Here is a 64837-nt window from a genome sequence, read left to right on the forward strand (position 1 = left end):
GGCATATCGAATATGTCATGGGTAGCTTGCCAGGCTCTGCTGTGCGGGCGAGATCCTCTCGGTAGCTTGCCGGGCTCTCCGAGAGGGGCGGACGAATCGAACTCGGGTGGACCATGTTGGCTGCGTGCAAGGCAAACGCCCTACCTGTTGTGCTATCGCTCCAGCCCTACCTATATAATACATATCTCTATATAACATAATATATAGAGGGACTGGAGTGATAGAACAGCAGGTAGGGCATTTGCCTTGCACACGGCCGACCCAGGTTCGATCCCCGGCACCCCAGATGGTCCCCCAAGCACTGCCAGGAGCAATTCCTGAGCATTGCTGGGTGTGACCCAAAAAAGCAAAAAGAAAAAAAACATAATATAAACATGTATTATATCTATATATAGATATGTATGTCTGGAGAACCACATATATGTTTTTCCAGAATGCTCTCTGCCGTGGAAGGGTCTCATTTGAGGCACCCCTGTTGTTGCTGATACAGTGTGCTGTGTCATTTGTCTGGCGTATAATTATGTTCATGAAGGCTGATCATTGGAAGGCATATTGGGGTCATTTTACCCCCAGAAGTGAGACATGGTAGTTTATCAAAGATTTGCTGTTCCAAGTCTGACAAGAAGATTAAAAGGAGTAGGGTTGGAGCAATAGCACAGCGGGGAGGGCGTTTGCCTTGCACACGGCTGACCCAGGTTCGATTCCCAGCATCCCCTAGGGTCCCCCGAGCACCGCCCGGAGTGATTCCTGAGTGCAGAGCCAGGAGGAACCCTTGAGCATCGCCAGGTGTGACCCAGAAAGCAAATAAAAAGATTAAAAGAGTTTCTGGGACCTGAGCAATAGTCCAGTGGGGAGCACATTCTCCTGTTTGCCTTGCATGCGGCCGACCCAGGTTCGATCCCCGGCATCCCAAATGGTCCCCCGAGCACTGCCCGGAGTGATTCCTGAGTGAGATGCCAGGATGTAACTCCTGAGTATTGATGGGTGCCACCCAAAAAAGCAAAAAAAAAAAAAAAAGTTTCTTAGGAGTTAAAACTTCATCCGTGCTCCCAAGTGTTAATGATAATCTATTTTATTCATATCTTTTACTTTTGTTTTACACCTTTGGTCTTGATAAGGTTATCAAAATCAGGTTCAACTTAAAAAAAAACAGATAAAACATGGACAGAGATAGGGCAGCAGATACGGAGTTTGCATACAGCTGACTGGGATTTCATCTCCAGTATCCCATAGGGTCTCTGGGTCTTGGCCATTGATGAGATTATAAGACCCAGAGACTATGAAACCCAGCTCCAGGAAGCGCGTGGCCACATTTGCGGCTGCGTGACATCTTACTATCTCATTCTTTCTTTGGACAACCCGGCGGGCTACCGAATGTAACCTGCTCACATGCCAGAGCCTGGCAAACTCCCCGTGGTGGCGTCCCCAATATGCCAAATACCAGTAACAATGATGGGTCTCATTCTCCTAACCCTGAAAGAGCCTTGAATATGGCACTTTAAAATCTCAGGGCTAGGATGAAGGAGACGTTACTGGGGCCGGCTCGAGGCAATCAACGAACAACAGGATGGTCCTGATTGTGGTTGTAATCCCACAGGGTCCCCTGCCCACCACCAGGAGTAATTCCTGAGTGCAGATCTAGGAGAAAGCCCAAGCATCCCCAGGTGTGACCCCAAAACAACTGAAAGCCAGATCAGAGGAGACTTTTTATTCTTTTGGGTTATGCCTGGCGATGCTCAGGGCTTACTCCTGGCTCTGCACTCAGGAATTACTCCTGGTGGTGCTCAGCGGACCCTATGGGATGCCAGGGATCGAACCTGGGTCATCGCCGGGTGTGACCCAAAAAGAAAAAAAAAAACAGGATGGAATCTAGCACTCTGCACTTGCTCCCTGGAACTTCCAACTTGCCGGGTTGGCTTTAGTTTCCGCAGACGTTGTTGGGCCTCGAACCCGGGGCCTCTCCTCTGCGCCACGCCCGCAGCCCTGAACTTGAAACCCAGGCAGATGAATGTTCTCTGCCTGCCACACAGAGATGACTTGTTTCTTCCGTCACGAGAAAGGAATGCGGTGTCTGACGAAGATTTGTGGATTCTTCCTTTGGAATTCCACAAACGTGTCTCCACACAGGACAAACGGGCTGACCACAGCGCCTTAAGCCAGTGGCGATGATTTTACTGGGGTTGGCACTGCCTCGAGTGTACCTCGGATCCCCAAAGGGCGTCCACCTGCAGGGATGTCTCCTGCGAGCCAAGGATAAGAGGTCAGGGACAAGGGCAGTCTCCAATGCCCAGAGACAGTAGAGCAAAGGGGTAAGGCACTTGCTTGCAGCTGGGCACCTTCGTCAGGCTGAGAACTGACCTTCAGAGCCGCTGGGAGGGAGCGCCCCTAAGCGCAGAGCCAGGGGTAAGCCTGAGCACTGCTGGGGGTGGAGGGGAGGAGTGGGAGGGAGGAGAGGAGGGAGGGATGGGGGAAGGAGGGAGGGAAGGAAAGGAAAAGGGAGGAAGGGATGAAGGGAGGAAGGAAGAGGGACGAAGGAAGGAAGAGGAAGTAAGGGAGGGAGGAAGGGAAGGAGGGAGGGAGGAAGGAAGGAAGGAAGGAAGGAAGGAAGGAAGGGAGGGAAGGAGGGAAGGAGGGAGAGAAGGAAGGAAGGGGGAGGGAGGGAGGGAGGAAGGAAGGAAGGAAGGAAGGAAGGAAGGAAGGAAAGGAGGGAGGGAGTTAGGGAGGGGAGGAAGAGAGGAAGGAAGGAAGGAAGGAAGGAAGGGAGGGAAGGAGGGAGAGAAGGAAGGAAGGAAGGGAGGGAGGGAGGGAGGGAGGAAGGGAGGAAGGAAGGAAGGAAGGAAGGAAGGAAGGGAGGAAAGGAGGGAGAGAAGGAAGGAAGGGAGGGAGGGAGGGAGGGAGGAAGGGAGGAAGGAAGGAAGGAAGGAAGGAAAGGAGGGAGGGAGTTAGGGAGGGGAGGAAGAGAGGAAGGAAGGAAGGAAGGAAGGAAGGGAGGGAGGGAGGAAGGAAGGGAGGGAAGAAGGAAGGGAGGGAGGGAGGAAAGAATGGAGGGAGGGAGGAAGGAAGGAAGGAAGGAAGGAAGGGAGGAAGAGAAGGAAGGAAGGAAGGAGAGAAGGAAGGAAGGAAGGAAGGAAGGAAGGAAGGAAGGAAGGAGGGAGGGAGGGAGGGAGGGAAGAGAGGAAGGAAGGAAGGAAGGAAGGTAGGAAGGAAGGAAGAGAGGAAGAGAAAGAAGGAATGAAGGAAGGGAGGGAGGGAGGGAGGGAGGGAGGGAGGAGGGAAGGAAGGGAGGGGAGGAGGGAGGGGAAGCCCCCTGAACCCTTGACCCTCCTCCTTCCCTGCCCATCCCCCCCCCATCCCGAGGACAGCCCTGAGTGCTCGGGCGGGCGCGCGGGCGCGGCGGGTCCTGCGTTCCCATGGCGACGGGCAGGCGTCCGTGGGATGCGCGGCCCCAAGATGCCCGGCGGGGAAGACGGTTTCCCGGTAGGAGGCCGGGCGCGTCGCCCCGGGGCTGGACCCCGCCGGTGCCCGCGTGCCGGGAGGGTGACGGGGACCCCGGGGCGCCCACGGGGGACCCTCAGGCCGGTCCGGGGACCCAGTGGACTCCCCCAGTGGACTCCAAGACGGGCCTGCAGGATGCGCGGCCGCCCCTGTCCTGGGCATGCCTGCGCGCTTTCTTCCCTCCTTTTTTTTTTGTGGGGGTGGGAAGACAGGGGGACACCTGGCCCTGCACTCAGGGGTCACTTGCTGGTAACTCCTGGTCACTCCTGGCGGTGCTGGTCGGCCGCATGCAAGGCAAATGCCCCTCCCCGCTGTGCTATCTGTCCAGTCCCATGACTCATTATTATTATTATTATTGTTAATATTATTTTGGCCTTTTGGGTCCCACCCGGTGATGCTCAGGGCTGACTCCTGGCGCTGCACTCAGGAATCCCTCCTGGCGGTGCTCGGGGGGACCCTAGGGGATGCCGGGGATCGAACCCGGGTCGGCCGCGTGCCAGGCCAACGCCCTCCCCGCTGTGTTATCGCTTCGGCCCCAGCAGGTTGGATTCCTAAGAAATCCTTTCCCCGGGCTGGAGCGATAGCACAGCAGGGACCGCGTTTGCCTTGCACGGGGCTGACCCGGGTTCGATTCCCAGCATTCCCTAGGGTCCCCACCCCAGCACCGCCAGGAGTGATTTCTGAGTGCAGAGCCAGAAGTCAGCCCTGAGCATCGCCGGGTGGGACCAAAAATGCAAAAAAAAAAAAAAAAAAATCTTTTCCAGGCCAGGAGGAATGTCACAGCCTTAGAAGCCCGCTGCGTGTCTAGCAGCTCTGACCACCCATCCCAACACCCCACGCCCCTTCCGCCCTGTCCACTATCCTTGCTAAAAGCACCACAACTAAAGGAGAAAGAAGAAAAAAATTTGTTTTAATTTTCTGAATTTATTCAATGCTGCCACTTATCACTTTATTTTTCATCTATGCTTTTTTTTTTTTTTTGCTTTTTGGATCACACCTGGCGATGCACAGGGGTTTCTCCTGGCTCTGCACTCAGGAATTACCCCTGGCGGTGCTCAGGGGACCATATGGGATGCTGGGAATCGAACCCGGGTTGACCTGGGTCGGCAGCATGCAAGGCAAATGCCCTACCCGCTTTGCTATCACTCCAGCCCCATATACTTTTTTTTTTGACCTGGCGATGCACAGGGGTTACTCCTAGCTCTGTACTACCCCTGGAATTACCCCTGCCGGTGCTCAGGGGACCCTATGGGATGTTGGAATCGAACCCAAGTCGGCCGTGTGCAAGGCAAACGCCCTCCTTGCTGTGCTATGGCTCTGGCCCTGAAAGAAACATTTTTATTTAGTCCCTGGGGGGAAAATTATTTTTGCAGTACTAGGGGTCGGCTGGAGCGATAGCACAGCGGGTAGGGCGTTCGCCTTACAAGCGGCCAACATGGCCGACCCGAGTTCGATTCCTCCGCCCCTCTCGGAGAGCCCGGCAAGCTACCGAGAGTATTGGATATGCCAGACACAGTAACAACAAAGTCTCCAATGGAGACGTTACTGGGCCCGCTAGAGCAAATCGACGATCAACGGGAGGGCCTTTACCTTTAGGGGTCGAACCCAGGGCATTACAGCATTACACATGCTCGTATATGCTGTCACCAGACCACCTCCCTGGCCCCTCAAGTAGTTTCCATGTTTTTTTTTCTTTTTGGGTCACACCTGGCGATGCACAGGGGTTCCTTCTGGCTCTGCACTCAGGAGTTACTCCTGGCAGTGCTCAGGGGACCATATGGGATGCTGGGAATTGAACCCGGGTTGGCCACATGCAAGGCAAATGCCCTACCCACTGTGCTATTGCTCCAGCCCCGAGTTTCTATGGTTTTTTTTTCTTTTTTGGTCACACCCGGCGATAATCAGGGGTTCCTCCTGGCTCTGCACTCAGGAATCACTCCTGGCGGTGCTCGGGAGACCTTATGGGATGCTGGGGATCGAACCCGGGTCGGCCACGTGCAAGGCAAACACCCTCCCCTCTTTGCTATCGCTCCGGCCTCTCTGGGGTTTTTTTTTGGGGGGGGAGATTGCAGTGCTCAGGGCTGACTCCTGGCTCTGCGTTCAGGGGCATGCGCCCTCCCCGCCGTGCTCTCTCTCCACCCCCCTTCTTTCTCTCCCCCCCCGCCCCCCCTGCAGGACGGTGGTGCTGGGCCCAGGAACCCCGCTCGGTGGCTGGTGCGCTGCTGGCTTAGCTCTGCTGAGCCGTGAGCCCTCGTTTCTGCAGCCACGACCATGTCTCGCATCAGATCCGCCTTCCCCCTGCCCAGCGATGCCCCCCTCCAGCTTGGACAGCAGAACGCTGAAAACGTCCTCCTCGGCGTCCAAGGAGGAGCTGGGTAAGGACCCCAGGGGTCCCGTCAGCCTGGCCGTTTCTGGGCTTCTGAACCTGCGATTTCTTTTTTCTTTTCTTTTCTTTTTCTTTTCTTCTCTTTTCTTTCTTTCTTTCTTCCTCCCTCCCTCCCTCCTTTCTTTCTCTTTCTTTTCTTTTCTTCTCTTCTCCTTTCTTTCTTTCTTTCTTTCTTTCTTCCTCCTTTCTTTCTTTCTTTCTTTCTTCTCTTCTCTTCTTCTCTTCTCTTTCTTCCTTCCTTCCTCCCTCCTTTCTTTCTCTTTCTTTCTTTTCTTTTTCTTTTCTTTTCTCTTTCTTCCTTCCTCCCTCCCTCCTTTCTCTCTTTCTTTCTTCCTTCTCTTCTCTTTCTTTCTTTCTTCCTTCCTTCCTCCCTCCCTCTTTTCTTTCTCTTTCTTTCTTTTTTCTTTTCTTTTTTCTTCTCTTCTCTTCTCTTTTCTTTCTTTCTTCCTTCCTTCCTCCCTCCCTCCTTTCTTTCTCCTTTTTTTCTTTCTTTCTTTCTTTCTTTCTTTCTTTCTTTCTTTCTTTCTTCCTATCTTTTTTTTCTTTTTGGTCACTCCTGGTGGTGCCTAGGAGTTAGTCCTGCTTTGCACTCAAGAATTACTCCTGGTGCTAGGGGAACCATACAGGATGCTGGGGATCGAACCTGGGTCGGCCACGTGTAAAGTAAATGCTCTCCCCGCTGTGCTATCCTCCAGCCCCTCTTTCTTTTTTACTCTTTCTTTCTTTCTTTCTTTCTTTCTTTCTTTCTTTCTTTCGAAGTGCTGCTATTTATTTATTTATTTATTTTGCTTTGGGGGTCTCACCCAGCGATGCTCAGGGGTCCCTACTGGCTCTGCACTCAGGAATCACTTCTGGCAGTGCTCGGGGGACCCTATGGGATGCTGGGAATCGAACCCGGGTTGGCCGCGTGCAAGGCCAAGGCCCTCCCCGCTGTGCTATCGCTCTGACCTGGAATTCTAAAATTTTAGACAATTAGTGTCTGGAGAAATCTCCGCAGCGAGCTCTTCAGTTTGGAGATTCTTTTGTGTGTCTCTGGATCTTGCCCACTAAGGAGCTCAAGTCGCAGCTGGGGGCAGTTTGTGGGCGTGGCATCCAGAGCCCCTTGGGGACAGGAGATGAGAAGGATGAGCCCAGAACCTGAGTCTTCAGGCTCCCTTCATTAGTTTCCAAGAGTCGAAAGCTGTTTCCTTTTCTACTAGTGGACAGAAAAGGGAGCCAGGCAGTTTATGGTGAAATTATCAGTGTACATCAGGTTGAACTAATTACTCTATAAGAATTAAAACATTTTTGTTTTAGTTTTTTTAAACTTTAATATTAAAATTAAATCATTGTTTTCATTTAAATTTTTTTTTTTTTTTTTGCTTTTTGGATCACACCTGGCGATGCACAGGGGTTACTCCTGTCTCTGCGCTCAGGAATTATCCCTGGCGGTGCTCAGGGGACCATATGGGATGCTGGGAATCGAACCCAGGTCGGCCGCATGCAAGGCAAACGCCCTACCCGCTGTGCTATCGCTCCAGCCCCTCATATTAAATTTTAATGTTTAATTTGATTGGGCTGGAGTGAGAACAGAGCGGGTAGGGTGTTTGCTTTGCACAAGGCTTGGCTGACCCAGGTTCGATTCCTCCGCCCCTCTCAGGAGAGCCTGGCAAGCTAACTGAGCGTATCTCGCCCTCACAGCAAAGCCTGGCAAGCTCCCCATGACGTATTCGATATGCCAAACACAGTAACAAGTGTCACAATGGAGACGTTACTGTGCCCTTTTGAGCAAATCAATGAACAACGGGAGGACAGTGACAGTTTAATTTAATTAATTAATTTTTGGCTGATAGCACAGCGGTAGGGGCGTTTGCCTTACACGCGGCCAACATGGCCGACCCGAGTTCGATTCCTCCGCCCCTCTCGGAGAGCCCGGCAAGCTACCGAGAGTATCTTGCCCGCACAGCAGAGCCTGGCAAGCTCCCCGTGACGTATTCGATATGCCAGACACAGTAACAACAAAGTCTCCAATGGAGACGTTACTGGGCCCGCTCGAGCAAATCGACGATCAACGGGAGGGCCTTTACCTTTACCTTTGGTTCACACCTGGCGATGCTCAGAGATTCCTCCTGGCTCTACACTCAGGGATCACTCCTGGAGGTGCTTGAGGGACCCTATGGGATGCTGGGAATCGAACCCGGGTCAGCTGCACGCAAGGCAAACGCCCACCCTGCTGTGCTATCACTCTGGCACTCTGTTTAATTTAATATTTTTAGTTTAATAATTTTTGTATTTTTTAACATTTTAAAATTAAACGTATGGGGAGGGGGCACACCCGACGATGCCCAGGGCTTACCCCTGGCTCTGCACTCAGGAATCATTCCTGGATCAGGGCACCTTATGGGATGCTGGGGATCGAACCCGGGTCGACTGCATGCAAGGCCAACGTCCTCCCCGCTGCCCTGTCCTCCGGCCCCTCTCCCTCCTGTTTCTCAGTGCTCCCGGAACTGAAGGAGAAGAGCGTGGAGGTGGCCCGCTCCAGACCCTTCCCTCCCCCACTTCAGAATGACTGCATCCCGGGGGAGATTCTCCAGTCTCTCACCGCCGCCACCAACGCGGGGCCCTGTCCCGAGTACCTGCTGCCGTCCAAGAAGCTGAAACCACCCCAGGTGCGTCTGTCCATGAACTGTGTTAGTGTCCAGTCCACACAGAATGGAGACACTTGCATAGGGGGCTAGGGTGCATGGGTGGAGGCCTGGTTTAACCTTCAGTACCTCATACCCACCCCTCGAATCTCCAGCACTGCTTGACATCATGGTCGGTGTAAACCCCCTCCCCACCCCACGGTTCGAGCGGACCCAGCACCGTCTCCATTTTTTGAGACTTGTTGTTACTGTGTTTGGCATATCGAATATGTCACGGGGAGCTTGCCAGGCTCTGCCGTGCGGGCGAGATACTCTCGGTAGCTTGCTGGGCTCTCCGAGAGGGGCAGAGGAATCGAACCTGGCTCGGCCAGGCTGGCTGCGTGCAAGGCAAACGCCCTACCGCTGTGCTATGCTCCAGCCCATGGCTTAAAAATTGCCAAAAAGGGGAAAAGAAGCAATTTCCCAGTTTGAAACCTAAAAGCTTGTGCATGAATGGAAAATCCCAAGGCAAAAATGCTGGACTTGGGGCCAGAATGGTAGGACATCAGGGAGGGCATTTGCCTTGCACGCGTCAATGTGGGTTCGATTCCCAGCATCCCATTGGATCCCCCGAGAACCGCCAGGAGTGATTCCTGTGTGCAGAGCCAGGAGTCAGCCCTGAGCATCGCAGGGTGTGGCCCAAAAAGCCAACAAAACAAAACAAAACAAACTGGGCTTATGTCCTTTCATGCGGCCTTATGTTATTTACCCAAATGAGGGGTGTTAAGCACCTCTTTCTCCCTGGTTTTGCAAATTCCGCTGAATTTGCAAATGCCGCAGACTCCCAGATGATGCAAACCCCACTGAAAGTCACTGTGCCAATCCCAGATGCTGCAAACCCCACTGAAGGTCCTTGCTGCAGGCCCAGAAAGATGCTGAATTCGTTGTGCTAGCGCGCCCCCTGCTGGCCACTCCCGGTTTTCGCTTTCCCCGCAGGGTATCCTGGCCCGGAAGGCAGATGCGGTCTGGCAACATCCCCTGAGAAGGACTAAACTCAAGTACTTGCTTGACCAACCCATTTCTCTCAGTGGTGCTGGAAGGTAAAAGAGGAAAACGAGGCGTGGGGGCGGGGAGGCTGTGTATGTGTTTTTTTTTTTAATTTGTGTGATTTCTGAGGAAGGGACAGGATTGGAAAAATCCATCAACAGAGTTTGTTTGTTTTGTTTTTAAATTTGTTTTAAATTTGTATATTTTTGCTTTTTGGGTCATACCCGGCGATGCACAGGGGTTACATCTGGCTCTGCACTCAGGAATCACTCCTGGCGGTGCTCGGGGGACCATATGGGATGCCAGGGATTGAACCCGGGTCGGCCAGACGCTCTCCCCGCTGTACTAAAGCTCCAGCCCCTTGGTTTGTTTTTTGTGAGTGGCTACTCCCAGCCATATTTGGGGTACCACGGAATGACTGGGAACAGTGATGCCAACAGCCTCTGGGTCAAGGATTCTTAGTTTGTCAGTGCAGGCTGACTCCTGGCTTTGTGCTCAGGGTCACTCCTGCGGGTATGGTCCAGGGGACCCCCATACAGTGCCAGGGACCGAACCCAGGTTGGCTGCATGCAAGACGGGTGTACCTGCCAACCCTGGATATTTTTGTTTGGGGGTCACACCTCGTGGTGCTCAGGGGTCATTACTTTTACCTCTGCATCCAGGAATTACTCCTGGTAGTGCTCAGTGAACTAAACGGGTTGCCGGGGATCGAACCCAGGTCAGCCATGTGCAATGCAAATGCCGTCCCGCTGTGCAGACCTATATTGTGTTACAACAGGATCTCACCCCCCACCAGCATCCTTATTTTCTCAGAGTAATTCTTGGTATCAGGGATCCGTTTTAGAGCAAAAGGGATTTTTCAGGGCAAGGAGATGACTTAAAGGGCTGAGCACTGCACTGCATGCAGAAGTCTGGAGTTCAATCCCCAGCGCCCCAGGAGCACCAGACAGAGAAGAAAATGTCTCCCATAGGGGCTGGAGCAATAGCACAGCAGGTAGGGCATTTGCCTTGCACACAACCGGCCCAGGTTCGATTCCCAGCATTTCATAGGGTCCTCCAAGCACCTCCAGGAGTAATTCCTGAATGCAGAGCCAGGAGCAACCCCTGAGCATCGCCTGAGCACTGTTAGGATAATTTCTGAGTGCATGAGCCAGGAGGAACCCCGGAGCATCGCCGGATGTGACCCAAAAAGCCATGAAAAAGAAAGAAAGAAAGAAAGAAAGAAAGAAAGAAAGAAAGAAAGAAAGAAAATAGAGGCAGGCAGGGGATGAGGGTGGAAGAAGGAAACGGGACATTGGTGGTAGAAAATGTGCACTGGTGAAGGGACGGATGTTGGAACATTATATGACTGCAACCCAATCATGGACAACTTTGTAGCTGTTTATGTCATAGTGATTCAGTTAAAAAAATTGATTAACACACATTTTGACTTTGCCCTGGAGTGATTCCAAAACAACACAAAAAGAGGAGAGACATCCAAATGTCATTAATATTAAGGGTATTGGGGGACATAGCAAGGAGGGTGCTTACCCTGCATGTGGCTGACTCAGCTTCGGTCCCCAGCATCTCATGGGGTCCCCTGAGCCCCGCCAGGAGTGACCCCTGAGCGCAGAGCCAGGACTAAGCCTGGAACACTGCTGGGTGTGCCCCCCTCAAAAAATAAAACACCTTGGGGCTGGAGCAATAGCACAGCGGGTAGGGCGTTTGCCTTGCACCTAGCAAACCCGGGTTCAATTCCCTGCATCCCTTAGGGTCCCCTGAATACCGCCAGGAGTAATTCCTGAGTGTATGAGCCAGGAGTAACCCCTGTGCATCGCCGGGTGGGACCCCAAAAGCAATAAAATAAAACACCTCCAAATTTTTAAAAGATGTAGGGTGTGGAGAAGAGAGATTTGCAAGGATGGGCCCAGCCAAATCAGCAGTGTGTGGTGTGGAGTTTTTGTTTTGTTTTGTTTTGCATTTTGGGTCACACCTGGCGATGCACAGGGGTTACTCCTGGCTCTGCACTCAGGAGTTACTCCTGGCGGTGCTCAGGGGACCATATGGGATGCTGGGAATCGAACCCGGGTCGGTCGCGTGCAAGGAAAACGCCCTACCTGCTGTGCTATCTCTCCAGCCCCCAGGTTTGTTTGTTTGTTTTTTTTTTTTGCTTTTTGGGTCACACTGGATGATGCTCAGGACTCACTCCTGGCTCTGCACTCAAGAACTACTTCTGGCAGTGCTTGGGGGACCATACGGGACGTTGGGGATCGAACCCAGGCCAGCCATGTGCAAGGCAAACGCCCTACACACTGTGCTATCGCTCCAGCCCCCGGTGTGGAGTTTTTCGAGAACACAGTTTGGGTGAGAAAGCTCCGCGCACACAGCTGAGTCAAAAGCGTCTCTCTCCTCCTCCCTAGGGATATTTCTTTTCTGTACGATGTGAAGTACGTGAAGGGGGAAGCCAGGGAGAAAACCCTGTGCCCGCCTCAGTCCCAGCACTCGCTGCAGCTGTCCGGGGGCGCCATGGTGCCCCACAAGGTACGGAAAGGGCTTGTCTCTCCTCCTCTCTGGGGCCATAGCACAGCGGGGAGGGCGCTGGCCTGGCACGCGGCCGACCCGGGTTCGATCCCCGGCATCCCATAGGGTCCCCCGAGCACTGCCAGGAGTGATTCCTGAGTGCAGAGCTAGGAGTCAGCCCTGAGCATCGCTGGGTGGTATCCAAAAATGCCCCCCCCAAAAAAAAGGCGTGCAGAGAAAAAGTCGGGGCAGGAGATAACACAGGGGAAATGTGCTTGCTTCTCGCGTGGCCCACCCAAGTTACAGCCCCTATATTCCAGACCGCCCCCTAAGCGCATGCCAGGGGTGACCCCTGAGCGCACACACAGGGGAAGTCCTGGGAATTAGCAGGTGTGGGGGAGAAAGGCAAGAAAGAAAGAAAGAAAGAAAGAAAGAAAGAAAGAAAGAAAGGAAGGAAGGAAGGAAGGAAGAAAGGGGGAGAGAGGAAAGAAAGAAAGAAAATGAAAGACAGAAAGAAAGAAAGAAAGAAAGTAGAAAGAAAGAGAAAGAGAAGGAAGAAGAAAGGACAAAGAAGAGGGAGGAGGAAGAACGAAGGAAGAGAAGAAAGAGAAGGAAGAAGGGAAGAGAAAAGAGGAATGAAAGAAAAGGAAGGGAGAAAGAGAAGAAAGAAAGGAAGAAAGAAAAAGGAAGGGAGAAAGAAGGAAGTAAGAGAAGAAAGAAGGGAGGAAGGGAGGGAAGAATAAAAGAAGGGAGGGAGAAAGAAAGGAAGGAAGAGAAGGAAGGAGAAAGGAAGGAAGGAAAGAGGGAAGGAGGGAGGGAAGGAAGGAAGGAGGGAAGGAAAGAAGAGAAGGAAGGAAGGATGGAAGGAAGGAGAAAAGGGAGGGTGGGAGGGAGGGAAGGAAGGAAGAGAAGGAAGGAGGGAGGGAAGAAAGGAAGGTGGAAGGAAGGAAGGAGAAGAAAGAAAAAGAAAGGAGGAGAGAGAGGAGAAAGTGGGCGGAGGTCCCTTCCGAGAGGCTCCCATCGGGGCAGCCCGTTTTCCTCGGCTCCCGTTCTCATCCTTGCTTCCTTCTCCCCTTGCAGCCCAGGAGGCTGACGGACACTCTGGTCCCTGAAGAATTCCACATCGTGTCCAGCACCGGCGTCTCGGGGCTGGAGTGTTACGATGAGTGAGTCCCGCAGGCCCCGTCTGAGCCGGAGCGAAGTCGTCTCCTGCCGCCTCCCTGAAAATGGGGTGGGGTGGGGGGGCTCTTGGCCGCCTGTCTTGGTAGTACAACTGGGAAAGGGCTCCCGGTGAATGAAAGAGTCTCACCTAAAGGAATAATTGTCATTTATAATTTAATCTTTTTTATTCGTTAGTCCGCCTGCATGGCAGATCCCGCAAGCTCCCTGTGGTGTATTTGATGTGCCAAAAACAGTCACAATAACGGGCCTCATTCCCCTGACCCTGAAAGAGCCCCCAGTATGGCACCGTTGGGAAGGACGAGTAAGGAGAGGCTGCGAAAATCTCAGGGCTGGGACGAATGATGACGTTACTGGCGCCCGCTAGAGTAAATCGATAAACAACGGGATGACAGTGATACAGTGACTCTTTAATTAAAAAAAAATTATTTTTGTTTCTTTTTGGGTCCCACCTGGCGATGCTCAGGGCTGACTCCTGGCTCTGCACTCAGGAATCACTCCTGGCGGCGCTCGGGGAACCCTATGGGATGTTGGGAATCGAACCCAGGTTGGCCTCTTGCCAGGCAAATGCCCTCCCTGCTGTACCCTTTTTTTTTTTTTTTGGCTTTTTGGGTCGTACCCAGCGATGCTCCAGGCTGACTCCTGACTCTGCGCTCAGGAATCACTCCTGGTGATGCTTGGGGGGACCCTATGGGATGCCAGGATCGAACCCGGGTCAAACGCCCTCCCCGCTGGACTATCGCTCTGGCATGAGTGGGCCTTTTAGGTCGCCCCCAGGCCTCTCCGTTCCCCTGTTTCTTGGGCCTGGGCATGCGATGAAACAGACTTTGCTCCTGGTAACCTGCATTCTCTTTCCTTCCAGCAAATACACCACGCTGCTCACTGACAGTGAAAACCGGCTCCTGCTTTTTCCATCCATGTAAGTGCAGACGTTGTAAATTTTTTTTTGGGGGGGGGAACCATATGGGGTGTCAGGGATCGAACCCAGGTCAGCCACATGCAAGGCCAGCGCTCCACCCACTATCGCTCCAGCAGCCCCTCAAAAAAAAAAAACTTTTGTTGTTGTTTTTTATTTTTGGCAGTGATTAGGGCTGACTCCTGGCACTGTGCTCGGGGATCACTCCTGGCGGGGCTCAGGGGCTTGCTGGGGATCGAACCCGGGTCAGCCTCTGTGCTGTCTCTCCACTTCCCCCCCCCCCCCCGAGCAATTTCTCCGTGTATCTGACTCTCTTCGCTGCTTGAGGAGGTGCTAGGGGGCCCCTATGGGATGCTGGGGATCGAACCCGGGTCGGCCCCGGGTGAGGGGGGTCCTAAGCCTCCGTCCCCCTGCAGGAAGCCCAATAAAAGGATCGAGGTGGCTCAGCTGAAGAGCGTGATGGAGACGTTACTGGAGCGGGCGGGCATCGAGGAACAGGAGTACAAGGCGCCCACCAAGGTGAGGGCAGCTCGGCCGGGCCTGGGGAGAGGGCAGCCTCAGTTTCCGCGTCTGTAGACTGGGGATGAGGGGAGGCGTGGTGTTGTGAGAAGTCTCGCTCAGTCGGAGATGCAGAGACAAGTCAGGCGAGAGGAATATAGAAGCACACGGAGGACCGCGGCTCTCTCTGGCGTGTGGCGACGTAGAGCTCCTCGTGGCCTCTCATTTTTGTAGTTGTTGGCTTTTTGGGTCCCACCCGGCGATGCTCAGGGCTGCCTCCTGGCTCTGCACTCAGGAATCACCCCTGACGGTGCTCGGGGGACCCTAGGGGATGCCGGGGATCGAACCCGGGTTGGCCGCGTGCCAGGCCAACGCTCTCCCCACTGGGCTATTGCTCCAGCCTGAACATCTTAACTTGCGTGCTATTTCTCCAACCTAAAACCAACCTTCCTTCCTTCCTTCCTTCCTTCCTTCCTTCCTTCCTTCCTTCTTTCTCCTTCCTTCCTTCCTTCCTTCTTTCTCCTTCCTTCCTTCCTTCCCTCCTTCCTTCCTTCCTTCCTTCCTTCCTTCCTTCTCCTTCCTTCCTTCCTTCCTTCCTTCCCTCCCTCCTTCCTTCCTTCCTTCCTTCCTTCCTTCCTTCCTTCCTTCCTTCTTTCTCCTTCCTTCCTTCCTTCCTTCTTTCTCCTTCCTTCCTTCCTTCCTTCCTTCCTTCCTTCCTTCCTTCCCTCCCTCCCTCCCTCCCTCCCTCCCTCCCTCCCTCCTTCCTTCCTTCCTTCCTTCCTTCCTTCCTTTCTTCCTTCTCCTTCCCCTTCCTTCCTTCTCCTTCCCCTTCCTTCCTTCCTTCCTTCTTTCTCCTTCCTTCCTTCCTTCCTTCCTTCCTTCCTTCCTTCCTTCCTTTCTTCCTTCCTTCCTTTCTTCCTTCCTTCTCCTTCCCCTTCCTTCCTTCCTTCCTTCCTTCCTTCCTTCCTTCTCCTTCTCCTTCCTTCCTTCCTTCCTTCCTTCCTTCCTTCCTTCCTTCTCCTTCCTTCCTTCCTTCCTTCCTTCCTTCCTTCCTTCCTTCCTTCCTTCCTTTCCTCCCTCCCTCCCTCCCTCCCTTCCTTCCTTCCTTCCTCCCTCCCTCCCTCCCTTCCTTCCTTCTCCTTCCTTCCTTCCTTCCTTCCTTCCTTCCTTCCTTCCTTCCTTCCTCCCTCCCTCCCTCCCTCCCTCCCTCCCTCCCTTCCTTCCTTCCTTCCTTCCTTCCTGTTTTTGAGTCCCACCCGGCGATGCTCAGGGCTGACTCCTGGCTCTGCATTCAGGAATCTCTCCTGGCAGTGCTCGGGGGAACCAAGGATATACCGGGGATCGAAAACGGATCGGAAACGTGCAAGGCAAACGCCCTCCCCGCTGTGCCATCCCTCCACTCCCTTTCTTAGCACTTCAGAGGGTCCCAAATTTATCTGGTTCACTGCCCTCATTTCAGGGGGGAAAAATCAAAATCCTCGCACCCCACTAAAATCCACCTTCTTTCAGCGACCTTGCAGACAGCGCCCCCAGTGGCACCTGCGGGTACTACATCCCCCATCCGCACCACGCCCCCAGACCTGGCAGGGACCCTCTGTAAAAGCCGAAGGGTCCTTTGCTTCCCCCCCGCGCCTTGAGGTTTGATTGTGAGTGGGTGGGCACGGTTTCCTGGCACCTCGCCCCTTGCCTTGCCTTTCCTGGCCTGTTGGCGCACTGGGCGCTGACCTCTGGGCGCTGACCCTTGGTTACTGACCCCTGGGTGCTGATCTCTGGGCGCTGACCCTTGGGTGCTGACCCTTGGGCGCTGATCCCTGAGCGCTGACCTCCCTGGCGCTGACTCTTGGGCGCTGACCCTTGGGCGCTGACCCCTGGGCCCTGATCCTTGGGCGCTGGCCCTTGGGCGCTGATCCTTAAGCGCTGACCCTTGGGCACTGACCCTTGGGCGCCGACGCCCCTGGCACTGACCCTTGGGCGCTGACCCTTGGGCGCCAACCTCCCTGCACTGACCCTTGGGCACTGGCCCTTGGGAGCTGACCCCTGGGCGCTGACCCTTGGTTACTGACTCCTGGGTGCTGATCCCTGAGCGCTGACCCTTGGGTGCTGTCCCTTGGACGCTGATCCTTAAGCGCTGACCCTTGGGCGCTGACCTTCCTGATACTGACCCTTTGGCGTTGACCCTTGGGAGCTGACCCCTGGGCCCTGACCCTTGGGCGCTGACCTTTGGGCGCTGACCCTTGGGCACCGACCCTTGGGCGCTGACCCCTGGGCACTGACCATTGGGCACTGACCATTGGGCACTGACCTGGGCGCTGAACCCCTGGCGCTGGCTCCCCAGCGCTGATCCCTGAGCTCTGACCCTTGAGCGCTGACCCCTGGGCACTGACCCTTGAGCGCTGACCCCTGGGCACTGACCCTTGGGCGCTGACCTAGGCGCTGACCCCATGGCGCTGGCCTCCCAGCGCTGGCCCCTGAGCACTGATCCTTGGGCGCTGACTCCTGGGCGCTGATCTTTGAGAGCTGACCCCTGAGCACTGACCCTTGAGTGCTGACCCCTGGGCACTGACCCTTGGGCGCTGACCCCCTGGTGCTGGCCCCCCAGCGCTGACCTCTGAGCGCTGCCCCTTGGGTGCTGACTCCTGGGCGCTGATCCTTGAGTGCTGACCTCTGAGCACTGATCCTTGAGCGCTGACCCCTGAGCACTGAGCCTTGGGCGCTGACCCCCCCCAGTGCTGACCCTTGGGTGCTGACCGGTCCCCCCTCCCAGCACTGACCCTCTCTCCCACTCCACAGATGCACAGCCTACTCCATCTGCTTCGGAAGGAGCAAACGGTTTACAACACCGTGTTCCACGAGCTCATCCGGCAGGTCAGCGTGGACTGTGCTGACCGCGGAGAGCTGCTGGCCAAGATCAGGTGAGGCGGCTCTCAGCATCAGGGCGCCGGGAGGTGGCCACGAGCCAGAGCCCCGGGTTCGAACCTGGCCCCCCCCCAACCCATACCCCCCCATACACACTCTGGCGTTGGTCCCTGAACCAGGTGTAGCCCCTAACCATTGCCCAATTGTATCCCCACCCCGCAAAAAAGAAAAAAAAAAGGGGCTGGAGCCATAGGGAGGGCATTTGCCTTGCACGCAGCAGACCCGGGTTCGATTCCCAGCATCCCATAGGGTCCCCCGAGCACCGCCAGGAGTAATTCCTGAGTGCATGAGCCAGGAGGAACCCCTGAGCATCGCTGGGTGTGACCCAAAAAGCAAAAAAAAAAAAAAAAAAAAAAAAAGAAGAAAAGAAAAAAGATTAAAAAAAAAACAGTCACCAAAGGGCCAGATTGCTGGAAGGCATACAGTCTTGCATGTGGCCCGCCCAGGTTCCTTCTTTTTTTAATTTTATTTTATTTATTTATTTTTTTTGCTTTTTGGGCCACACCTGGCGATGCTCAGGGCTGACTTCCAGCTCTGCACTCAGGAATTACTCCTGGCGGTGCTCAGGGGACCCTGTGGGATGCTGGGGATCGAACCCAGGTCAGCTACGTGCAAGGCAAACGCCCTCCCCGCTGTGCTATCACTCTATCCCCCCGCCCCCCGAGTTCATTCTATGCCACCCCAGAGGGTCCCCCAAGCCTTGCCAGGAGTAAGCCCTGAGCACTGCCGGGTGTAGCTCCGTCCCAACCTCAAACAAAACACAGCCACTAAAAGAATGAAGTTCCTCTCTGTCTTGCGTGTGGCAACACCACAAAAGCACGCTTGTGTAGTCTATGGGCAGTGAAGAGTGTCTAGATGGGGCTGGAGTGATAGCACAGCGGGTAGGGCGTTTGCTTGCACGCGGCCGACCTGGGTTCGATTCTCAGTATCCCATAGGGTCCCCTGAGCACCGCCAGGAGTAATTCCTGAGTGCAGAGCCAGGAGGAACCCCTGGGCATCGCCAGGTGTGACCCAAAAAGCGAAAGCAAAAAAAAAAGTGTCTAGGGTATCTCTGGTATTTTCTGTAGGAAAATATAACACAGAGAACAGTGATAAGACACTGGAGATATATGATCCCCTGAGCACTGCCAGGAGTAATTCCTGAGTGCAGAGCCAGGAGTAATCCCTGTGCATTGCTGGGTGTGACACCCCCCCCAAAAAGTAAAAAAAAAAAGACAGTTAAGAGAGCACATGCCTTGCAGGTGGCCGACCTGGTTCAGTCCCCGACACCACATTTGGACCTCTGAGCCCCTGGGGCTCACCAGGAGTGATCTCTGAGCATGGAACTAGGAGTAAGCCCTGACCACTACCGGGTGTGCCCCTCCAAATAATAAAATGAAAATGTGAAAAAAAATATAATGCAATAGCTAGAAATTCCTTAAGAGGATTTCTGTGGGGGATGTCTGCACCATTTTCTGCTTTTTTTGGCTTTGGGAAGCATTGCCACCTTCGTGACAATTGTCTTCCAGTCTGTGAAAATGGGATTTCTTTCCGTTTATTTAGGTCTTCTGTTTTTCAGTGATGTTTTTGCGGGTTTCACCGTCCAACTCTTGCTTTATCTTATTTCATTTTAAATTAGTCATTCTTTTTGATGCCCTTGTAAATAAAATGTTTTCTTTGGTTCCTTTTTTGTTTTTAAATTTTGGGCCACAGCCACTGGTGCTCAGGGCTGACTCCTGGCTCTGTGCTCAGGGCTAACTTCTGGCTCTGTGCTCAGGGCTGACTTCTGGCTCTGTGCTCAGGGCTGACTCCTGGCTCTGTACTCAGGGCTGACTCCTGGCTCTGTGCTCAGGGCTGACTCCTGGCTCTGTGCTCAGGGCTGACTCCTGGCTCTGTGCTCAGGGCTCACTCCTGATTCTGTGCTTACGGATGTCTCCTGACTCTGCTCAGGGCTGACTCCTGGCTCTGTGCTCAGGGCTCACTCCTGATTCTGTGCTTACGGATGTCTCCTGACTCTGCTCAGGGCTCACTCCTGATTCTGTGCTTACGGATGTCTCCTGACTCTGCTCAGGGCTGACTCCTGGCTCTGTGCTCAGGGCTCACTCCTGATTCTGTGCTTACGGATGTCTCCTGACTCTGCTCAGGGCTGACTCCTGGCTCTGTGCTCAGGGCTGACTCCTGGCTCTGTGCTCAGGGCTCACTCCTGATTCTGTGCTTACGGATGTCTCCTGGCTCTGTGCTCAGGGCTGACTCCTGGCTCTGTGCTCAGGGTTCACTCCTGATTCTGTGCTTACGGATGTCTCCTGACTCTGCTCAGGGCTGACTCCTGACTCTGTGCTCAGGGCTGACTCCTGGCTCTGTGCTCAGGACTGACTCCTGGCTCTGTGCTCAGGACTCATTCCCGGTTCTGTGGTCAGGGCTGACTCCTGGCTCTGTGCTCAGGGATCACTCCTGGCTCTGTGCTCAGGGATCCTTCCAAGCAGAGCTCAGGGGACCCTATGGGGTGCTGGGGATCGACAGTGTATAAGTCAAGCACCCTCCCAATGGCCCAATCTCTCCAGCCCCTGTTTTCTTCATTTCTTTCTGGATGCCTCCATTCGGGACTCCGTGTGAAATGCCCAGGGCTGGCCCTTGTCTAAGGGCAGCGGGAGGCTCCGGTCACTGTCCCTCCCCTCTGCACTCTCACCCTTTGTGTCTGTCTCTTTTTGGGATCCTGCTTGCCTCACCACCCCCTGCCTTGGTTTCTCTCCCCGCGTGCCTGAGGCAGAGAGCGCTACGTCCAGATGCTGGACCAGGTGGCCCGGCAGATGGTGGACTTCTACAAGGACCTGGTCAGCCAGCGCATGATGGACCAGCGCATCTTAGAGGAACTGCACAACTTCAAGAACGTCATTGAGGAGCTGACCAGGTCAGAGCGGGAGGCCCCGGCTGCCCCCTCGGATGTCGGGAATGGTGTGAGGGGAGGGTCCCAGGGCGGAAGAGACAGGACATCAGGGACAGCGCTTGTCTCGCCACGGGGCTGATCCTGGCTCTATTCCCAGCATCACGTCCCGTCCCCGGAGCACCACCAGGGAGCACTCCTGAGCATAGAGCCAAACCCACCCTTCCACACCCGAAAAGCAAAATACACTCGGCGAAGAGTCTTTTCTTGTTGTTGTTTTGGGGGGCCCCACCTGACAGTGCTCAGGGGTTCCTCCTGGCTCTGCGCTCAGGAATCATTCCTGGCAGCATTCAGGGGACCGTAAGGGATGCCGGGGATCGAACCCGGGTTGGGCTGTGCACAAGGCAAGCGCCTTACCCACTGTACTTTGGCTCCGGATCTGATTTATTTATTTATTTATTGTTGTTTGGGGGATCACATCTGGCGGTGCCCAGGGCATTCGCCTCACTCATGATTTGATTTATTTATTTCTTTAATTTTTTTGCTTTTTGGGTCACACCCAATGATGCTCAGGGGTTCTTCCTGGCTCTGCACTCAGGAATCACTCCTGGTGGTGCTCAGGGGACCATATGGGATGCTGGGAATCGAACCTGGGTTGGCCACATGCAAGGCAAACACCCTACCCACTGTGCTATCGCTCCAGCCCCAGGTTTTATTTATTTATCTATTTAGTTATGCTTTTTGGGTCACACCCAGGACAATGCTCAGGGCTAACTCCTGGCTCTGCACTCAGGAATCACTCCTGGCGGTGCTCAGGGGACCCTAGGGGATGCTGGGGATCGAACCCGGTTCTGCCACGTGCAAGGGAAACACCCTCCCCCGCCACCCCCTACCCCTGCCCAAACTTTGGTTTATAAAGTTAGACAATCTCGGATGAGAGTCACTATAAAAAAGGTTGTGGACAGATTTGATTTCTGGGGAAGGAACTTTCTGGAAACTTTGCCCACTGAGTGCTTGTGCTCCTTTGCTGGCTGTCCCTCAGGGAGCTGTGTCTGGTTCAGGAACAGGACATAAAGTTGACCCTGGAAGCCCACCGGGCCCACAAGGACTTGGCCACGGCCCTTCTGGAAGCCGAGAAGAACGCCAGGTGAGTCACCGTGAGTCCGCTCCCTGGCTCTCTTCATGCCCCACAGACTAAGATATTTATTTATTTATCTATTTATAATTTATTTTATTATTTCTGTTGCTTTTTGGGTCACACCCGGCACTGCACAGGGGTTCCTCCTGCCTCTGCACTCAGGGATCACTCCTGGCAGTGCTCAGGGGACCCTATGAGATGCCGGGGATTGAACCCGAGTCAGCTGCATGCCAGGAAAACGCCCTCCCCGCTGTGCTATTGCTTCAGCCCTTCTTTTTTTCTTTCTGTCTTTAATATTTATTATTATTTTTGTGTGTCTGTGAGGCTGGGGGTCCTGGATGGCTTTTAAATTCTTTTCCTGGGGGTACTGAGTTTCAGTACTCCTGAATGCCTCCCGGTCCCTCCTCCCCCTGAAGCCCCCTTCACCTCCAGCCTCCTCAGATGGGCTCACCGTGGGCGTGGCCGGACGCTTGCAGACTTTGCACAAAACTCTCGGAAGGGGCAGAGGAGGAGGACGAGGAGGAGGATGAGGGTGATGGTCTTGGTTTTTGTTTTCGCTTTTTGGACCACACCTAGCTGTGCTCAGTGGGCACACCCCATGGTGTTTGGGGGGATGGGCGGGCTGGGAATGAACCCCAAGATTCCCCACTCAGGACTGGAGTGATAGTACAGCAGGTAGGGCATTTAATTTGCACGCGGCCGACCTGGGTTCGATTCCCAGGATTCCATAGGGCCCCCCCAAGCACTGCCAGGAGTAATTCCTGAGTGTAAAGCCAGGAATAACCCCTGTGCATCACCAGGGGTGAACCCAAAAAGAAAAAAAATTCCCCACGCCCCCCACAACCTAAGCCCGGATTTCCGCCCCCCACCCCCCAGCACCGTTGTTGCTCCAGCCCGATGTCACAAGTCAAGTGTGTCGTTGCTATTCGGGGACCCAAACTGAGTGACATTCCTGGGGACCAGGACTGTTCCCTGCAGGACTGGGGGGGTGCGGTGCCGGGTTGGGGGAACCCCACATCTTTCATGTGTTCAGGCCTTGCTGCACCCTGGGGACCGTGCCCTGAGCCCAGCAGGCTGTTGGGGTCCCCCAACGTGTCTGTTTCTGAGTCGCTGTAGAATCGTCGAAGACTACCACGAACTGTACTCAATGCAGAGACAGAGGCTGGAGAACTGCATCAAAGACCTGATGTCGGAGAGGGACACGTGGAGCATGGCCGCCTACGACTTGGCCCTCAAGGTCAGCGCTGGGGAGCTCCTCCCCCGAGGCTGCTCAGACAGTCCAAGCCGAGAGCCGTCATTCTGCTGGTTTTGTTTCCGTTTGGTCTCTGAGCCCCACCTGGTGATGCTCGGGGCTTGCTCCTGACTCAGTGCTCGGGAATCTCACCTGTCAGGGCTCAGTGGGGTTCGGGGCATGCCGGGCCTGAAGCCTGGTCAACTGTGTGCAAGGCCAGTGCCCTTCCAGCTTCCCAGATGTGCAGTCCCAAATCTTCAGTTGTCCGGAAATGTGTAAAAATACTCCATGTTATTTTTCTTTCGTTTTTTCTTTTCTTTCTTTATTATTATTTATTTTTTTTGGCTTTTTGGATCCCACCTGGCGATGCTCAGGGCTGACTCCTGGCTCTGCACTCAGGGATCACTCCTAGCAGTGCTCGGGGGACCCTATGGGATGCTGGGGATCGAACCCGGGTCCGCCGCGTACCAGGCAAACGCCCTCCCTGCTGTGCTCTTCTCTTGCCCCAGGATTGAAGTTTTGTCCCTGGCTTAAAGATGAAGTTGAGGTTGAGCGAAAAATTCAATGAAAGGTGCAGGAGCAATAATCCAACGGGGAGGGCCTGGCAGGCAGCCGACCTGGGTTTGATCCCCGTCATCCCTTAGGGTCCCCTGAGCACCGCCAGGAGTGATTCCTGAGTGCAGAGCCAGGAGCCAGCCTTGAGCATCGCTGGGTGTGGCCCAAAAAGACCAAAAGAAAAAAAGAAAAAAGAAAAAGAAAACAGTTCGATGAAAATGTGCCGTTGGTTTAGGTATAGTCCAGTCCTTTTTTTTTTTCTTTTAACTAGTTAATTTCAAGAAATCACATCGTATTGGCTAAGACGCTCTACCTGCATGAGAAAAGCTGGCACCAGCATGCGAAACACTTCATCATCCTCTTGTGCAGCCAGGTACGACTCCCCAGAGGGGCTCTGAGGGGCTCTGAGGGGCTCTGAGGCCCTTCCAGGTCTGTTTAGTTTAGTTTTTTTTTTCTTTTTGGGTCCCACCCGGCGATGCTCAGGGCTGACTCCCGGCTCTGCACTCAGGGATCACTCCTGGCAGTGCTCAGGGGAACCATATGGGATGCTGGGAATTGAACCCAGGTCGGCCGCATGCAAGGCAAATGCCCTACCTGCTATCCTATTGCTGGGGCCACAAACCCACTATTTTTTTTTTTTTTTTGCTTTTTGGGTCACACCCAGCAATGCTCAGGGCTGACTCCTGGCTTTGCACTCAGGAATCACTCCTGGAAGTACTCGGGACCATATAGGATGCCGGGGATCAAACCCGGGTCAGCCGTGTGCCAGGCCAATGCCCTATCTGCTGTGCTATTGCCCAGGTCCCTGGTTCATCACTCTTGATTGATTGATTGATTGATTGATTGATTGACTTTTGGGTCCCACCCGGCGATGCTCAGGGCTGACTCCCAGCTCTGCACTCAGGGATCACTCCTGGCGGTGCTCGGGGGACCCTAAGGGATGCCGGGGATGGAACCCGGGTCGGCCTTGTGCCAGGCAAGCGTCCTCCCCGCTGCCCTCTTGCTCTGGCCCCGACTCCGGGGATGTCAGTGAGCGATTCGCAACCCCAAGACGTGCAGCTGGGACTCAGTTTCCTGCTGTCCCCAGGACACCTCGGACCTCGCGCTGCTGCAGAAGCTGACCGGGAGCTGGCGGACCTCGGCCCGGAAGTTCAAGCAGGAGATAGAGCAGGAGGAGGAAGGCACCAAGCACAGGATGGAGGACATGCGGGCCAGCCTGGAGCGCTGGCGGGACACGCTCCAGTCCATGTGCGCGCGGTGGAGGCCGGCCGGGTCACTGCACGCTCAGCGGCCCTTGGGGTGTCGAGGGCCGGGGATGCTCCGGGCCCGCAGTGCGGGGGAGGCTCAGGGCATCCCGTGTGGAGCCGGGCACAGACCAGGGTCCACTGCGGGCAAGTGGCCTCTCGCTGGACTCTCGCTCCAGCTTCCTCCCCCTCCCCCTTCCTCCCGCCTCCTCCCTTCTTCCTTCCTGCTCTCCCTCCTTCCTTCTTTCCTTCCCTTTTTTCCTTCCTTTCCTGCGTCCTTCCTTCCTACTCTTTCTTTCTTCTTTCCTTCTTTTCTTCCTTCTTTCCTTCTCTTCCTTTTCTCCTTCCTTTCTTTTCTTCCTTCCTTCTCTCCCTTCCTTCCTTTCTTTTCTTTTTTCCTTCTTTTCTTCCTTCTTTCCTTCCTTCCTTCCTTCCTTTCTTTTCTTCCTTCCTTTCTTTTCTTTCTTTCTCCCTCCCTCCCTCCCTCCCTCCCTCCCTCCCTCCCTTCCTTCCTTCCTTCCTTCCTTCCTTCCTTCCTTCCTTCCTTCTCCTTTCTTCCTTCCTTCCTTCCTTCTCCTTCCTTCCTTCCTTCCTTCCTTCCTTCCTTCCTTCCTTCCTTCCTTCTCCTTTCTTCCTTCCTTCCTTCCCTCCCTCCTTGCTCTTTGGGTCACACCCAGTGATGCACAGCCAGGCTCTCAGGCTCTCTCTCCTTCCTTCTTTCCTTCCTTCCTTCCTTCTCCTTTCTTCCTTCCTTCCTTCTCCTTCCTTCCTTCCTTCCTTCCTTCCTTCCTTCCTTCCTTCCTTCCTTCCCTCCCTCCTTGCTCTTTGGGTCACACCCAGTGAGGCACAGCCAGGCTCTCAGGCTCTCTCTCCTTCCTTCTTTCCTTCCTTCCTTCCTTCCTTCCTTCCTTCCTTCCTTCTCCTTCCTTCCTTCCTTCCTTCTTTCTTTCTTCCTCCCTCCCTCCCTCCCTTCCTTCCTTTTCCTTCCTTCCTTCCCTCCTTCCTCCCTCCCTTCCCTCTTTTCTTCCTTCCTCCTTCCTTCCTTCCTTCTCTCCCTTCCTTCCTTTCTTTTCTTTTTTCCCTTTTCTTCCTTCTTTCCTTCCTTCCTTCCTTCCTTTCTTTTCTTCCTTCCTTTCTTTTCTTTCTTTCTCCCTCCCTCCGTCCCTCCCTCCCTCCCTCCGTCCCTCCCTTCCTTCCTTCCTTCCTTCCTTCCTTCCTTCCTTCCTTCCTTCCTTCTCCTTTCTTCCTTCCTTCCTTCTCCTTCCTTCCTTCCTTCCTTCCTTCTCCTTTCTTCCTTCCTTCCTTCTCCTTCCTTCCTTCCTTCCTTCCTTCTCCTTCCTTCCTTCCTTCCTTCCTTCCTTCCTTCCCTCCTTCCTCCCTCCCTTCCCTCTTTTCTTCCTTCCTCCTTCCTTCTCTCCCTTCCTTCCTTTCTTTTCTTTTTTTCCTTCTTTTCTTCCTTCTTTCCTTCCTTCCTTCCTTCCTTCCTTTCTTTTCTTCCTTCCTTTCTTTTCTTTCTTTCTCCCTCCCTCCGTCCCTCCCTCCCTCCCTCCGTCCCTCCCTCCCTTCCTTCCTTCCTTCCTTCCTTCCTTCCTTCCTTCCTTCCTTCTCCTTTCTTCCTTCCTTCCTTCTCCTTCCTTCCTTCCTTCTCCTTTCTTCCTTCCTTCCTTCTCCTTCCTTCCTTCCTTCCCTCCCTCCTTGCTCTTTGGGTCACACCCAGTGATGCACAGCCAGGCTCTCAGGCTCTCTCTCCTTCCTTCCTTCCTTCCTTCCTTCCTTCCTTCCTTCCTTCCTTCCTTCCTTCCCTCCTTCCTTCCTTCCTTCCTTCTCCTTCCCTCCTTCCTTCCCAACCATCTTCCTTCCTTCCTTCCTTCCTTCCTTCCTTCCTTCCTTCCTTCCTTCCTTCCTCCCTCCCTCCCTCCCTCCCTCCTCTCTTATTCTCTCTCCCTCCCACTCACACTCTGGTCAGTGCTCAGGGGCTTCTCCTGGCATTGCTTTGGGGGTCCATGTACGTTGCGGGGTGGGTAGTGCCAGGCTGGGCTCACCCAGGCCCCCCTATGGGGCAGGACACGTGCGCTCCCATTAAGCCACAGCCCTGGCCCGCGAGACCACCCATCTTTATGGGGGGGTAGGATGTCCTCTTGGCAGTGCTGGGGGGCCCAGGACCACTCTGATACTGACACAGCCGGCTGGTGGTGCTGCCAGGGTTCGAGTATGTGGTGCTGCTCTGGTTTCCCCAGACTCTGACCGTACCGGGGGCACTGGGGGGTGCTGGGGGTCTCCAGGGGTGATGTCCAGGGGGTCTCACAGGATGTACACTCCAGTATGTGCCCGTGGCCCCGTGTTACTTCCTGCCCAGCATATAACCCGTGATCCTGCCCCCACCCAAGGGTACGCATCTGAGTTGGGGGCTTGTCCACTAAAGAGGGGGCCGGCCCCGCTGAGGAGAAGCTGCCAACAGGTGCTGGCCGCATTCCGAGACCTTCCTCTCGCTCTTCTTCCTGCAGTCTAAACGAAGGTTTGGTCCCCGACAAGCAAGACTTCCTCCTGTCAATCACGGAGGACTTCAAGACATGGCAGAAGGTGAGCCCAGGGAAAGAAGGACCCCTCCCCCGGCCATGGAAAACCTGGCCGCTCCCGCCCCCAAGTGGGTCATGTCCCATTCTTCAAAAAATGCTCCTGGAAGAAGGGCTGGAGCCATAGCACAGTGGGGAGGGTGTTTGCCTGGCACCTGACCGACCCGGGTTCGACCCCTGACATCCCATAGGGTCCCTCGAGCACCGCCAGGAGTGATCCCTGAGTACAGAGCCAGGAAAAACCCCTGAGCATCGCCGGGCGTGACTCAAAAAAGCCAAAGATAAATAAGATAAAGAGCCCGGGCAGAACCATACCACAGCAGGGAGGGAATTTGCCTTCATACGGTCGACGCGGGTTTGATACCCGGCATCCCATAGGGTTCCCCGAGCACCACCAGGAGTGATCCCTGAGCACCGTTGGGTGTGGCCTACAAACAAAAACCTTTACACAAATAGTCGGGAGACAGTTCAGTGGGCTGGAATGCAGTCTTGGTATAAGGAGCCCCAGCAAGTAGCCTGCAAACAAAATCCAAACCCCTCCACCCCCTAATAACAATAACAACAACAGCAACAATAATCACTGTATCACTGTCATCCCGTTGTTCATCGATTTACTCGAGTGGGCTCCAGTAACATCTCCATTCATCCCAGCCCTGAGATTTTATTTTATTTTTTAAAATTTTTATTAGTGGGGCTGGAGAGATAGCACTGCAGGTAGGGCGTTTGCCTTGCACGCGGCCGACCCGGCTTCGATTCCCAGCATCCCATAGGGTCCCCTGAGCACCGCCAGGAGTAACTCCTGAGTGCAGAGCCAGGAGGAACCCCTGTGCATCGCCGGGTGTGACCCAAAAGGCAAAAAAAATTTTATTAGTGAAACACCATGAGGTACAGTTGTAGACTTACAAGTTTTTGTGCTTGGGTTTCAATTATACAATGATTGAGTACCCATCCCTCCACCAGTGCCCATTTCCCACCACCACGGGTCCCAGTATCCCTCCCACCCCCCATCCCCCCATCCCACCCTGCCTCTGTGGCAGGGCATTCCCTTTTGTTCTCTTTCTCCTTTTGGGTGCTGTGGTTTGCAAAAGAGGCCTGAGTCCAGCCCTGAGATTTTATCAGCCTCTCCTTACTCGTCTTTCCCAAAGCTGCTGTATTAGAGGCTCTTTCGGGGTCAGGAGAATAAGACCTGTTATTGTTACTGGTTTTGGTATCTCAAATATGCCACAGGGAGCTTGCCAGGCTCTGCCATTCAGGCGGGATACTCTCGGTAGCTTGCCGGGCTCTCTGAGAGGGAGGGAGTTTTACAGGTGCTCCCAGTCTACAGAATGTCAGCTTTTGGTCAACTGGCATGTTGTGCGGGAGCTTTGTTTTATAGTCTCTGGGATTTTGGATCTTGGCTGTTGATGAGATTACATGGCGCTGGGGGCAGTTTGTGGGTGTGGCTGCCAAGCTACTGGAAACCTGGGGGTCTGGGGGGAGGAGGCCCAGTCCTGATCTGAGCGGGCTTGGAGATCTCAGCCCTGGGTCCCGCACACCTGAGTTCCTCTGCCGGTTCCTTCATGCGTGAGGCTCGTGCGAGCTTGTGGAGAGTGGCCTTGAGCATGGCTGTGGCTGGGTTCTGGAGGTTTTTGGCTCCCGGGGCTCTGTTTGGGGCGGGGAGGGAGACCCAACCCAGCCCCCTCTAAGGGGCCCCGGTGAAGACAGTCGGCACAGGGGTAGGAGATTCTGCTAATAATGCTAATAATGATAATAACAATAATAATAATAATGGGCTGGAGTGATAGAACATAGGGTGGAGCATTTGCCTTGCATGCGGCCAACCTGGCTGACCCGAGTTCGATTCCTCTGCTCCTCTTGGAGAGCCCGGCAAGCTACCAAGAGTATTCCGCCCACACGGCAGAGCCTGGCAAGCTCCCCGTGACGTAATCCATATGCCAAACACAGTAACAACAAGTCTCACAATGTTACTGGGCCCGCTCGAGCAAATCGATGAACAATGGGAGGACAGTGACAGTGACGATAATAATAATAGTAATCACGATCACGATCATCCTGTTGTTCGTCAATTTCCTCGAGCAGGCACCAGTAACGTCTCCTTCTTCCTAGCCCTGAGATTTTAAAAGAGCCATTTCTATGCTCTTTCAGAATTAGGAGAATGAGACCCATCATTGTTACTGGTATTTGGCATATCGAGTATGACACGGGAAATTTGCCAGACTCTGCCGTGCGGGCAGGATACTTTTGGTAGCCTGCCAGGTTCTCCAAAGGAAAAATAAGACAGTAAGATGCCGCGCGGCTGCAAACGTGGCCACGCGCTTCTGGCAGCTGGGTTTTATAGTCTCTGCGTCTTGGCCATTGATGGGACCAATCTGGCGCTGTCGGCAGCTGGTGGGTGTGACGCCTACCTACTGGAAGATGGGGGGTCTGGGTGGGGAAGACCCAGTCCCAATCCGAGTAGGCTTGAAGACCTCAGACCCGGGACCCGCATGCCTGGGTTCCTCTGCCAGTTCTTTCATGCATGAGGCCCATCCGGACGTGTTATTATTATTATTATTATAACAACGGGCTGGAGCGATAGCACAGCGGGTAGGGCGTTCGCCTTACAAGCGGCCAACATGGCCGACCCGAGTTCGATTCCTCCGCCCCTCTCGGAGAGCCCGGCAAGCTACCGAGAGTATTGGATATGCCAGACACAGTAACAACAAAGTCTCCAATGGAGACGTTACTGGGCCCGCTCGAGCAAATCGACGATCAACGGGAGGGCCTTTTATTATAACAACAACAATAATAATAATAAATAGCATATAGTTCCAAGATGCTCAGGGCCTGGGAGGATGTGGACCGTCTCTCCGCAGGTGCTATTCGACTTGAAAAACAGCCTCTCGGGGGAGTCACTGGCCTCCAAGTACGACTCGCTGAGGATCATCCGGCACGTGGAGGACAACTGGGTGGACGTGAGCTGCAAGATTCTGTTCCGCCACAAAGACCTGAACGGGAAGATGCCCCCGGAGCACAGCCACATGCAGGAGATCCTCAGGCTCACGGATCGCTTCCACAGCGAGCTGGAGCTCAGGATAACCGGGAACAACGGTGAACACCGAGTGGGCGGGGCTGGCCCGGTGGAGGAGCATCCGTGGACCAGCTGGGCCTTGGCACGGTTGGCCCAAGAATTGCCAACGAGGGGCTGGAGTTATAGCACAGCGGGGAGGGTGTTGGCCTGGCACGCAGCCGACCCGGGTTCGATCCCCGGCATCCCATAGGGTCCCCCGAGCACCATCAGGAATGATCCCTGAGTGCAGAGCCGGGAGTCAGCCCTGAGCATCGCCGGGTGGGACCCAAAAGCAGAACAAACAAACAAAAAGACAGACTCGGCCAGAGCAATAGGACAGCGGGGAGGGCATTTGCCTTGCATGCGGCCGACCTGGGTTCGATCCCAACATCCCATATGGTTCCAACATCCCATATGGTCCCCTGAGCACCGCCAGGAGTAATTTCTGAGCGCAGAGCCAGGAGGAACCCCTGAGCATCGCTGGGTGTGACCCAAAGGTAAAGGTAAGGTAAAGGCCCTCCCGTTGATCGTCGATTTGCTCGAGCGGGCCCAGTAACGTCTCCATTGGAGACTTTGTTGTTACTGTGTCTGGCATATCCAATACTCTCGGTAGCTTGCCGGGCTCTCCGAGAGGGGCGGAGGAATCGAACTCGGGTCGGCCATGTTGGCCGCTTGTAAGGCGAACGCCCTACCCGCTGTGCTATCGCTGACCCAAAAAGAAAAAAAAATAGATTTGAGTTTGCTTTTCAGGAATACTTCTAGAAATTCATTTGGGCCTTTTGTGTTTGTTATTTTTTTTTTTTTTTAATCCTCACCTTTTAGGTGTGTCTTGGGTTCTCTCGAGGATGATGAATACTCTGGAATACTGTTCTTTCAAGATCAAGGAATTAGTGGGGGCATCTGAGCTTCTGATTTTGGAATGCGAGGACCTTTACCTGAGGGTCTGTGAGCTGCTGTCTCAGCTGGAGACCTTCTTCACAGTCCTTGGGAGTGTTCCCGAGGTTTCCGGCCAATTTTCTGGAACGTAAGAGCGTCAACCTCGCTTTCCCTTAAAGATATTTTTGCTGCTTTGTGGGGGGATGGGGGGATCAAGGGGTGGTTTGTTTCGATAGCTTTTTTTTTTTGCTTTTTGGGTCAACCCCCGGTGATGCTCAGGGCTGACTCCTGGCTCTGCACTCAGGAATCACTCCTGGCGGTGCTCAGGGGACCCTATGGGATGTCGGGGATCGAACCTGGGTCGGCCGCATGCAAGGCAAATGCTCTCTCTGCTATGCTATCAATCCTGCCCTTTGTTTTGGTTTTTGGGTCACGTACCCATCTCAGCGATGCTCAGGACTGATTCAGGGATCACTCTGGGCAATGCTCGGTGCTAGGGGATGCTGGGAATCGAACCCGGCTCAGCCGTGAGCAAAGCAAGCACCCTCCCCTCTGTCGGATCGCCCTGGCCCCAATTTAAACTTTTTTTTTTTTAGCATGGCTCTGATTGTAATGATTTCCTCACGCCCCGAGCACTCGGGGTCTTGCACCCCTTTTCCCGAGGGCTGGGGGTCATCAGCGTGGGAGACGGAAGTTGAGTCCTCTGCCCTCCTGAGCCCTGAGCACCTCATCTCCAAAACCCTTGCCCTTCCTGCAGGATACTTCAGATCTTCATCTTCAACACGATCCAACAGTGGCTCTTGAAGATGGACACCGAGATCAAAAACGGCAGCAGTGAACTCCAGCACAGAGTGCGTACTCGCCCGAGGGGGGCAGGGTAGGGGCCGCTCCCCTGGGCTGGACGCTTCCCAGCGGTGGCAGTGGGTTTGCGGGGGGGTGGGGGGCAAACGAGGGGACTTACAAGAGACCCTTGCTCCAGATGCCATTCAGCTGTTTTCAGTTTGGGCACTTTTTCTTTTTTTTTGCTTTTTGGGTCACACTGGGCGATGCTCAGGGCTGACCCCTGGCTCATGCACTCAGGAATTACTCCTGGCGGTGCTTGGGGGACCATATGGGATGCTGGGAATCGAACATGTGTCGGCTACATTGGCTGCGTGCAAGGCAAACGCCTTACCCACTGTGCTATCGCTCCAGTGTCTTTTGATGCCCCGCTAATAGTTTCTAAAATAGTGGCCGGGGTGATAGCATAGCAGGGAGGGCATTTGCCTGGCACGCGGCTGACCCAGGTTCGATCCCCGACATCCCATGGGGTCCCCCAAGCACCGCCAGGAGTCATTCCTGAGTGCAGAGCCAGGAATCAGTCCTGAGCATCGCCGGGTATCATCCAAAAAGCCATAAATATATAAATAAAAATACAATAATGATTCACTCATATAAAATAATAGATGAGACTGACACCCAAGGACAGTAGAGACAAGGACCAGGAATATTGCCCTACGGTTGGAAATCTGTCTCATGAGTTGGAGGAGAAGTCAGCTGGGATAGAGAAGGGGTCACTGAGTCAGTGATGGTTGGAGGGGTCGCTCGGGATGGGAGATGGGTGCTGAAAGTAGATCAAGGACCCAATGTGATGGCCTCTCGGTCTCTGCATTGCAAACCATCATGCCCCAGAATAGAGAGAGAGTCTGGGGGAGATTGTCTGCTATGGGGGCAGGGGGAGGGGTGGAAAGGGGGGATACTGGGGACGTTGGTGGTGGGGAATGTGCCCTGGTGGAGGGATGGCTGTTTGATCACCATACGACTGAAACTCAGACATGAAAGCTTTGTAACTGTATCTCACAGTGTAGCACTGTCCTCCCATTGTTCATGATTTGCTCTAGGGGCCCAGTAATGTCTCCATTGTGAGACTTGTTGTTACTGTGTTTGGCATATCGAATACGTCACGGGTAGCTTGCCAGGCTTTGCCGTGCGGGGGAGATACTCTCGGTAGCTTGCTGGGCTCTCTGAGAGGGGCAGAGGAATTGAACCCGGCTCAGCCGGGCCGGCTGAGCGCAAGGCAAACATCCTACTGCTGTGCTATAGCTCCAGCCCATCTCACAGTGATTTAAAAAAAAAAAAAAGAATGGGGCTGGAGCTTGCACGTGGCCAACTCGGGTTCGATCCTCGGCATCCCATAGGGTCCCCTGAGCACCACCAGGAGTAATTTCTGAGTACAGAGTCAGGAGGAATTCCTGAGCATTGCCGGGTGTGACACAAAAAGAAAAAAAAATTGGCTTGGTCACAAACAGACACGGTGTCTGTGACATGGCCTCGTGTGGCTGTGTTGAGAAACAGCCCCTCCCGTCACCCCCCAGACCGAGGAACTGCATCTGAGTATGATTCGGTGGATGATCAACCTGCTCATCGTGATGGTGCCTGACACTGTCGACCAGGACACGGTGCCTGGGACCAAGGAGGGCCCTGAGAAGTGCAGCATGGGCCTGGCCAAGCTAGAGCTGGAGGCCATGGAGCTCACCAAACGGCTGTACCGGTTCTGCACCTACCTGACCAGGTGGCGTCCCCGGCACTCCCTCCTCCTGTGGGTGGGGGTGGGTTGGGCCCTATTCCTGGAGGTGCTCAGGGAGCACTACGAGGCAGCTGCTTTCTCCCCTGTGCAGTCTCTCTGGCACCTCTACTCATTTTTTTTTTTTGTCTCAGATCCTACTGCACTCAGGAATCACTCCTGGCGGTGCTCGGGGGACCCTATGGGATGCCAGGATTGAACTTGGGTCGGCCGCGTGCAAGGCCAACGCCCTCCCCGCTGTGCTATGGCTCCAACACCCTTCCCATTCATATATATATATATATATATATTTTCTTTTTGGGTCACACCCAGCAATGCACAGTGGTTACTCCTGGCTCATGCACTCAGGAATTATTCCTGGCGGTGCTCGGGAGACCATATGGGATGCTGGGAATCGAACCCGGGTCAGCCGCGTGCAAGGCAAACGCCCTCCCCGCTATGCTATCACTCCAGCCCTCCAACTTGTTCATTTTTTACACTAGCTTCATCACTGCCCAGTTGAAGCCCAGGAGTGAACTCAGAGTACAGAGCCAGGAGGATGCCCTGAGCACTGCTGGAGGGGACCCCCAAACAGAACAAAACAAAACAAACTCCCAAACAAAAGTGTCCTGGGGCCGGAGCAGTAGTAGAGTGGGGAGGGCATTTGTCTTGAACACGGCCGACCTGGGTTCGATCCCCGGCATCCCACAGGGTCCCCCGAGCACCGCCAGGAGTGATTCCTGAGAGCAGAGCCGGGAGTCAGCCCTGAGCATCGCTGGGTGGGTCTCGAAACCAAAATATTTTTTTAAAAATTAAAATAGCTGGAGCGATAGCACAGAGGGGAGGGCATTTGCCTTGCACGTGGCCGACCCGGGTTCGATCCCCGGCATCCCACAGGGTCCCCCGAGCACCGCCAGGAGTGATTCCTGAGTGTGGAGCCAGGAGTCAGCCCTGAGCATCGCTGGGTGTGACCCAAAAAGGAAAAAAAAAAGTGTCCTGATATCTGTAGGTTTATTCTTGTTTGTTCAAATATCTTGTTCATTTCCCACAAATAAACAAGAAGTCTAAGTAAGCTTGTTGTCTTGGGTCTGGAGGTCTAAGGGGCTGAGCAGATGGGAGGCATTTGCCTTGCCCAGGGTGGACCCCAGTTCAATCCCCAGCATGGAGGGTCCCCCCGCCCCAAACATCCCCAAGCACTGCCGACTGTGACCTGGAAACCCAGAAAAGGGAAGTACCTTACTAGCTGAGGTAGCAAACATCCCCATAGGTACCTCAAATTTGGGGGTTCGCTTTGACCGTCCGCTGTGGCCCACCTCAGTTGCATTCAGTGTCTCCCACCCCCACCTCAGGTGCATGAGAGGATTCGAGAGCAGGGGGGAAGGAGAGAGTGAGAAATAGACAAAGGACTGTTCTGTAGAGGGGCCGGAAAGAGAGCACAGTGGGTAGGGCGCTTGCCTTGCAAGCTGCCAACCCTGATTCGATCCCCGGCATTGCATAGGGCCCCCTGAGCACCGCCAGGAGTAATTCCTGAGTGCAGAGCCAGGAGGGACCTCGAGCATTGCCAGGTGTGTCCCCCCATCCAAAAAAAAAAAACCTAGCAAATTATGGTCCTCTTTATATATTTATTTTTGGGCTTTTTGGGTCCCATCTGGTGATGCTCAGGGCTTCCTCCTGGCTCTGCGCTCAGGGATCACTCCTGGTGGTGCTCGGGGGACCCTATGGGATGCCGAGGATTGAACCCGGGTTGGCCGTGTGCAAGGCCAACGCCCTCCCTGCTGGACTATCGCTCTGACCCCTGCTTGTGTTATTTATTTATTATTTTATTTATTTAAACGCCCTACCTGCTGACCTATCGCCCAGGTCCCTGGTTCATCACTCTTGATTGATTGATTGATTGATTGATTGCTTTTGGGGTCCCACCCGGCTATGCTCAGGGCTACCTCCCGGCTCTGCACTCAGGAATCACTCCTGGCGGTGCTCGGGGGACCCGATGGGATGCCAGGGATTGAACCCGGGTCGGCCGTGTGCCAAGCCGACTCCCTCCCCGCTGTATTTGGGACTCCAGTCCCAGAGGACAGTGCTTTAGTTTCCTGCCCTGAAACCCGGCGGGACACGCGTCTCCCTTAGGGGGGACTCACGCGGGGCGCATCCTTCACCCCTGCAGCTGCTGCAAAGGCCTGGTGTCGGCTCTTTCTACCAAGGACTCCAGCATACACCACGCCAAGGACCTGGGCCAGCTGACCCTGATGAAGGTCGGGACCCCCTGGCTTCCCCTCCACATTGCCTCTAGATGTCAACTTCCTTTGATGACAATAGACGGTCGCCCCTCCCCCGCCCCCATGCTGGGGGCTGCTCCAGGCTGGCTGTGGGTGTTGGTGGGGAGGGGCTAGGGGGAGCACCCTAGGGTGCCAGGGGGTGACAGCCGCATCTCCTGCGTGCAGAGTCTGGCTCAGTCCTTTGAGCATCTCCCAGACTCATCGTTGCCTTCGTTTCCCTCTTGTTGGAGATGAATTCACGGCGACGTTGCTTTGGCTTTTGCTGAGTACTTGGCTGCTTTCCTGAGCCCTGCCAGGAGTGAGCCCTGAGCACAGAATAAGGAGCCAGCCCTAAGGACAGAGCTGGGAGTAATCCCCGAGCACAGAGCCAGGACTGAGCCCTGAGCACAGAGCCAGGAGTGAACCTTGATCACAAACTCAGGAGTCAGTCCTGAGCACAGAGCCGAGAGTCAGCCCTGAGCACAGAATAAGGAGCCAGCCCTGAGCATAGAGCTGGGAGTGAGCCCTGAGCACAAAGTCAGGAGTAATCCATGAGCACAGAGCCAGGAGTCAGCCTTGAGCACAGAGCTGGGAGTGAGCCCTGAGCACAGAGCCGGGAGTGAGTCCTGAGCACAGAATAAGGAGTCAGTCCTAAGCACAGAGCTGGGAGTAATCCCCAAGAACAGAGTCAGGAGTGAGCCCTGAGCACAGAGCCGGGAGTGAGTCAGGAGCATAGAGCCAGGAGTGAGCCCTGAGCATAGAGCCGGGAGTGAGCCCTGAGCACAGAATAAGGAGTCAGTCCTGAGCATAGAGCTAGGAGTAATCCCCAAGGATAGAGCCAGGAGTGAGCTCTGAGTACAGAGCCAGGAATGATTCCTGAGCACAAAGCCAGGAGTCATCCCTGAGCACAGAGTGGGGAGTCAGCCCTGAGCACAAAGTCAGGAGTAATCTCTGAGCACAGAGCCAGGAGTCAGCCTTGAGCACAGAGCCAGGAGTGAGCCCTGAGCACAAAGTCAGGAGTAATCCCAAGCACAGAGCCAGGAGTGAGCTCTGAGCACAGAGCCGGGAGTCAGCCCTGAGCACATAATAAGGAGTCAGCCCTAAGCCCAAGAGCCAGGAGTGAGTTCTGAGCACAAATCCAGGAGTGAGCTCTGTGCACAGAGCCGGGAGTAATCCCAAGCACAGAGCCAGGAGTGAGCCCTGAGCATAGCGCCAGGTGTGAGTCCTAAGAACAGGGCCAGGAGTGATCCTTGAGCACAGAGCCGGGAGTCAGCCCTGAGCACACAATCAGGAGTCATCCCCGAGCACAAAGCTGAGAGTAATTCTTGAGCACAAATAAGGAGTCATCCCTGAGCACAGAACCGGAGTAATCCCCAAGCATAGAGCCAGAAGTGAGCCCTGAGCATAGAGAGCTGGGAGTGAGCCCTGAGCACAGAGCCGGGAATAATCCCTGAGCATAGAGCCAGGAGTGAGCCCTGAGCACAAAGTCAGGAGTAATTCCTGAGTACAGAGTCGGGAGTCAGCCCTGAGCACAAAGTCAGGAGTAACCTCTGAGCACAGAGCCAGGAGTCAGCCTTGAGCACAGAGCAGGAGTAATCCCAAGCACAGAGCTGGGAGTGAGCCCTGAGCATAGCGCCAGGAGTGAGTCCTAAGAACAGGGCCAGGAGTGATCCTTGAGCACAGAGCTGGGAGTCAGCCCTGAGCACACAATCAGGAGTCATCCCCGAGCACAAAGCTGAGAGTCATCCCTGAGCACAGAGCCGGGAGTCAGCCCTGAGCACAGAGCCGGGAGTCAGCCCTGAGCTCAGAGCCAGCCCCAAGAGCGTGGTTCAGGCACGGGGCTAGGCACGGGGCTCTCCCCCTGGCCGCTGCCCCGCTGCAGTGAGGTGGACAGCCGCGGTGACCCCCGCAGAGAGAATGCTACGAGTGGATTGAGTGCTGTGCCTCCTTGCTGTCCGCGCTCAGGAGCTCCCGCGTGAAACTGCTGAAGTCCACGGAGAAGGTGGTCCTGCTGGAGGAAGAGGTGAGACCCCCGCGAGCTCGGGCCAGAGCGCTGGGACCCCCGGGTCGGTCGCTCTCAGGGAGACCCACCTGCTCGTCCCGGGTCCCCTCCGCCTCTTGTTCCATACATTTGAACTTTCCACTTCTTTGGCCACACCCGGCGGTGCTCAGGGCTGAGTCCTGGCTCTGCACTCAGGAATCACTCCTGGCGGTGCTTGGGGGACCCTAGGGGATGCCGGGGATCGAACCTGGGCCGGTCTCGTGCAAGGCAAACGCCCTCCCCGCTGTGCTGTCGCTGCAGCCCCTTACTAGTCTTTTTCTTCCTTCCTTCCTTCCTTCCTTCCTTCCTTCCTTCCTTCCTTCCTTCCTTCCTTCCTTCCTTCCTTCCTTCCTTCCTTTCTTTCTTATGGGTCTGCAGCCAGCAATGTTCAGGGCTGTCTCCTGGTTCTGCACTCAGGGATCACTCCTGGCAGGGGATGGGGGGCCCTATGGGATGCCGGGGATCAAACCTGGGTCAGCCACGTGTGAGGCAAATGCCCTCCCCGCTGTGCTATCGCTCCAGCCCCAAATGATGCATTTTTGAGCCACTGGCAAATAGACCACAACAATATTTCCACACGCTAAACTTTCATTGTAAACTCTCACCTAGAGTATGGACCAAGAATTCATTGAGCCTCAAATATACAAGCCTGTTATACACTTAGACTTTGAGGAAGAGGAAGAGGAGGAGGAGAAAAGGGTGGCGGAGGAAGAGAAGGAAGAGGAGGAGGAGGAGGAGAAAGAGAAAAAAGAGAAGAAGAAAGAGAAGGAGCAGGAAGAACAGGAGGAAGGAAAGGAGGAATTTGATGACTTTGAGGAGGAGGTAAGTTTTTGGAGTATTTTTTTTTTTTTCACTTGGTGCTCAGCACTGACCCCTGGCTCTGTGCTCGGGGATTACTTCTGATGGGGGCTCAGGAGACCACTTGGGATGCTGGGGATCGAACCAGCCTTGAACACCACCCCTCAGCACTGGCTCTCTGGCTCAGGATTGTTGCTTTGTTGTCCCGTGAGTCCAGTGAGTAGTGGACATAGGGGTCGGTCACCGAGAAGTAACAATTAGGACAGGAAGTGAGTAGCAGACCTAGGCAGAGCTCAGGTAACTCCCGGACAGGAAGTGATGGCAACAGGAAGTTGAGCGTTTGAGAGCAAAAGTATCCCTCCCTGCTCCCAGGCTGGTCTCCACTCACCCCCTCCACCCTCTCCCGCCTCTCCCCTGCAGGGTCCAGGGAGCTGCTGGAGCTCATTCCTGCAGCCCCTGGGAGAATACTGCTGAGTGTTCCAGGGTCTCAGGCGTGCGGCCTGTTAGCTGACCAGTTCCATCCCCGGAAGTGCAGGTGGTTTGCTCTGGGCACCATCAGGAGCTGTGACCTCTGGAGGAGCCAGGAGGAGCCCCTGAGACAAGCCCCTGCCCCTTAAAAGAAAAAAAAAACTCCATAAAATGGAGGTGGAGGGCTGGAGCGGTAGCATAGTAGGGAGGGTGTTTGCCTTGCACACAGCCAACCGGGTTCAATCCCTGGCATCCCATAGGGTCCCCCGAGTACTGCTAGGAGTGATTCCTGACTGCATGAGCCAGGAGTAGGCCCTGTGCATTGCCGGGTGTGACCCCCCAAAAAAAAGACTTATTAATAAAACCCCCCCTTTTTTTTTTGCTTTTTGGGTCACACCTGGCTATGCACAGGGTTTACTCATTACCGTTGGTGGTGCTCAGGGGACCCTACGGGATGCTGGGAATCGAACCGAGGTCAGCTGCATGCAAGGCACACGCCCTACCTGCTGTCCAATTGCTCCAGCCGGCTGGAGCAATAGCACAGCGGGTAGGGTGTGTGCCTTGCATGTGGCCAACCTGGGCGACCTGGGTTCAATTCCTCCGCCCCTCTCAGAGAGCCCGGCAAGCTACCGAGAGTATCTCGCCCGCACGGTAAAGCCTGGCAAGCTCCCCGTGACGTATTCGAGATGCCAAACACAGTAACAACAAGTCTCACCATGGAGACGTTACTGGGCCCACTCGAGCAAATCGATGAACAACGGGAGGACAGTGCTACAGTGCCCACTCTCTGCAAAAATAAAACCTTTTAAAATTAAGCAGGTGGGAAGAATCAGAGAGCTAGCACAGTGGGTAGGGCCTGGCCTGGGTTCAATCCCCCGCACCCCATAGGGTCCCTCAAGTCCCACTAGGATTGAGCCCTGAGCAGAGTCAGGAGTCAGCCTTGAGCACAGCTGGGTGTGGTCCAGACCTCCACCCCCCCTACATAAGCTGTTAGGCAATGCCAGGCCAGATGGGGGGGCTCCCCTTACCCCTGCCCACTCCTCCATCCTGTCTGTTTCTACGCCCTAGGAACCATCCACGTCTGCCCAGAAGGGACCGGTCATTCGATTCGTGGGCAGAGACGACAATGTCCATGTGAAACCTCTGTTCGAAGAGAATGTGTTTACGACCTGGGTACGTATATGGAACTCCGACGTGGAGCTTGGAAGCTCGAGAAAGAAGTGGGGAGAATCAGCCTTGGAGGGGGGCCACCGCCTGGGGCCCACATCCTTGGGGCTTCTCCAAAGGGACCAGGAGCTAGGTGTGACCCCCCCCAAAAAAAAACACAAATAAAAACTCTCCAGGGAGCTAGAGCGATAGCACAGCGGGTAGGGTGTTTGCCTTGCACGCGGCCGACCCAGGTTCGATTCCCAGCATCCCAGAGGGTCCCCTGAGCATTGCCAGGAGTAAATCCTGAGTGAATGAGCCAGGAGGAACCCCTGTGCATTGCTAGGTGTGACCCAAAAAGCAAAAAAAAAAAAGAGCCATGACTGCAGGATGGAGTTGGCTTTGCATGTAAGGAGCCTGATTTTAATTTTTTTCCTTTTTTTTTTCTTTTTGGGTCCCACCCGGTGGTTCTCAGGGGTTCCTCCTGGTTTTGCACTCAGGACTCACTCCTGGCGGTGCTCAAGGGGGACCCTATGGGATGCCGAGGATCGAATCTGGGTCGGCCGTGTGCAAGACCAATGCCCTCCCTGCTGTGCTCTCGCTCCGGGGACCCCCTGTGACATAGAATATTCTAGAAAGTTGCTCCAGACCGTACTGGGAGATCGTGGGCAGGCACAGCCCTGACTTGTGGCATACTGAGTGCCCACATTCCCTTTGTCAGAAAGACTCGGCTCAGCATGGGACCCTGGCCCAGAAGTACCTCGAAGCCATGCACATCATCGAACGTGCGCAGGAGAAACTCATGTAAGTACCCCCCATCACCCTCACATGAGAGCATGTGAAGCTGGAAATGGCCGTGGAAGGCCTGCCTGAGCCCTCCGAGGAGTTGGAGAAAGCAACTGTGTGTGTGTGTGTGTGTGTGTGTGTGTGTGTGTGTGTGTGTGTATTGGATCACATCTGGCGATGCTCAGGGCTGACTCCTGGCTCTGCACTCAGGGATCATTTCTGGCGGTGCTTGGGGACCCTTATGGGATGCCGGGATCGAACCTAGGTTGGCCACTGTCTATAGCACTGTCCTCCCATTGTTCATCGATTTGCTCGAGCGGGCTCCAGTAACGTCTCCATTGTGAGACTTGTTACTGCTTTTGGCATATCGAATACGCCATGGGGAGCTTGCCAGGCTCTGCCGTGCGGGTGGGATACTCTCGGTAGCTTGCCGGGCTCTCCGAAAGGGATGGAGGAAAGAAAAGAAAAAAAGAAAGAAAGAGTTTGGGAGTTGAATTCTTCCAACACGGGTGGCTGTGACGCCTGCCTTCATCTGCCTCCCTTCTTGAGCCCTCCTGGGACCTGCACCCCCCACTGCCTTTCCCCTGGGTGGCAGGGTCCCCTCTCCTCCACCAGACGCTCCCTGAACCGCCCCCTCCCTCCCGCGTGCCCCCTGGCCTCCGCCCACCGCAGGCAGGTGGAAACCCGGGCCAAGCAGGCCGAGGAGAATTTCGAGGAGGTGAACCAGAAGCTTCACTGCACCCTCATGAAGAACCAGGAGCTGGAGCGGGAACTGCAGGTCCACGCCAGGTTGGCGCTGGAGAAGCTGCCGGAGCTGGAGGGAGACGAGGACCCGGTCAAGAAACCCGAGAAGCGCTGAGCACGGAGCAGCAGCAGCGGTGAGCCTCCCCAGGCCTGTCAAGGGCTCGGAGTCAGCTTCAAGTTTCGGGGGTGGGGGGCGCACCGGGGTTTTAGGAAAGATGGAGATCTCCCGTGCAGGTGATGGGGGAAAAAGATCTCCCAAGGGAGGGCTGGAGCAATAGCACAGCGGGGAGGGTGTTGGCCTTGCACGTGGCTGACCCGGGTTCGATCCCCAGCATCCCACAGGGTCCCCTGAGCGCCGCCAGGAGTGATCCCTGAGTGCAGAGCCGGGAGTCAGCCCTGAGCATCGCCGAGTGTGGCCCATAACCCCTGAGCATCAGTAGCCAAAAAAGAAATGAGATAGATCAGGGTCTAAGAGATAGCACAGCGGGGAAGGCGTTGGCCTTGCATGCGGCCAACCCAGGTTCGATCCCCAGCATCCCACAGTCCCCTGAGCACTGCCAGGAGTGATTCCTAAATGCAGTCAGGAGTGAGCCCTGAGCATCGCCGAGTGTGGCCCCTTAAAAATAAAGCCGGGCCAGAGCCATGGTACAGTGGGGGAAGCATTTGCTTGACACACAGTTGACCCGGGTTCGATCCCCGGCATCCCATAGGGTCCCCCAAGCACCGCCAGGAGTGATTCCTGAGTGCAGAGCCAGGAGTCAGCCCTGAGCATCGCCGGGTAGGACCCAAAATTGAAAGGAAGGAAGGAAGGAAGGAAGGAAGGAAGGAAGGAAGGAAGGAAGGAAGGAAGGAAGCTTTTTGGTTGGAGAAACAGCACACAAATTAAGATGTTCAGGCTGGAGCGATAGCACAGTGGAGTGGGGAAGCTGTTTGCCTGGCACGCGGCCGACCCGGGTTCGATCCTCGGCATCCCCTAGGGTCCCCCGAGCACCTCCAGGAGTCAGCCCTGAGCATCACCGGGTAGGACCCAAAATCGGAAGGAAGGAAGGAAGGAAGGAAGGAAGGAAGGAAGGAAGGAAGGAAGGAAGGAAGGAAGGAAGGAAGAGGGGCCGGAGCGCTAGTACAGCAGGAAGGGTGTTTGCCTTGTATGTAGCCGACCTGGATTTGATCCCCGGCATCCCTAATGCTCCCCCAACCTTCCCCGGGAGTGATTCCTGGGCACAGAGCCAGGAGGAATAAGGCCCTTACCGGCCCAACCTCCCTTCCCCTCCGAAGAAAGAAAGAGAGAGAAAAGCCATTTGCATGTACATGGAAATCATCCTTTCAGGAATTCTTTAATTGGGGGAGATTTTATACCCAGCCAAAGAGGCCATTTGCTGCCCAGGTGGTACGGCTGTGCGGTGGGCGGGGGGCGGGGTGGCGGGAGCGGGGGCAATGAGTTTGGTGGGGGTGGGGTCGTGACTCTGCCCCTTGAGGGGCTCTTGGTGTTTTCGGGAGAAAGTTGCTCTCGGGTGCAGGAGCCGGGACCCTGTCCCGGGCTTTGGAACTCTGGCTTCCGAGGCCACATCTCGGCCCCGGGGGGGGGGGGGGCTCAGTGCCCTTGGCCAACGCCACATGGCAGGTCGGCAGCCCTGGCCTTGAGTCACTGTGTATGTGTGCATGTGTGTACATGCATGTGTGTGTGTCTGTGTACATGTGTGTTTGCATGTGTGTGTGCGCACGCGAGCATGTGTGTGCATGTATGTACGTGCATGTGTGTCTGTGTACATGTGTGTTTGCGTGTGTACATGTGTGTGCATGTGTGCATATGTGTGCATGTGTGTGCATGTTTGTGTACATGTGTGTGCATGTGTGTACATGTGTGTGCGTGTGTGTGCGTGTGTGCATGTGTGCGTGTGTGTGAGCATGTGTGTGCCTGTGTGCATGTGTGTGCGTGCATGTGTGTGCATGTTTGTGTACATGTGTGTACATGTGTGTGCATGTGTGTGCGTGTGTGCATGTGTGCGTGTGTGTGAGCATGTGTGTGCCTGTGTGCATGTGTGTGCGTGCATGTGTGTGCATGTTTGTGTACATGTGTGTACATGTGTGTGCATGTGTGTGCGTGTGTGCATGTGTGTGCATGTGTGTGGGAGCATGTGTGCCTGTGTGCATGTGTGTACGTGCATGTGTGTGCATGTTTGTGTACGCGTGTGTACATGTGTGTGCGTGTGTGCATGTGTGTGTGCATGTGTGTGCGAGCATGTGTGTGCCTGTGTGCATGTGTGTACGTGCATGTGTGTATGTCTGTGTACGTGTGTGTGCATGTGTGTACACATTTGCACATGTGTGTGCGTGTGTTTGCATGTGTGTGCACATTTGCACGTGTGTGCGCATGTGTGTGTATACATGTGTGTGTTTGCATGTGTGTGTGCGTGTGTGTGCCTGTCTCCTTTCCTCCCTCTCCCTCTATCCCTCCCCCTCCCACGCCCAGGGCCCGGCACATGGTTGGGCACTGGGCAGGCTGCCCCTAGCGTGGCCCCGGGACTCCCTAGAGCATGGGGGAGTCCTTCTTCTTGGGCCGGGCGGGCCCCGGGGGGCAGGGGAGGCTGGCTTGTGTCCTGCCCCCGGGGGCGGCCGACAGGCAGCTGAGCCAGTCCAGGGGCAGCGGCAGCACCACGGTGGGCGGCTTGTCGGCCGCCAGGGACTGCAGTGCGTGCAGACAGCGCAGCTGGGCGGCCGCCGGCGCCCCCGCCAGGATCTCGGCCGCGCTGCGCAGAGACTCGGAGGCCGCTTTCTCCCCTTCGGCTGCGATCACCTGCGGGAGGACAGCGCCTGCTGGGTCCTTTGGCTGACTCCCGGCTCAGTGCTCAGGGCTGACTCCCAGCTCTGTGCTCAGGGCTGACTCCTGGCTCTGTGCTCAAGGATCACTCATGGGAGGGGGGGTTCAGGGGACTCTAATGGAAGGCCGGGAATCGAACCCAGGTCCAGCCTGCCCACTGCCTGTCACTCTGGTCCCACAGTCATCACTCCTTAAGAGCAAAGTCTCTAGGCACAGTGCTCTGGAGCACCGCCTGTCTGTGCCCAGTCAAGGTGAAGTGGGCAGACCTGGCACAGCCCCCGTCAGGCTGAGGAGGTGCAGGGAAGCTCCTGCCCTGGGTGCGGGCCTGCGGGGACCCAGATGAGGCTCTGCTTTTTTTTATTTTTTATTTTATTTATTTTTTTTGCTTTTTGGGTCACACCCGGCGATGCTCAGGGGTTTCTCCTGGCTCTGCACTCAGGAATTACCCCTGGCGGTGCTCAGGGACCCTAGGGGATGCTGGGAATCGAACCCGGGTGGGCTGCGTGCAAGGCAAACGCTCTCCCCGCTGTGTTATTGCTCTAGCCCTTTTGTTTTTTAGAGAGAGAGAGAGAGAGAGAGAGAGAGAGAGAGAGAGAGATTTTGTGGTGTTTTTTTTTTCTGGATGAGGCTGGAATAATAGTACAGCGGGAAGACATTGGCCTTGAACACAGCCAAGTCAGGTCCGATCCCCGGCATCCCATAGGGTCCCCCAAGCACCGCCAGGAGTGATCCCTGAGTGCAGAGCAAAGAGTCAGCCCTGGGCATCGCTAGGTGTGGCTCTCAAACAGAAAACAAAACAAAATTGACTAAAAAAAATTAAAACAAGGAGCTGGAGTGATGGCACAGCGGGGAAGCCTTGCACACGGCCGACCCGGGTTCAATCCCCGGCATCCCATAGAGTCCCCCGAGCACCGCCAGGAGTGATGCCTGTGTACAGAGCCAGGGGTCAGCCCTGAGCATCGCCGGGTGTGATTGTAACCTCCATCCCCTAAGGAAAGAGAAATGGGGTTTTGGATCCACAAGTTTCTGGGGGAGAAACCGGCCAGCCTTGCAGATGGGGGCGTGGGAGACGGCGGGCACTTGTGCACAGTGACTGGGCTGGTGTCTCCGGAGAGGGAGTCCCCCGGACCCCCTACCTTCCATGGTGCTCCCAAGGGGCCAAGCCGGAGCTCAGCCCTTGGGCTGGAGCACGGAGGAACGGGGACCCGGAAGTCAGCAGACTCGGGAGTTGGGGGGACACCCCAGGCAGTAGTGGCGGGCGGGGGCCTCACTCACCCGCACTTTGGCCTGACGCTGGGCTTCAGCCTCAACGGCCAGTGAGTGCTGGACCCCGGCAGGCAGCCGCACATCCTTACTGGAGGAGAAACAGAGGACAGGGGAGCTGGCCGTGGGGGGCACACACCCGCCTCCCCTGCACCCAGCCAGAGCTCTCAGTGAGGGGCAGTTATCTTTCTTCCCAGTACAGTTTTTTTTTTCTTTTTGGGTCGCACCCAGGGATGCTCATAGCTGACTCCTGGCTCTGCACTCAGGGGTCACTCCTGGTGGTGCTTGGGGGACCCTATGGGATGCTGGGGATCGAACCGGGGTTGGCCACGTGCCAGGCAAACGCCCTCCCCGCTGTGCTATTGCTCCAGGCCCCCGCCCCCGCTCAGGACAAGTTTTACGGGCAGGGGCAAGGAGGATTTTATGCCCACCACCCCCATGTAATAATAACTGCCTCTGAGTCCCAGATGCGTCAGCAGACAATTAAAAACAGCCCTGGACATGCACAGTAGGACAGCCACCTCGGGCTCTGGGGAGCACTGTTCCGAACTTTTTGTTTTATTTGGGGACCACACCCAGCAGTGCACAGGGATTCCTCCTGGCTCTGCACTCAGGAATCACCCCTGGCGGTGCTCAGGGGACTCTATGGGATGCTGGGAATCGAACCCGGGTCGGCCGCGTGCAAGGCAGATGCCCTACCCGCTGTGCTATTGCTTCAGCCCCACTAACCCAGATTTGATCCCTGATTTGACCCGGATATGGTTCCTTGAGCACCGCCAGGAGTGATTCCTGAGTGGTTTAATGCAGATTCCCTGAATCAAGTTTGGGGGGATGCCTATGGGATGCCGGGGATCGAACCCAGGTCACTTGCATGCAAGGCAAACACCCTCCCTACTGTGCTATCGCTCCAGTTCCATGGGAGCAGCTATTGTGAAAGATATTTGCTGCATCTTCCTTTTTTTTTTGGCCACACCCCCTGCTATGTGGTGCTAAGGTCGAACCCGGGGCCTTCTCCGTGCCAAGCACGTGCTCCAGTTCTTTGAGCCATCTCCCCGCCCAACTCGCTGCATCTTTCAAAAATATATGAGTGTGAGATTATTAGAAAATTTTTTTTTCCTCCCCCACTAATTTCTTCACCCTCCCCATCCCCACCCCCCAGGCTAATTTCTGCAAACACGACTCTGGTCCCTGGTCCCCCTCCATGGAAAATCAACTTTTCGGGGCTGGAGTGATAGCACAGCGGGGAGGGCGTTTGCCTTGCACATGACCGACCCGGGTTCAATCCCCAGCATCCCATAGGGTCCCCTGAGCACTGCCAGGAGTGATCCCTGAGTGCAGAGCCAGGAGTCAGCTATGAGCATCGCCTGGTGCGGCCAAAAAAGACACACACACACACACACACACACACACACACACACACACATACACACACCTTGGCCGATCTGGGTTCGATCCCTGGCATCCCATAGGGTCCCCCGAGCACTGCCAGGAGTGATCCCTGAGTGCAGAGCCAGGACTCAGCCCTGAGCATCGCCGGGTGTGACCCCCTCCCCCCAAAAAACTCAGCTTTTCAGAGAAGAGATTTCACCCTCATACTTCCCGCCTGCATCATCATCCATCCTGGGTGCTACCCACATTTCCGTTCTCTCCACTTTGATGCCCCACGTACAGGCCACTGAATCCAGGGCGACCTGTGGAAGGGAAATCAGACGTCAAAGCGGGCAGGAAGCCCCCAATTCGCCTTTTTGCCATTTTAGCCATCAACCTGTTCCTTTTGTGATGCAAGTAAGTGGCTGGCTCTAGCCCAGCCTGGGAGGCCCCTCTCACTGCCCCCCACATCCAGAACACTGCTGTGAACGGCCCCCCCACCCCCCGTGAAGATGCCTTCTATTCAGCAGAGCTGGAAGGATCTGGAAGGCCCCATCCACCCCCACCCAACTGGGACTGGCTGTTCCTTTGCCCTTTCTCTACCTTTCGCCTGTCTTCACACTTTTCCATTCCCGCTTTAAGATTTCAGTTCCCTTGGGAGGAAACGCGCAACCCCCTATCCGCCCCCACCACTCCCTGCCTCAGTTTCCCCACCATGGCGACCTCCCCTGGACCCAGGGTGCTGCTGTGTTTCTGGATCTTGTAGATAATAAAACGTTCTGCTTTCATGTGCTGGTTCTTTCACTTTCCCCCTGCACCGGGGACGGTCCCTGGTCTTTCCAGGAACGCAGTGGGGGAGGGCACTTGCCTGGCATGCGGCTGACCCAGGTTCAATCCCCAGCATCCCATCAGGTCCCCTGAGCACCACCAGGAGTGATTCCTGAGTCCAGAGCCAGGAGGAACCCCTGTGCATTGCCAGGTGGGGCCCAAACAGAATCAATCAATCAATCAATCAATCAAAGAGTGATGAACCAGGGACCTGGGCAATAGCACAGCAGGTAGGGCGTTGGCCTTGCACGCGGCCAACCCAGGTTCGAGCCCTGGCATCCCATAGGGTCCCCCGAGCACCACAAGGAGAGACCCCTGAGTGTGGAGCCAGGAGTCAGCCCTGCTGAGCATCCCAGTGGGACCCAAAAAGCCAAATAATAATAATAATAAAAACAACAACAACAATAATAATAAAGAGGGAAGGGGACTGGAGCAATAGCACAGCAGGGAGGGCGTTGGCCTTGCATGCAACTGACCCCGGTTCAATCCCCCGCATCCCATAGGGTCCCTTGAGCACTGCCAGGAGTCAGCCCTGAGCATCGCTGGGTGGGACTCAAAAAGCAGGAAAAAAAAAGACCGAAAGCATAACGGAGGACCAGTCTCCCACCTCACCCTCACTTCCTGGGCGATGCTCTTCCGCTCCTGCAGGATCTCGGCCAGCGTGCGGTGGGCCAGGAGGCGCTTCATGGTGGTCTGTGCCAACAGTTGCACGGCCCGGGGCACGCGCGCCACACTGCTCAGGAGCACCGACGCGTTCTCCATCCGGTAGTAGCACACGGCGTCCACCTCCATGACCAGCATGTCCTTGGTGACCACCTGGCGGGAGAGCGACACGTGTCCTCTGCAGCGTCCTTTAAAACCTGCCTGGTTGGGGCTGGAGCATTAGCACAGCGGGGAGGGCGTTGGCCTTGCACGAGGCCGACCCGGGTTCGATTCTCAGCATCCCATAGGGTCCCCCGAGCACCGCCTGGAGTGATTCCTGAGTGCAGAGCCAGGAGGAACCCCTGAGCATTGCCAGATGTGACCCAAAAAGCAAAAATAAATAAATAAATAAAAAATAAAATAAAACCCGCCCGAGGCACCTGGACGCCCAAGCATCTTGTGGGGGGTGGGGGAGGGGGGTCTCCCTCCGACGCAGATCAGAGCAGGGAAGAAAAACACGGCAGAAGGCCAGAGAGAGGGGCTGGAGCGATAGCACAGCGGGGAGGGCATTTGCCTTGCACGCGGCCAACCCGGGTTCAATCCCCGGCATCCCATAGGGTCCCCCGAGCACCACCAGGAATGATTCCTGAATGCAGAGCCAGGAGGAACCCTTGAGCATTGCCGGGTATGACCCAAATTTTTTTTAAAAAATTGAAAAAGAGGCCAGAGAGAGTGGACAGCAGAGACAGCTGCTGGCCTGGCCCCGTGGCTGCCCTGGGTTCGATCCCCAGCTGCCAAAAGGTCCCTTGATTCTACCACGAGCACAGAACCAGGAGCAAGCCCTGAACATCACTAGCTGTGCCTCCCAGCCGCTGAAACAAACAAACAAAAAAAGACAAAATAAGAGAAAATTAAGATAGACTGGATGGCAGAGCAGTGGTGCGACTGCTTTGCACGAAGGAGTTCTCTGTTTTATTTCCAACACTGCATGGTCCCATGAGCACCACCGGGGGTGCCTCCCTCAAAAATGAATCATACAGGGGCTGGAGCAATAGGAAAGACAACGGGGAGGGCGTTGGCTTTGCACGCAGCGACCCGGGTTCAATCCCCGGCATCCCTTAGGGTCCCCTGAGCACCGCCAGGAGTGATTCCTGAGTGCAGAGCCAGGAGTCAGCCCTGAGCATCCCCGGGGTGATCCCAAAATAGAATATATAATATATATTTATTATTATTATTATTATTATAGGGCCAGAGAGATAATGGGCTGGAGTGATAGCACAGTGGTAGGGTGTTTGCCTTGCAATCTGCCCACCCAGCCAAGCCGGGTTCGATTCCTCCGCCTCTCTCGGAGAGCCCGACAAGCTACCGAGAGTATCTCGCCTGCACGGCAAAGCTTGGCAAGCTACCCATGACGTATTCAATATGCCAAACACAGTAATAACAAGTCTCACGATGGAGATGTTACTGGGCCCGCTCGAGCAAATCGATGAACAACGGGAGGACCGTGACCGTGACCGTGAGAGAGAGAATATAGTAGGGAAGGGGTTTGCCTTGCATACAGCTATCCAGGTTCGATCTCCGGCATCCCATAGAGTCACCTGAGCACTGCCAGGAGTGATTCCTGAATGCAGAGCCAGGAGTCATCCCTGAGTGTATCCCCCCAAAAAACAAAAAAAACATACAATAGGGCTTGAGGGAAACCTCAGGAGGGGGAGTAGTAACCGTTTCCAGCGGACCCACAGCCAGTGTCACACTCACAGGGACTGTCTCAGAACCTCCCCTGACATGTACAAGGCAAAGTCTGCCTGCCAACTGCACCCAGGAGAAGACCAGAGTCCTGGCCAGGACCACTGCGGGTGAGGGCCCTTTAAGGGGATGTTGAACTAGCCGGCCAGCCCAGACACACATTCTGCGTTACTGGCCAGCGTCCACCAGAGGGCAGACCGGTGCTGGTCATTGGTGCTCATCTGGGAGCCAGGGACCACATTTCCAGGAACGGTTTGAGGATTGGAGTGGTAGGACAGCCAGGAGGGCGCTTTGCACTCGGGTCCGATCCCCAGCATCCCGTAGGGTCCCCCGAGCACCATCAGGAGTAATTCCTGAGTGCAGAGCCAGGAGTCAGCCCCTGAGCATCGCCGGGTGTGGCCAAAACAAAACCCATTTTTTTGTTTGCTCATTGCAATAACCAACCCTGTTTTAACTCCCAGCATCCCATATGGTCCACCGAGACCACCAGGGTACCAGGAGTGATCCCTGAGCACAGAGAGCCAGGAATAAGTCCTGAGCATCTCTGGGTGTGATCCACCACCACTAACCCCCCCAGACACATTTTTTTTTTTAAATAAAAAGTGGAGCACGAAAAGCAAATGAAGCGTCCAGCTAACCTCATGAAAGGGGATCTCCAAGGTCTGCAGACGAAGGTCCACTGTGTGGTAGGTATCCAGGCAAGGCAGGAAGAAGAAGAGGCCTAGAAGGAGCGGTGGGGAGGCGGGGGGGGGGGGGCTGGAGCGATAGCACAGCAGGGAGGGCGTTTGCCTTGCACGCGGCCCGACCTGGGTTCGATTCCCAGCATCCCATAGGGTCCCCCGAGCACTGCCAGGAGTGGATTCCTGAGTGCAGAGCCAGGAGGAACCCCTAGGCATTTCTGGGTGTGACCCAAAAATTTTTAAAAAAATTAAATACGGGACCAGAGCAATAGCACAGCGGGGAGGGCATTTCCCTTGCACACGACCAACCTGGGTTCGATCCCTGGCATCTCATAGGGTCCCCCAAGCACCGCCAGGTGTGATTCCTGAGTGCAGAGCCAGGAGTAACCCCTGTGCATTGCCAGTGTGACCCAAAAAGCAAAATAAAATAAAAGACTCAGATTCCTGGGGCCAGAGCGGGGATGGGGGAGGGGGTGAAGGGGGGATACACAGCGGGGAGGGTGTATACTTGGCATGCAATCAACCCGGATTGGGCTTTTTTTGGGTCGCACCTGGCGATGCACAGGGGTTACTCCTGACTCTGCACTCAGGAATTACCCCTGGCGGTGCTCAGGGAACCATATGGGATGCTGGGACTCGAACCCGGGTTGGCTGCGTGCAAGGCAAACGCCCTCCCCGCTGTGCTATCGCTCCAGCCCCACCAACGCGGATTTGATCCCTGATTTGACCCTGATATGGTTCCTTGAGCACCACCAGGAGTAATTCCTGAGTGCAGAGCCAGGAGTTAGCCCTGAGCATCACAGGGTGCAGTCCCAAAACAAAACAAAAAAGGACTCACAGGTGGTGTAATGCAGATTCCCTGAATCAAGTTTGGGGGGCTGTCTGCTGGTGTCTGGGCTGTAGGAGAGTTGGGATTGGGGTGTTTGAGGGGCTAAGGGGTGGCTGGGGTGCTCCTTACCTGGGCCTTTGGCTCTTCCCGGAAGAAGGTGTCCCAGCCGGAATATAATCACTCTCTCATACTCTTGCACAACCTAAAGAAGAATTTAATACTTTTGAGTCACTTAGAGAAAGAAAACTAAAGGCCTTTGAATCACCTTGGCATAGGATGATTTGAGGTATTCTCTGAGGATCAAGAAAAAAAGAGGGGCTGGAGCGATAGTACAGCGGGGAGGGTGTTTGCCTTGCACATGGTTGACCCGGGTTCGATTCCCAGCATCCCATAGGGTCCCCCGAGCACCTCCAGGAGTGATTCCTGAGTGCAGAGCCAGGAGGAACCTCTGAGCATTGCCGGGTGTGACAGAGAGAGAGAGAGAGAGAGAGAGAGAGAGAGAGAGAGAGAGAGAATTACACTCTGTTCCTGAGCACGGAAGTAGATGTGGTCCCTCAGCACCATGTAACATAGGACAGAGGCCAATTTAGTATCAATCCGTAGCACTGCATATGGTCCCCTGAGCACCACCAGGAGCGAAGAACCCTGAGCCCAGAGCCAGGAACCAGCCCTGGGCACTGCGGGTATGGGCCCCAAAGGAAGCAAATTTGACACAAACTACCCAAATCTACCCAAGATGGCAAATCTGAAAAGAACTAAAAGTCAAAGTTCGGAGTAGAAGTGTACAGATGGACAGAGGGAGACGGACAGATGGACAGTCCATCGGATGGAAGGAGAGATGGACAGTTAGATGGATGGATATACAGATGGACAGTGCATTGGATGGAAGGACATATGGACAGTTGGATGGATGGATAGACAGATGGACAGCCCATCGTATGGAAGGAGAGACAGATGGACAGTTGGAGGAATGGAGAGACAGATGGACAGTAGGAGGGATAGACAGATGGACAGTCCATCAGATGGAAGGAGAGATGAACAGCTGGATGGATGGATAGATGGACATATGGACAGTCAATTGGATGGAAGGATATATGGACAGTTGGATGAATGGATAGACAGGTGGACAGTCAATCAAATGAAGGAGAGATGAACAGCGGGATGAATGGATAGATGGACAGATGGACAGCCCATTGTATGGAAGGAGAGACAGATGGACAGTTGGATGGATGGATAGACAGGGGGACAGTTCATCGGATGGAAGGAGAGATGGACATTTGGATAGGTGAATGGACAGATGGACAGTCCATTGGATGGAAGGAGAGACAGATGGACAGTTGGATGGGTGGATAGACAGATGGAAAGTCCATCAGTAGGAAGGAGAGATGGACGGTTAGATTGATGGACAGACAGATGAAATGGATGAGCAGCTGGATGGATGGATAGACAAATAGATGGACAGACGGATGTCAATGGACAAACCAACATATAATCAAATGGGTGGACAGACAGATGGACAGTTGGATGGAGAGACAGAGGCAGATGGACAAACAGTTGGATGGATAGATGGATGAACGGGCAGACAGACAGGAGAGTGCCCTCACACCTCTCAGCTCTCATAGATGGTGCCTCTTGGCCAATCCCTGAGCTGCAGACTCCCCGCCACCCACGCCTGCCGACCCAAAGGGGGATTTTTTTTTGCTTTTGCTTTGTGGGTCCCACCCGGCGATGCTCAGGGGCTACTCCTGGTTCTGCACTCAGGAATTACTCCTGGCGGTGCTCAGGGGACCCTATGGGATGCTGGGAATCGAACCCGGGTTGGCCGCGTGCAAGGCAAACGCCTTACCTGCTGTGCTATCACTCCAGCCCCCAAAGGGGGATTCTTATCACCCAGCCCAGTGCTGGGGAGGTCAAGTAGAGCAAAGCGCCTGTTCTAGACTGTTCTCTGCGAGCAAGCATCACAGGGGGCTGACGGGGTCTGCACTGCGCATGGATGTCCCAGGGAGTGACAGGAGAGACAGGGAGGGCAGCGGGAGGCAGAAGGCAAGTGAGGGGTGAGGGGGTGGGGGGTGGTATCTGAGTTCTAGTCGAGCCAGATCTTTGAGGTGTTAGAAGGTGGGGGACGTGTGCCCGGTAGGGATGAGGCCACAATCCAACAGTGACAAAATCCCTCCCCCGCTCCCCCCCACACCATCTCACCTTTATGCAGAACCAGATGGAAAAGGGGAAGGTCAGGACAACACAGAGCAGAGACGCCAGGACAAGAAGCCACTCACAGGCCCCTAAACCCGAGGGCTTTGTGCCTGGGGGAGGAAGAGAATAATCCGGTTGATTCTTTCGTTCCCTTCAGTTTGGTTTGGGGGCCAGACCTGGTGGTCCTCAGGAGTTACACTAGTCTCTGCTTCTGTCCTGCTTTGATGGGGGGTACCTGAGCCACCCCTGATGTTTGGGGGACCACGGGGTGCCTGAAATGGAACCTGCCTGGTGCATGCACCCTAACCACTATACTATGTCCCAGTCCCTCGTTTACTGCATTTAGAGGTGAGCCCACGCATTTCATTGCCTTAGTATTCTTTTTAGAAGTTATATGGAAAAAAATAACAATAAAAAACATAACTAGAAGGGAGGCTGAGTGACAGTACAGCAGGGAGGATGCTTGTCTTGTATGCAGCCAAGCAGGGTTCAATACCCATGATCCCATAGGGTCCTCCAAGCACCGCCAGGAGTGATCCCTGAGTGCAGAGCCAGGAGTGACCCCTGAGCATTGCTGGGAGTGCCCTCCAAAGCCAAAAAACAAACAACCCCCCCAAAAATAAACCCCACCCAAACCAAAAGTGTGTGGATGCTTTTAGTTATCTTACTGCATTTAGTTATGGATATATTTAGTCATAGGCATTGGATTACTGAGTTAGTGATCAGAGGCCTGTAGATATATTGGTGCACTGCATTTAAGGGCAGATGTATTAGTGTACTGCGTTGAAGGGCAGATGTATTAGTGTACTGCGTTGAAGGGCAGATGTGCTGGTGCACTGCATTGAAGGGCAGATGTATTAGTGTACTACTGTGTTGAAGGGCAGATGTATTGGTGTACTGTGCTGAAGGGCAGTGGGTGCGGTCAGGTACAGTGGTGAGTGGGTGTATTCAGTGGGTGTCATTGTATTGACGGAGGTGTTGCTATCTGGCATGCAGAGGTGGGTGCAGTTTCATGCCTTTGGATGCCCTTAGTGTATGTTCAGAGGTGCTGAGTGCCTTGATCTGATGGCCCCGTCCCCTATGCGGGTGGACGCGGGAGTCCTGTTACCGATTCCAGCGGCGTGGACGCCACCCGTGGGTGCCAGCGCCTCCGGGGGGCTCCCGGGGGTCGCCTCCTCCTCCCTGCCGCCTGCCCCCAAGGCCCCGCACACCCCACCTTCCTCGGGCCGCTCGCTCTCCAGCAGCGCCGCCTCCTCGGCGCCCTCGTCCGCCGAGCCCCGGACCTCGTCCACGTCCACCACGGTGGCGGCGGCGGCGGCCGCGCGGGGCTCCCGGGGGCTCCCGGCGCGCCTGTGTCCGGCCCCGCGGCGCCCGCGCTCCCCGGGGGCGCGCTCGGCCTTGGCCCTGCGGGGCTCGCGGTGCGGGGACCCCCCGGCCCGGCCCCGGCGCTCCCGCTCCCGGGACGCGCTCCGAGCCCCGCGCTCCATCCCGCAACGCCGCCCGCCGCCCCGCGCCTTAAACGGGGCCGGGACGGGGGCTGGGGACGGGGTGGGGACCTGGGACGGCGCGGGGAGGGGCCCTGGTGATGGGGGCGGGGACCTGGGACGTAGGGGGGGCCCTGGTGATGGGGGAGGGGATCAGGGACCGGGAGGTGGTCCTAGAGATTGGGGAGGGAACCTGGGACAGAGGTGGGGGAGCTGGTGATGGGGGAGGGGACCTGGGACAGGGGGGGCCCCTAGTGATGGGGGAGGGGACCTGGGACAGGGGGGGCCCCTAGTGATGGGGGAGGGGACCTGGGACGTGGGGGGGGGCCCTGGTGATGGGGGAGGGGACCTAGGACAGGGAGCCCCTAGTGATGGAGGAGGGGACCTGGGACGCGGGACCCTAGTGATGGGGGAGGGGATCTGGGACGGGGGGGTGGTCCTAGAGATTGGGGAGGGGACCTGGGACGGGGACCCCTAGTGATGGGGGGAGGGGATCTAGGACGGGGGCCCCTAGTGATGGGGGAGGGGACCTGGGACGGGGGCCCCTAGTGATGGGGGAGGGGACCTGGGACGTGGGGGTGGTCCTAGAGATGGGGGAGGGGACCTGGGACGGGGCCCCTAGTGATGGGGGAGGGGATCTGGGACGGGGGGTGGTCCTAGAGATTGGGGAGGGGACCTGGGACGGGGACCCCTAGTGATGGGGGAGGGGATCTAGGACGGGGGCCCCTAGTGATGGGGGAGGGGACCTGGGACGGGGGCCCCTAGTGATGGGGGAGGGGTCCTGGGACGGGGGGGGGGTCCTAGAGATGTGGAAGGGGACCTGGGACAGAGGTGGGGGAGCTGGTGATGGGGGAGGGGACCTGGGACGGGGGCCCCTAGTGATGGGGGAGGGAACCTGGGACAGGGGCCCCTAGTGATGGGGGAGGGGTCCTGGGACGGGGGGGGTCCTAGAGATGGGGGAGGGGACCTGGGACAGAGGTGGGGGAGCTGGTGATGGGGGAGGGGACCTGGGACGGGGGCCCCTAGTGATGGGGGAGGGGACCTGGGACGGGGGGGGGGGGGGTCATAGAGATGTGGAAGGGGACCTGGGACAGAGGTGGGGGAGCTGGTGATGGGGGAGGGGACCTGGGACGGGGGCCCCTAGTGATGGGGGAGGGGACCTGGGACGGGGGGGGGGGTCCTAGAGATGGGGGAGGGGACCTGGGACAGAGGTGGGGGAGCTGGTGATGGGGGAGGGGACCTGGGACAGGGAGGCCCTAAAGATGGGGGAGGGGACCTGGGAGGGGGGGGACTAGTGATGGGGGAGGGGACCTGGGTGAGGGGGGCCCTGATGATGAGGGCGGGGACCTGGGACTGGAATGGGAGGATGGCGATGAGGCGGAGACCTGGGACTGGGGCCTGGTGATGGAGGCGGGGACCTAGGAGAGGGGCTGGGTCTCAGGGGAACTAATGATGGGGCCCCGGTCTGGGAGGCTTTCTGATGGGGTGCAGGCACCTATGATGGGGTGTAGGGGGTCCGGGCATAACCCCATCTCTCCAGAGGAGCTTGAAACTCTGAATCTATTTTTTCGGACTCCAGGTTTTTTTTTTTTTTTTTGCTTTTTGGGTCACACCCTCCGGTGCTCAGAGGTTCCTCCTGGCTCTGCACTCAGGAATTACCCCTGACGGTGCTCAGGGGACCCTACGGGATGCTGGGAATCGAACCCGGGTCAGCCACGTGCAAGGCAACCACTCTTCCCGCTGTGTTATGGCTCCAGCCCCAACCTCCAGGATTTAAGGGTTTCAGGCAAACTGTCCGGATCGCATCCCGGTCCCCTAATTTTTCTTTTTCAACGTTGATTGAATTCACACGGTACTGCAATCTCTTTCCACTCTTCAAAAAATCTTATTAAAGAATGAAAAATTGACGGCCCCCGTGGGTCTGAAGGGCACCAAGAAGGTGCAAAACAATAAGTGATAAGGTGATGGAAATTAATGTGTTCTTTTTCAATTTTTCATTCCGCGCGAGCCACACGAGGGAGGTCAAACGTTTTCCCTCTCAAGTGTGGAAATGAACGGTTCTGCCCAGCGCAGAAATTGGCACAAATTCTCAGCTACCTTGGGTGCAGAGAGAGAGACAGAAATATCATGATTTGCTTATTGGACCACGCTGAAGAGGTTTCATTAGCGTCCTGTGAAGATTTCCTGGTTTGGGAGCTGATAAATTGTCAGAAAGATGCTCAAAGGGAAAAAAAAAAGTCAAACTCCCGTGACTTCAATTCTATATTCTTAAGGCAAGGTGGTACACACTCATTATACATCTCTCGGGATTCTGAACAGCAGTGACAGTGTCTGAGAAAGTGTCTCACGTTCCACGGGAATGAAGTCAGCATCCCAAGGTTGGCCAGGGGGGTTGGGTGCTGAGTCAGGGCTGTTGGCCAGGCGGGTTGGGTGCTGAATCAGGGCTGGTTTCCTCCTCTCAGAACGGCAGTGTTTTCTCTTGGATTCCTTCTTAATTGAAAGAGCCCGGGCTGTGCTTTGATTGAAAATATTGTAGGGCTCCGTGTTCAAACACCCACCACAACTCCCTGTCCCTCTGTGCCAGTTCAGGGAACTGTGAGGGAAAGACTCATTAAAGTTGTTGACTTTTGAGTGGGTCTTCAAGGTCACAGAAGACGAAGCCCTCAGGAGACGACCCAAGAAATGTTTTTTTTTCTTTTCTTTTTGGGTCACACTCCACGAAGCACAGGGGTTACTCCTGGCTCAGTAACCAGGCTCCTGGCTCCTGACTCCTGTCTCTGCACTCGGGAATTACTCCTAGCGGTGCTTGGGGGACCCTATGGGATGCTGGGGATCGAACCCAGGTCGTCTGTGTGCAAGGCAAATGCCCTACTCACTGTACTATCACTCTGGCCCCCCAAGAAATGTTTTTATACCAACAAGAGGACTTGTCTTGGATTTCTTAGGCAAAAGAAACCATTACATGGGGAGGGGCTGGAGCGATAGCACAGCGGGTAGGGCGTTGACCTTGCACTTGGCCAACCCGGGTCCGATTCCCAGCATCCCATATGGTCCCCTGAGCACCGCCAGGAGTAACTCCTGAGTGCAGAGCCAGGAGTAACCCCTGTGCATCGCCAGGTGTGACCCAAAAAGAAAAAAAAAGAAACCATTACATGGGGACACTGATGGTGAGAAATGTGTACTGATGAAGGGACAGTTGTAGGAACATTGTATGACTATAAAGTCAATGACTGACAACTTTGTAACTGTGTATCTCAAGGAGATATTATTTATTTACTTGGAGGGGGGTCATACCCAGCAATGCTCAGGGTTCCTCCTGACTCTGCACCCAGGAATTACTCCTGGTGGTGCTCGGGGGACCTTATAGGATGCCGGGGATCGAACCCTGGTCAGTTGCTTGCAAGGCAAATGCCCTGCCTGCTAACTATTGCTCCAGCCCCTCACAGTGATTTGATTTTTAAATTTTATTTATTTTTTTTTGCTTTTTTGGTCACACCCAGCGATGCACAGGGGTTCCTCCTGGCTCTGCACTCAGGAATTACCCCTGGCGGTGCCCAGGGGACCATATGGGATGCTGGGAATCGAACCCGGGTCGGCCGCATGCAAGGCAAATGCCCTGCCTGCTGTGCTATCACTCCAGCCCCTTTAATTTTTTTTTAAAAGAAACCATTGCAACCTTTTATACAAGAGTACTCTCATCGACATATATCATTGAAAAAATATTTTTATGTGGGCCACTCCCAGAGGAACTCAGACCTGAGTTGCTGGGGGCATTCCCAGTCATCCCAACGGCCCTCAAATGCCACCAGGGCAACCCCAGGTGGCTGTGAGTGGGGCATAAATACCATATATCTCACCCAGGACCTACTATGTGCCAGGCTTGTGAGCTGCCACTTTACCTATCTTGTGAGGTTTCAAATTTCGCCAAACATTTTTTTGAAAAAAAATTTTTTTCAGGGGGCTCAAGAGGGTAGGGCCCTGCATGCAGCCGACCTGGGTTCAATTCCCAGCATCCCCTGAGCACCGCCAGGAGTGATTTCTGAGTGAAGAGCCAGAAGAAACCCCTGAGCACTGCAGGATATGGTCTAAGAACCCAAACCATAAATAAATGCAATTAGAATATTTCAAAAGACTAAAAACTCATGTTGGCAGTGTGTAAGTGGACTTGGTGAAGGAATTGGTGTTAGAATATTGCATGCCTGAAACCCGATCATGAATAAGTTTGCCATCCACGGCGACAAGATAAAATTTAAGAAAACGATAGTGCCCCCCCCAAAAAAAAGTAGAACACAATGAAAATTCTAAAGACGTCTTGCACACCTATTAGTTAAAAGCAATATTGTAACTGAGTTGGAAATAAGGCCAAGTGAAGGTGGGATACGATGCTTGCCGACCACCAGGCCCTTTCCTGAAGTCCCGCCCCCTAAAGCATGCCCCACCCCCTACCCAATATGCAGTTCCTTTTACGCAGTACGCTCCGCCTCCTTTCCGGCATGCTCCGCCCCTTGCACGCAATGCCCCGTGATACCCCGCCCCCCACAGCATGCCCCTCCCCTTCACGACATGCCCCGCCCACTCACGCCAATGCTCCGCCCCTACCAAACACACACTCCTCTTACACGGCATGCTCCGCCTGCTCACGGAATGTCCCGCCCCTTCATGGCATGCTCCGCCCCAATAGACATGCCCCGCCCATTAACGGCATGCTCCGTCCTTCACGGCATGCTCCGCCCCCTATTCAGCATACCCACCCTTACGAACATGCCACGCTCCGCCCCGCATGCCCCGCCCCTTCCCGCAGGCCCCGCCCTTCCCGGTATGCTCCGCCCCCTGCTCAGCACACCCACCCTTACGTACATGCCCCGCCCCTCCCCACATGTTCCACCCCTCCCCACATGCCCCGCCCTTCCTGCGTGCCACGCCCCTCTTCCGTGCCCCGCCCCTCCCGCAAGCCCTGCCCTTAATGCAAGCCCCGCCCTCCAGGATATGCTCCGCCCCCTATTTAGCATACCCACCCTTACACGGCATGTCCCACCCTTCCTGCGTGCTCCACCCTCCCACGTGCCACACCCCTCCCGCCTACCCCGCCCCTCCCGCAAGCCCTGCCCTTCACAGTATGCTCTGCCCCCTATTCAGCATACCCACCACTACATGGCATGCCCCGCTCCTTACCGCAAGCCTCTCCTCCCTCCTGCCCCGCCCCTCCCACAAGCCCCGCCCCTCCCGCAAGCCACGCCCTCCCGCAAGCCACGCCCTTCACGGTATGCTCCTCCCCCTATTCAGCATACCCACCCCTACACGGCATGTCCCGCCCCTTAGCGCAAGCCTCTCCCCCTCCACATGCCCCTCCCCTCCCCATGCCACGCCTCTTCCCGCATGCCCCGCCCCTCCCTCATGCCCCTCCCCTCCCGCAGGCCACACCCCTCAATCATGCCCCACCCTCCCCGTATGCCCCGCCCCTGATTGTGCCCTCTTTCCGCATGCCCCGCCCCTCCCGCATGCCCCACCCCTTCCCTCATGCCCCTCCCCTCCCGCAGGCCACACCCCTCAATCATGCCCCACCCTCCCCATATGCCCCGCCCCTCCCGCATGCCCCACCCCTTCCCGCATGCCCCTCCCCTCCCGCATGCCCCGCCCCACAATCATGCCCCACCCTCCCCGCATGCCCCTCCCCTCCCCTCATGCCCCGCCCCTCCCCGCATGCCCCGCCCCTCTCCGCATGCCCCGCCCCCTGCGCTCCCCGGTGGGCCCTGGCGCTCCTGACCCGGAACTTCTCGGCTCGGGCGGGCCCTGAGGCAGAAGCGGTTCCTGGGTCAGGCTTCCAGAAGGTACCGGTGAGTGTGAGGGACCGTGCCCTGACCCGGAGGCCCGGGCCGGGGTCGTCCCCGAGTGACTTTTGTGAGGCGGACCCGCGCCCGCGGCGCCGCCTGGGAGCCGCGGTGGTCGCGGTGGTCGTGGCGGGCTGAGGCGATGCAGGGAGCCCCCCGGGTGGGCGCCCAGAGCACCTCAGACACCCCCAAAACCCCACAGACCCCCGCCCCGGGTCAGCAGGGGGCCCGGTAACGTGCGTCCCTCTGGGGTGGGCGCGCAGGAGGGTCGAGCCTGGATCGCTCTGGGGCCACTCCTGGGGGATCCGGAGAAGGGGGTCAGGCTCAGGGGTCCCTCCTGCTGGTGCTCGAGGCCATGTAGGGTGGGGAGGGGCCGATGGGGGGCGGGACTGGTGGGGTCGGCTGCAAGCGACCACCCGGCGTTAAGGCTGCCCCCCAAGACTCTGCATTTCTCTTTTGGTTGGGGGGGCCACACCCCACTCGGGAATTCCTCCTGGCCAGTGCTGGGGGCCACTTGCAAGGCCAGGGACCCACCCCGACTGGCCACCTGCGGGGCGCGAGCGTCCTCCTCGCTGCACGGTCAGCCCAGTTCCCGCGTTTCTTAGGAAACTCCAGGCTGTTTCCCACCAGGGCTCGGACCCCCCAGCGGCCCCGCAGCCGCCCACCGCGTTCCCAGGCTCTGCGGGAGAAAGCCCAAGTGCTTGCTTGCTTTTGCTTTTTGGGTCCCACCCGGCGATGCTCAGGGCTCACTCCTGGCTTTCCACTCAGGAACCACTCCTGGCGATGCTCGGGGGACCCTATGGGATGCCGGGGATCGAACCCGGGTCGGCTGCGTGCAAGGCCAGCGCCCTCCCCGCTGTGCTGTCGTTCTGGTCCCCCTTAGGGGGCTTCTACTATCTTCTGGGAATCCACATCAGGACTAGTTCTTAAAGGGTGTGTGTGTGTGTGTGTGTGTGTGTGTGTGTGTGCGTGCACGCGCACCTATGCTACATAGTGTGTGTGAGGGTATGTGTGTCTATGAACAAGAGGCCAAGGGCAGCCTGAAATTGACCATCAGTAGCGTGATACTGTAGGTAACATTAGTAACATGAAATTGACTATTAAGGTTTTCCCTACTCCTGAGACAACCAAATGCCATCACCTACAGCATGCAGTACCTTGGAAAGCATTTCTGGAAGTTCGGCACGAAGATGCCTTAACTTACTTCCCCAAGATGGTGGGATCAACAGGACTTCATTTTTTTTTATCCTTTTGGGTTCCATCCGGCGATGCTCAGGGGTTACTCCCGGCTCTGCACTCAGGAATTACTCCTGGCGGTGCTCGGGGGACCCTATGGGATGCTGGGGATCGAACCCGGGTTGGCCATGTGCCAGGCAAATGCCCTCCCTACTGTGCCATCACTCCGGCCCCCAGCCCAAGTGTTTTCTAAGCGTGCCACTTAGATGCCAGCAGTAGAACCTGTACCTGGCTTGTGACAGATGCTGGTGGCCCCCCCCCAACTGAAATCCCCCACCCCTGAGATAAATCACAGGCAGAGATTCCAGTAAAGGCAGCAGCCGCTGGTACTCCCCTGCCCTGCGTTATTTATTCATTTTTAATTTTTATTCGTGAGACACCATGAGGTACAGTTGTAGACTTACAAATTTTTGTGCTTGGGTTTCAATTATACAGTGATCGAATACCCATCCCTCCACCAGTGCCCATTTCCCACCACTACGGGTCCCAGCATCCCTCCCACCCCCCATCCCCCCTATCCCACCCTGCCTCTGTGGCAGGGCATTCTCCTTTGTTCTCTCTCTCCTTTTGGGTGCTGTGGTTTGCAAGAGAGGCATTGAGTGGCAATCATGTTCGGTCTATAGTCTACTTTCAGCATGCTTCTCCCATCCTGGGCGGATCCTCCCAACACTCTTTACTTGGTGCTCCCTTCTCTATCTGAGCTCCCTTTTCCCCTAGCATGTGTGACTGGCCTCCAAGCCATGGAGCAAAATTCCTGGTACTAATCTCGTGCCCTGCGTTATTTTTCTTTCATTACTCCCCGGGAGGATGTCACGAAATATTTCTCAATATTTCTTGACATTCCCCACCTGGCTTTTCTTTGCTCATTCAGCCCTGACCTGCAAAAATGCTGTTTTTGTCCACAAGTGCTAGAATGTCTCGGGGTTCTCCAGCTCCAAGCATTGCTAAGAGATATTGCTTGGTTGAGTCTTTTTGTTTAGCTTTATTATTATTATTATTGGTGGGGTTGGGGGATGAGACCCACTCAGAGGCTCTCAGGGGTCACTCCTAGTGGTCACTCCTAGTGGTGGTGCTTCGGGGACACTGCAATGCTGGGGATATCCAGCTGGCCATATCGGCTTGACCCGTCTGTTCTCTCCGTCGCCAGCCCCCTGAATCTGCTTCTTAGGGGGGCATCAGCAAAGCTGAACCCACCAGGAAGTGGGGGGTGTAACAGAAAGAAGGGGGTATGTATAGGTCCAGATCTACAGACATTTTTGTCCTTTGGGGGGGCTCAGATAGAGAAGGGAGCACCAAATAAAGGGTATTGGGAGGATCCTCCCAGGATGGGAGAAGCATGCTGAAAGTAGACTAGAGACCAAACATGATTGCCACCCACCCATTGCCTCTTTTGCAAACCACAACACCCACAACACCGTATTTTCTAAACTTGGGCTTGCTCCTGGCTCTGTGCTCAGGGATCGCTCCTAGCAATGGGCAGAGAGGCCAGAGGTTGAACCCGTGCTAGGTGCGTGCCAGCACATCTGTAGCCCCCCATTCTGTGTCTCCAACCCTGACATTTTATGAAGGTAAAATGTCAATGCTGGGGGCTGGAGCAATAGCACAGCGGGTAGGGCTTTCACCTTGCACGCGGCCAACCCGGGTTCGATTCCCAGCATCCCATATGGTCCCCTGAGCACCGCCAGGGGTAATTTCTGAGTGCAGAGCCAGGAGAAATCCCTGTGCATTGCTGGGTGTGACCCAAAAAGCAAAAAAAAAAAAAGTGCTCCAAAAAAAAATCAAAATGTCAATGCTCTAAGTTTTACTGTTGATCTGGAATTTAGCTCTGGAATATCTTTTTTATTTTTTCCTTTTTGGGTCCCACCCGGCGGTGCACAGGGGTTCCTCCTGGCTCTGCACTCAGGAATCACTCCTGGCGGTGCTCTGGGGACCCTATGGGATGCCGGGGATCGAACCCGGGGGTCAGCCGCGTGCCAGGCAAACGCCCTCCCCACTGTGCTATCGCTCCTACCCCTCTCTCTCTCTTTATTTCGTATTATGTGGCAGTGACTTCCAACGTTTAGTCACCAATTAAAAA

The 64837-nt window shown here is 55.5% G+C and overlaps 2 protein-coding genes across 2 annotated transcripts; one reads left to right on the top strand and one right to left on the bottom strand.

Moving 5' to 3' along the window:
• The first annotated feature begins 5803 nt into the window (after positions 1–5803).
• AXDND1 (axonemal dynein light chain domain containing 1) lies at positions 5804–41960 on the top strand. The gene is made up of 24 exons (XM_056107329.1): positions 5804–5870; positions 8357–8529; positions 9481–9584; positions 11931–12051; positions 13111–13196; positions 14072–14128; positions 14542–14644; positions 17414–17535; positions 20286–20426; positions 21442–21546; positions 22654–22774; positions 23595–23696; positions 24411–24565; positions 27072–27147; positions 29996–30241; positions 31152–31213; positions 31823–31916; positions 33420–33616; positions 35772–35859; positions 37775–37885; positions 38513–38633; positions 40236–40342; positions 41037–41119; positions 41774–41960. The coding sequence occupies exons 1-24, from the start codon at positions 5804–5806 to the stop codon at positions 41958–41960; spliced, it is 2829 nt and encodes a 942-aa protein (XP_055963304.1).
• A 2412-nt stretch (positions 41961–44372) lies between these two features.
• On the bottom strand, positions 44373–55699 carry NPHS2 (NPHS2 stomatin family member, podocin). The gene is made up of 8 exons (XM_056107330.1): positions 55429–55699; positions 54219–54322; positions 52149–52221; positions 51149–51231; positions 48735–48938; positions 47562–47617; positions 45939–46017; positions 44373–44639 (listed from the first exon to the last, which is right to left on the bottom strand). The coding sequence occupies exons 1-8, from the start codon at positions 55697–55699 to the stop codon at positions 44373–44375; spliced, it is 1137 nt and encodes a 378-aa protein (XP_055963305.1).
• Positions 55700–64837: the final 9138 nt, after the last annotated feature.

This window comes from Sorex fumeus, unplaced genomic scaffold, assembly GCF_029834395.1.
Source record: "Sorex fumeus unplaced genomic scaffold, SorFum_2.1 ptg000161l, whole genome shotgun sequence".
Taxonomy (NCBI): Eukaryota; Metazoa; Chordata; class Mammalia; order Eulipotyphla; family Soricidae; genus Sorex; species Sorex fumeus.

Excerpts from the sequence above, each read along its gene's own strand:
- AXDND1 (XM_056107329.1), top strand. The coding sequence starts at position 5,804 with ATGCCCCCCTCCAGCTTGGACAGCAGAACGCTGAAAACGTCCTCCTCG. Across the intron at positions 40,343-41,036 it reads AGAATGTGTTTACGACCTGG|AAAGACTCGGCTCAGCATGG; the intron begins GTACGTATATGG and ends TCCCTTTGTCAG. Across the intron at positions 41,120-41,773 it reads CGTGCGCAGGAGAAACTCAT|GCAGGTGGAAACCCGGGCCA; the intron begins GTAAGTACCCCC and ends CGCCCACCGCAG.
- NPHS2 (XM_056107330.1), bottom strand. The coding sequence starts at position 55,699 with ATGGAGCGCGGGGCTCGGAGCGCGTCCCGGGAGCGGGAGCGCCGGGGC. Across the intron at positions 54,323-55,428 it reads GAGCGAGCGGCCCGAGGAAG|GCACAAAGCCCTCGGGTTTA; the intron begins GTGGGGTGTGCG and ends TTCCTCCCCCAG. Across the intron at positions 51,232-52,148 it reads GGGAAGAGCCAAAGGCCCAG|GCCTCTTCTTCTTCCTGCCT; the intron begins GTAAGGAGCACC and ends CGCTCCTTCTAG.